Source organism: Dreissena polymorpha, chromosome 8 (genome assembly GCF_020536995.1).
Source record: "Dreissena polymorpha isolate Duluth1 chromosome 8, UMN_Dpol_1.0, whole genome shotgun sequence".
Classification (NCBI taxonomy): Eukaryota; Metazoa; Mollusca; class Bivalvia; order Myida; family Dreissenidae; genus Dreissena; species Dreissena polymorpha.
The window spans coordinates 12,005,175-12,077,263 of NC_068362.1; positions in this window are offsets into that span (position 1 = coordinate 12,005,175).

The window sequence follows — 72,089 nt, forward strand, 5'->3', positions numbered from 1 at the left end:
ATTGTTTATAATAATTTTGTATGAGAGAAGTTTTGCCTAACTGCTCCAGATGTATGTTTTTGTTGTTAAAAACAATAAATACACTAGAAATTTAATGAAGTAGTTTTTGGATAATTAACATGTATTAACTTACAAAAATGAGGTCTATGCCCTGCTATGTTGTAACCTTCTAGATCTTGAGAAATATATCTAAGGGAACAAGGGCTGTTTGTAAAACATGCATGCCCCCCATATGGGCTGTCCGTTGTAGTGGCAGCCATTGTGTGAATACGATTTTTGTCACTGTGACCTTGACCTTTGACCTAGTGACCTGAAAATTAATAGGGGTCATCTGCGAGTCATGATCAATGTACCTATGAAGTTTCATGATCCTAGCCATAAGCTTTCTTGAGTTATCATCGGGAAACCATTTTACTATTTCGGGTCACTGTGACCTTGACCTTTGACCTAGTGACCTCAAAATCAATAGTGGTCATCTGCCAGTCATGATCAATGTACCTATGAAGTTTCGTGATCCTAGGCCTAAGCATTCTTGAGTTATCATCCAAAAACCACCTGGTGGACGGACCGACCGACTGACAGACCGACCGACCAACCGACCGACATGTGCAAAGCAATATACCCCCTCTTCTTCGAAGGGGGGCATAACAATTGTTTATATTAATTTTGTATGAGAGAAGTTTTGCCTAACTGCTCCAGATGTATGTTGTTAAAAACAATAAATACAGAAGAAATGTAATGAAGTAGTTTTTGGATAATTAACATGTATTAACTTACAAAAATGAGGTCTATGCCCTGCAGTGTTGTAACCTTCTAGCTCTTGAGCAATATATCAAAGGGAACATATAACGCTGCCATTTGAAAAACTCAGATATCAACAAGAACAGCAAATGAACGCAAAATCAATTCCATACATTACTGAAAAAACTAATTTCTTTGTCATGGGATGGATCGCCATGATTTAGTTGTATTATGCAGCAAACACAATGACCTTATTGTTGTTTTATGCAGTGAACACGTTGGTCTCATTTACATGTATTTGTATTATTAGGCGAACAATGTTAACCTTATTTAATTGTATTATGCAGCGAACACGAGAACTGATTGTTGTTTTATGCAGTGCCCCACATCAATTTACGTAGATCATTTCTAAGGGGTTAAACAATGTATGATCATCATCATGCTTCTAAGTGTATAACAGTCCTGCAAATCCCTTTTACAGTAATATTTACCTCAACCTTTAATCTTGATTAACATCACAGGCATCAGGGTGTTATATTTTACTACACAATTGTACCACTCTTACCACACAGGCTTTTTTATTTAAATGAAGCACAAGACCACAAAAGCCAATAAGAAACATACAAATATTGCTACATTTATGAATATAATCAGTCAATATGTTAGGGTCGAATAGTTTAGCAAGACAGTATAAAAAATAAAATAAAATTCTGCGACAAAATTTGATTTAATTTCCTTTGTTTAAATTATAAAGTAGTTTACTTAAGTTCAAATACATGTACTTCTTCAGAATGTGATTCAAACAGAAGAAAGGGAGAACAAACATAAATGTATGTTTCTCTCCTACCAGTTGATAATTCACAAATTATAATAAGTTTAAACAAAGTTAGAAATTTGAGTTGTAACCTATGTAACTATTTTTTATAACAGACAATGGGTATAATAAATATTCTAGTCTGATCGGGATATATGTCATTCCAACGTCATGGCATATTTACATTAGTCAGGGATCGGTTGCAATATTTTACAATTGGTAGCATGAACCAATGATTTTTTTAAAACATAAGTTATTGATTACAAATGATTGCAGGACACCTATTAAAGGTTTCAGAATGCATTTTCTGTTTGTTTAAATGAATTACTCCGTGTATTTGTTAATGATTTTTATTTCGGAACAAGGGATTGCAAACTTTTAAATAATGCTATTGGATTTCTATCCAAAAACTAACACTATGAGATTACTGGATAAAATGCTCACATTCTAAAAAACATTTATAGTTCTGACGTTTATTCTTGAAAATGTATCTTCTTCACTAACAATAAATGCCACTTTTGCTCAGAAAGAACAGATACTGATGCTTAAGTTGTTTTGTTTGTTTTAAATTTCAATCAGCATAAAGCCTATTTTCAAGTGCATTGTATATTCAGCAACAATGCAGAGTTTATTGACTTTTTATACTGAATAAAAACATGTTCAAGAAAAGTAAAACATTTCATTAAACACTCCATGTCTAAACAACAAAATAAAGGCAAAGTAATTGACATATCATGTACTTCTAACAGTAACATGACAATCCTAGGATGGCACCCTAGCAACCCAGTGATTAGTTCCTATGTTCCAATCAATCTGTTATGTCATTATTTTTTTAGGAAAACATTTTATGTTTGTTATATTTTTTTAATAAATCAATAAATTAATAATGTTTTAGACTAATAAATAAAAACGTACTGATTTAAAGCGAATATTCTAAAAATAATTGGCATTTTATTTTACATGTGTAGCAAATTTATCTAAATCTTAAACAAATGCCTTTTTTCCAAACTATATATAATATTAATATTTTGTTAACAAAAAAATAAATGTGATGTGATAGCATTTTTAAATACAAAGAAATAACTCCAGATTAATCAGATACATGTATGTGGCATAATGTCCAAAATAAGTGGGTGGTCGAAGTTATAGGAATTTATGGAACTATCGAAAAAAGAATAACATGAAATATGTAGGGCCTGCATGGGGGTTCAAATATTGTATGCACTAAATTTGTGGCGTCTTTTTAAGCAATTATATAAAGACTTCCTGACCAAAATCAAGGTAATATTACCTTTAAATCATTAACGTATTCGCATACACCAAGAAAGTTGTAGAATATTTGAAGGAAAACATATGCATTTATACGAAAACTTGTGATGTGAAATGTCCAATGGTTACGAAAATTACCGAAAAACAGCATGTCGCGGTTTACAAAAAACAAATGACTGCACCCAAATATTTTAATGTTACTGACTAAAACGGGTTGATACATGTATGATTTTGCTTCTCATTTAATAAAGTGACAATATAAAGGCAGACACACTTGAAATATGACGGATATTCTGTCCTTTGGCCTATGTCTATCAATACAGTGTACAGTGTCCGACAAATCCATTGCCCGGAGCCCGGGGGCTACCGAAATTTTTTATCGGGCTACTGAAATTTTCCAGCTGACGCCCGCCGGGCTCCTATAAATCTATAAGAGCGGAAGCCCGGTTTATTGACAGAGATACGTAGAATAAACACACTGACCATGTGTTTGTACACTGTGTATTGCTTATAATCCGATAACAAAGTGCAATCAATTATCTAATCAGTCACTGATCACTTGCGGTAATGTCTTAAACAGTAACAGTGTATTTTATTCATCCAATCAGAATCAACATTTGTCGTCTGCTAATAATATAATGAGAGCCGGTTGGATAGTTGGCGCACACCAGTAGTGCGTTCAGTTACAGCGAACGTTCGCTATAGTTCGGGAACGGTCGCGAACGTTCGCAACTGAACGCTCGGTTCGCCGAGCAGGTCGATACATCTGTAGTCGTGAAGACGCTGGACGACCTGTAAATAAATCTCAAATACACACACACAGTTGGCGCACATGATGCAACATCATTTCGCAGTTTGGAATTCTTTGTTAACCGCAACAATGAGTAATAGCGACAACGTTTTTGATGTCGTTAAATATCCAAGGACGCCAAACATTAAATAAATCAAAACAATAGCGGATTCTTCAAAACGGTTACGAAACCGAAAATGAATATTAATGACAACTTTGTGAACGCGGTTAACACCTGCTAATTAGTTTGCATTGTCAATTAATAATTGGATTAATCGACTGTTAATTAATAATCCAATATACAGGGCTCGAAATTAACACTCGCACACTCGCAAAATGCGAGTGAAAAATACGGATTGCGAGTTAAGTTTTAAGCCACTTGTAATTTTTGCGAGTAAAGAAATAGTGAAACAAGGGACAAAATTGTCACAAAACCAGGTTTTCATTGTGAAAAAAAAATCTGATAAAGGGAGAAAACTCAAACTGAACTTTTGAAATGACCAAAAAAAATTAACCCCCTTTGTAAGTTTGTTTTTTTTTAATCTATTTTTAGTCGTGGCGACCTTGACATTGGAGATATTGACGTGATTCTTTCGTGGGACACACCGTCCCATGATGGTGAACAAATGTGCCAAATGATTTTAAAATCTCACAATGAATGACATAGTTATGGCCAGGACAAGCTCATTTAGGGCCATTTTTGACCTTTGAACTCAAAGTGTGACCTTGACCTTGGAGATATCGACATAATTATTTCGCGCGACACACCGTCCAATGATGGTGAACAAATGTGCCAAATGATTTTAAAATCTGACGATGAACGACATAGTTATGGCTCGGACAAGCTCATTTATGGCCATTTTTGACCTTTGAACTCAAAGTGTGACCTTGACCTTGGAGATATCGACGTAATTATTTCGCGCCAAATGATTTTAAAATCTGACAATGAACGACATAGTTATGGCCCGGACAAGCTTATTCCGCCAGCCCGCCAGCCCGCCAGCCAGCCAGCCCGCCAGCCAGCCAGCCAGCCCGCATTCGCCAATCTAATAACCAGTTTTTTCCTTCCATCAACTCTTTGGTTTAATGAATGAGTATCTGCAAAGTTTAAAATTTTGTTACATTCTTCTGGGTGTGAAGCATTAGAGTCTACAGTTTTATTTTTCCAATTGATTTCCCCAAGGTTAAAATCGCCCCCAATTAGGGTTGAACTATTTAATTTATCAGTCAGACTGATGGTACAATCCAGCTCGTCTATACATGTAAAATCCCTGTCAGGTCGGTATGCACTGCAGACCAGCAGGTGTTTTTTACCATTTTGCTTTATATTTACCCAAATAACTTCAGATGAAGATTTTAATTCCACAGGAGCATGACTTCTAAATTTATTTGAAACCCGTACAAAAACCCCGCCTCCTGTCCTGCCTTTTTGATCATTTCTGTAAACATCGTAATCAGATGGAAACACTTCTAAATTTTTTATTTTAGGCTTGAGCCATGATTCATTACCCAGAACAACATCAGGTTTTACAGTAGCTAGCATAGATTGGAAAGCTAAATTTTTCTTAACAGACTGACAGTTTACAGTCACAATTTTTAAGTGTTAAACATACTGTGATTTGTGAGTTGGTAATTTGTTGTGTCTCATAGATTGAGAGCTTGTAGTTATTCATGTTTGTTTACTGACTGGTGTGCTACAGTGTAAGGGTGCTTGCTGCCCAGAGCCTTGGGATTGCATACATGTAAGGACGGATGAGTTGTCTGTACTGACATGTGATAATGAATGATCTGATTGCATAGACTTTGTGTATCTTTCTATTTAAATGTTTTAATGTCATTTTAAATACATAATATTGATGAATCAAAGCAGCACAAATTGGTTATAAAATGTAATAAATTAAAGATTAAGGCACATGGGTGCCTTGTGGTCAAAGTTCTTTGCTGAAGGCCTGTATGTTAAAATGTAAAGCTATGTTTTGCACGGTCACACGCGTACCCCCATTTTGGCATTTGTGAATATACAAAAACAGAGTGACTGAGTCTGCAGTTAATTACTTATAGCCACACAACTTATTTGACATAGTAAATTTAATTATAAATAAGAAACATATTTTATCTATGCAAATTAGAATATATATGGTGGTTACAAGGTAGAAATCCATATTTTTTTGTGGTTACAAACTTTAAAATAATCGCATTTGTCAAAATGGACGTATACAATTTACATATAGAGCAGTTCATTGTTATTGTTTTGATTCCGGATTTTCGCACATGCGCAATGCACTGGTAGGCAAAAGCATGGGTTATAGTAGCGCAAAACATATGGATAACGACACTTGTTTAATAAATAAATCGAAAAGAAGCTCCGAAAAAACAACACCTAAATAATATTTAAAAAATATCATATTTAGTGCAAAAAGAATTTATTAATACATTTATTTGCATCTTAAAACAACGCGTCATTAGTATCAAAGTAAAGATTGTCCGAAGACTGAAAGACCGACAATTTGACACAACAAACAGCTCTATGAATTACCCGTATTATTTTTTGCATAAAAGCTTCAATAAATTACAATAATAATACATCTAATTATAAAATAATAATTATCAATGGCATGAGTACGCTAGTGTGATAAAAATGAGTGATAGAAAGTGTAAGGGGTGCATTGAAAAATATGTACTTCAAAGCCCTATTATAAGCGAAGTGCATGACGGTATTTACATGTAATTTTAATTTTGATGGGTTTTGTACAGAGAATGACACTTTTGAGGAATATTAACATATAACTGAAAAACACAACTTTACATGATGCGAATTGAATATTGAATATATGTATATTGAAAACTCGTTACTAGTGCGTATGCGTGACACATATTTAACATTTTAACACACATATATCTATATACATATTGTTTTTTTTTGTTTTTTTTTAACATTATTTACCCCCGTTGGTGTCAAACGTAATTTCTTGTTTTTATGATGTCGTTCGTGCATTGCCTTAACATTAAATCATCATACAGAATCATTCCGAATGACGTGGTTTTAATTAACCGATACCCGCTAAATACGTTAAATGTTTTCTACGTAAATTATATAATTATTGAATACTTAATTTTGTATAAATTAAACGGGCTAATATCTTTACGGTTTACAATTTCTGATAATCCATATTGGACATGACTTTTAATTTGTACAATATGTAACATATCTAATTTAAGCAACTGTTAAGTATTTCGGCGGTAAATTATTTAACCAAATGACTGCTTAATACTACCAGAAAGAGAAGACATGGTGGTCTGGACAATATATGATCAAAACGCGATAATCGGTTTATGCAGAACTTAAACACCAGAATACAAAGGCTTACACGATTTTTAGATTGATGCAAACATTGAAATGAAAAATATTGCATTTAATTTAATTAAATGTTTATTTAATGTGTCAACGTGTTAGTTTTCCCAGACATTTTGGTGAATTTGTATATGTTGTATATTTGGATTTGATCTATTTATTGCTTGTTTTCAATCTGTGATTCAGTAAAGTAGAACAACTTGTTGGCATGTTCAAAAATAAAATCTAAATAAAATCGTTTAAATATAAACGATCACGCTCCATTTCTTCTTGATTGTGTCTTTCTTTATCCTACCAATGTAGTCCGGATGTAAACACGCAGGTGCGCGTGACGTCACACGTGAACTGGTCTATAGAAATCCTACTTTCTGTTTTAAAAGCAGTACCGTTTGAAAATTAATAAATTACTTGCTAACTAGGCTATAGATTTAATGACAATGTTGCACACTTTTAAATTGCATCTATATGTATTGATTAACATGTATTTCATTTCAAGGTGTGTGGCTTTAAATGAAATCATACTTCAGTAGGGTGATACGAAAAAATCAGTATCTTGGTGACCGCTTTCAGTCAATATTCCAGTGACGTTGTGGAAGATGTGTTGTTGACACCAAAAATTTGGAAATTTAGAGTTAAAAAAAATAGATTAATATGAACTGTTATCAGATAAGGTATCATAGTTAATTCGGCCCAAAATGTATACATTGGCAGTAGGTCTACTAGCCTTCAATCTACAGGTATTTTCCCTGTATTGAATTTATCTGTTCGGTTAAAAATACTGTTACTGCAGATTCATGTACTCTGATAAAAAAAAAACACTAAATTAAAACCACCTGTGGAACTCAGAGTGGAACTCAGATGTACTGAAATTTAATAAAATAATCGAATATATGAATTGTTGTGATAGGCAGCATGTGCATTATCATGTATTATAACTTTTGGTAATCTAACATTAATTAATGAATTTGAAAATAAGTAAAAAAAAGACAAGAGACTGCATAGATAAGTTAATTGCAATTAATGACATGTACATTATTCTTTATAAATAGATTAATCCTCATCTGGAGTAGTTTAAGAAATACTGTTAATAAGATGCTCCATTATGAGATATTGTGAATGGTAATTTTCTGTTGTGGTGTGTTAACATCTTTAACTGAAATAACCTGATGTCATTTTCTTCTGAAACACTAAGAGATGCATGATAAAACTTTCATGGAATGTTCCGTGCTCAGGTGTTGAACTGTTCTTTTTTCAAAGTGAAAGCATTGCATATCATTCATTAGTTATGTTAGCAAGTCAACCAGAGTGATAACAGCAAAAAATCGTCTCTGAAACAATGCGACTTATAGCTTAGATATTTAGCTTAAACATCATCTTGTTATCCACTGTGGTGTCTGTAAATGTTATTGTAATCATAAACATGTATTATCTGACCTGAAACAACGTTGGTGCTCAGAAATCTTAATTAGCAGCCAATTGTTTTGATTTTAACCAAAATAAACAAACAGTGACAATTGAAAACATTTTCAATGAAACCACAAGGCAAAGAAATGTAGGTTAATAAGCAGTATCATGTTTAAATAAAATATCCTTCAAAATTGCTCCACACTTTCATGTATGTTGAACAGGTTTGAACAGATTTGACCTTTCCATTGTATTTTATTCATGTGACACCATGTATGTTGAAGAGCCCCTTTGTTTTTGTTTTTTATAAAGTGATGCAACTTACTCATACTAATGGATTTTCTGGTTTTAATTTGCAGATTGTTGAGCAAGGCGGTCATGCCAGAAGGTTTACATCCAATATTGCCCAGGGGGACAGTAATTAGAACAATTTCTTTAAGTTTGTGTGGACACAGAGGCTTGAATGTAGAAATCAAAGAGTGGACATGCGTATAAAATATCGCCAACAGACCATGGACGGATAAAGAGAAAAATCTACTATTGTGATTGAAAGTTGAAAATAAACAGCAAATAAACTTCAAATAGAAATTTAAACATACAAGAAGTAGGACCTTTACCATGCCTCAACAACATCAAGAACAAGAAGTCAAACATGCAATATTAATTTACATGCTTGTAGCTAATAGCACATGAGCATTAGCATGTGAAGGAGAGAAACAATAACTAATGACCATAAAATTCTCTATTGATACTTATCGAAATTGGATCCATTCTGGACAACTTCAAGAGTATAGCCAGCTCTATTGATACTTAAAAATTTGATCCATTCTGGAAATTGTAAGAGTTTAGCCAGCTCTATTGATACTAACCAAAATTGTATCCATTCTGGAGAATTTCAAGTGTGTAGCCAGCTCTATTGATACTGACCAAAACTCGATCCATTCTGAACATTTGCAAGAGTGTATCCAGTCCTGTTGAAATTGACCGAATTTTGATCCATTCTGGACATTTTCAAGAGTGAAGCCAGCTCTATTGTTACTTACTAAAATTGGATCCATTGTGGACAATTTCAAGAGTCTAGCCAGCTCTATTGATACTTACGAAAATTGGATCAATTCTGGACACTTTCAAGAGTCTAGCCAGCTCTATTGATAATTACCAAAATTTGATCCATTCGGGACAATTTTAAGAGTCTAGCCAGCTGTATTGATACCAAAATTGGATCCATTCTTGACAACTTCAAGAGACTAGCCAGCTTTCTTGATACTTACCAAAATTTGATCTATTTCTATACAAATTCAAGAGTCTAGCCAGCTCTATTGATACTTACCAAAATTGGATCCATTCTGGACAATTTCAAGAGTATAGCCAGCTCAATTGATACTTACCGATATAAGATCCACTCTAGACAATTTCAAGAGTCAAGCCAGCTCTCTTGATACTTACCAAAATTGGATCCATTCTGGACAATTTCAAGAGTCTAGCCAGCTCTATTGATACTAACCAAAATTCGATTCATTCTTTACAATTTCAAGAGTCTAGCCAGCTCTATTGATACTTACCAAAATTGGATCCATTTTGGACAATTTCAAGAGTATAGCCAGCCCTATTGATACGTACCAAAATTGGATCCATTCTGGACAATTTCAAGAGTCTAGCCAGATCTATTGATACTATTAAAAATTGGATCCATTCTGGACCATTTCAAGAGTCTAGCCAGCTCTATTAATGCTTACCAAAATTGGATGCATTCTGGACAATTTCAAGAGTCTAGACAGCTCTATTGATACTTTCCGAAATTGGATCCATTCTGGACAATATCAAGAGTCTAGCTAGATCTATTGATACTTACAAAAATTGGATCCATTCTGGACAATTTCAAGAGTCTAGCCTGCACTATTGAAAATTAACAAAATTGGATCCAATCTGGACATTTTCAAGCGTTTAGCCATCCTTGTTGATACTGACCAAATTCGGATTCATTCTGGATAATGTCTAGAGTCTAGCTAGCTCTATTGATACTCTAATAACAACATCTCTGCTGATCCAATCATGATGAACTTGGCAGGAATGTTGTTTTGATTTCATGCCTAAGTCTGTTTACCATGACATTTGAAAGCTTTCCTATATGCATTGAATAAAATCTACTTATCTTAAATATTTATAGAGCATAAATATTTGGCAAACAACAATGTCTAGTGGACCTTTTACAAGTAATTCATTTTATCAGTACCCAAGGTTCAAAATTAGCCCAACCTCTTTTGATTGATCATATAATGTCCCTGGGATGAAAATTAGCCACACCTTTTTGCTTTTTATTAAAGGGGCCTTTTCAAGTTTTGGTAAATTGTCAAAATTGTTTCAGATTTTTATGTCCCCCACCACTATAGTGGTTTATAAAATTATAAAGCGTTGCAACGCGAAACGATTGAATACTATGGAAAGTTATGTTGTCGTTGTTATATTTTGTGAAACTACGAGAATTGCTTATATAAAGTATAAAATACCTTCCACATTGTATGAGCACAAATGGCCGAGTGGTCAAAGCAGTAGACTTTTACTCCAGTACTCCAGTTGTCAGTGGTTCTATCCCTGTTGAGGGTTCAACCAAGATTTGATTTTCAGTTTGTGTCTAGTTACACACTGGGTCCCATGGCGTTTTCCTTATATGCATGTTATAAAAATTATTATTATCCTAAACAACAAAGATAAGGAGCCTGCAATTGAGGTTGCATCTGAATATTGTATGGTATTTGTTTGAACGACACAGGCCCTCTGGGACCTTTTGTTTAAAAAACATTATTGATCCATTTTTTTTATTCATCAGTGTTGTTTTTTGTTGCTTATATTGTGTGAAATTTGCTGATCATTTTCCTTCAAATCTGGTTTGAGGTGATAATTTCCTTTAAGCCCTTTTTATTTTGTGGCACTATTGTGTTCTATTTTCTCTGTAAGTATTTTTACACCATTTCTTTCTATGGTACCTTAGGCCCCTTCCATGTGTCAACATCAACAATCTTTCAAACAGCTCTTAAATTTGAATGTTTAGTACTGATATTATATTTCTGCTTAACTTTGAATAATGTCCTATAGGAATACTGCTTTAATTGTGTTTTTATTGTGCTTTATTAGAATAACTATTTCTTATGTATGCCATGTATTATGGATGTGTTGCAATTTGCTACTGCTTGTTTGTTTGGTAAACAGCTATACATAGCGTATGTTATATACATGTTATTTCATACTGACAATAAATACATTTTGATTTGATTTGATTAGAGGATAAGTGTTTGTGAATACCTGTTACATACTCCCTCTGTAGAGAAAAATTGCTCCTGAGATTTAATTTCTTTTGTATACCCTAAACACAACAATTTAAATAAATTAATATATTCGTACTAGAATACTTCACTTTTACCTATACCAGCAATTTTAAATTACTGCGTACACTTTCCACCATAGTAGATAATGTTTACAAGGACTGGAGTGTTAAAGTGCGTGGAAAAATTAGTAAGATCATGACCTATATATGCCTGAAAACAGCTGTTCAATCTGCTGAGGGTTGACCTATAAGTAAGATGTAAACAGATCTTAGAATCATGTACAGGGAAATTTAGCACAGTTATTCAACTTAGACGTTTAAAATTAACTATACACCATAAGTGCAATACAAATCTATAGATTTAAATAATAAAATAACGAAAAACAAAAACAGCCTTTATTTAATAATCAAGATATTGATCACTATATACGGTTACTGATTATTTGAAAGTTATTTACAAACCTCTCAGATAGCATTAAAGGGGCCTTTTCACGTTTGGGTAAATTGACAAAATTGAAAAAAGTTGTTTCAGATTCGCAAATTTTTGTTTTAGTTATGATATTTGTGAAGAAACGGTAATACTGAACATTTACCATGCTCTAAAATAGCCATTATATGCATCATTTGACTATTTAAAAACCCGAAAATTATAAAGCGTTGCAACGCGAAACGAATTAATAATTTAGAGAGTTCTGTTGTTGCCGTTATATTTTGTGAAACTGCAAGAATTGCTTATATTAAGTATAAAATACATCAGGAGGTGTATTCAGAAGGATGGCCGAGCGGTCTAAGTCGCAGAATTTTTACTCCAGGAGTCCAGAGGTCAGTGGTTCGAGTCCTGCCGACGGTTACCTTTTTTTTCTTTTTAAAAATTTTATTCTTGATTTTTTTACTGGAGCATTTTATATCAAATTTTTGCATTTATCAATATAAGGCATTTCATGACAAACTTCAAAACATGCCAAAATCTGTGAGAAGGCCCCTTAATATATTTTATACTAGTGATTAACAGGGTAAAAAATTATACACAAGAAGAACATACACAAAATAATATTCATCAGGTTTAAATGAAAATCATTGTCAATATGGAAAATATAAACCTAGATTGGAGCAAATCTTGGCAGATGGAGTTTGATGTTAAAAAATGCGCCATCATGAATATCTCCAACTCCACTAAGAAAAGACTACAACTATACTATGAATAACGAAACCCTCGAAAATGTTTAACATCACCCTTACTTAGGAGTCGATCTGTGTGATAATCTGAAATTCAACACTCATATCGATAACGTGACCAAGAAAACTTCACAAACTCTGGGATTCATCAAACTCAACTTGAATAAATGCCCACAACCAGTAAAAGAAAGGGCATTTGAATACATTTTAATTAATATAAAACGGATACCCAACAAAATCTAACAATAGACACATGCTACAGATAACACAGTCGACAATACATAGAGATAAAACTCATGTTGCTCCAGTATGATTGCTTGCCCATTGATATTGGATAATATTTATTTTGAAATTTCATACCGGCTGGTAATAAGTTTCAGTTTGGATAAAGTGGCTCGAAAATCGCCCATTATCAACAGTATTAGTTTAATTAATCGCAGTCACGACTATGGAACAAATAGGGGTTGAAACGCTATTACTGTTGACCGTATTATCCAAAAATGGAAATAATGGATCGAACATCATTTCGTAAAATCAGGATTTGAATGTCATCTTAGCAATCAGTAGGGTTTTTCCGCCAAAACGGCTCAAAAGCTAAACTCAGTTCATGCTTAATTGTATTCAAATTAATTATGATTATGTTAAGCAATTAGGTAGTTTATTTACTTTAAACATTATCATCACATTTCAGCAAAATTAAACAAAAAAGGAAAATAGCCATTTAATTTCCACTCAAATAACTATTCAAAAACACATATTTTTGTTGAAAGATGTTGCATCCAATAAATACTATAAAGCTGCATGGTGAATATATATATATATATATATATGTGTATATATATAACTCATTCATGTGATAATAAACAAATTGATACTACAATGTGCATGTAATGGTTTTTATATACATGTACTCGTTAATTAGAGAAAACTGTGAAGGGCTTATCAGCGCAGTGTATTGCTGATGAGCCCTTTTGGCAGTACACTATGTGAAATTTGACCAAAAAAGTTGTTGAGCACTCAATTATGGCGTTTAACTGACGATATTTTACCCGCATGTTCGAATAAGCATATATTGTCGCGAAATGCGAGTAACTTGGGTTATGGCTTTATTAATTAGTTTAAATGGGGTTAGATGTTTACATTTCCAAGCGCTGTCTTTATGGTAATCAGAAAACATGTCCATTCTGTACCTCTTTGAAATATGACAGACACCAGATACTTTAGAAATTCTCAGTTTTTATGAATTTTAGGATTAAGTGTATTAAGACCAGCAATAAGAGAACAAGAGTTGCAATAAGACCAGCAATTAGTTAACACCAGTTGAATTTTGGATAAGAATAAGACCTAAAATTATGTGTAAAAAAACATACTGTTTAATTTGGAATATATAGTGAAACTTGTGGTCAAGATGGCTTCTCATCTGCGAGGCCGTAATAAGACCGAAGACAAAATATTTTTATTCGACTGTTTGGAAGCTGCGAATGATTTTATCAAATGCCATGAAATTGAAACTAATACACGTTTTGTTATTGGACAAGTTGAGAAAAATTTTGGTAAATCGGGTATGTTTTCAGAGCCAAATGTTTAATATACGTTCGTGGAATTATGTTGTTTTTGTGCATGTTGTTCATAATTATAAAAGTCAATTGCAGTACTAGCTGTTATATAATGTTTAAAATTGAGTTTATTTTCTGATTTGTTGTTGCATTTTTATAATTATCCTTATCAGTGCTTATGACATGTGTAAGAAACGGAAAAACACGGTAAAGCGGGTTGGTACCCTCTCCGTACTATATAACGAATGCCAATCAACACGGCAAATGCTAGTTAGATGTAGTCTCTGTCTGAAGCGAATTACCTAAATAAAAAGGCAAAAGAAATTTATACGCAGTATCCGCAGTGTACATGTCGCACATGGCATAACAATATCCAAGTAGTATCACGCTCGATTAACTCGTGCGCCTCGTGGTTCAGCTCGCTTCATCGAAAAATAAAGCCCAGTCACATGATACACGTTTGCCAATCAGAATTTTTTTAAATAGTGGAATCAAAGGCAAGTGTAATTATTTGTTATTTAAAACCTTACGTTTTGCATTGAGCATGTTTTACGAACTTTTTACTATTCTGTGTTTTGCTGTTTTCTACTTATGGCAATTGGTCACTTCTCTTAAAATACTGTTACTCATAGTTATGACTTAATTTATTATTCTCTATTCTCAAAATACTGTTAAATACTCATCATTATCAACCATATCATCATTATCCTATCAACATCAATATCATTATCATACAAATAATAACCCAAAGACAAATAGGAGTGGGTGCTTGTATTTGACTGGACTTTCGACACAGCAATGCAAAGAACAATTCTACTAACGCCCGTTTTTGTTCCATGTGCAACGGAGATCGACCTTAATGTCACCGCCCAGTTGATGAGTCTCGAGAGACTGTAAACGGTGTAAGATCCTTGTTCAGATGTCTAAAGAACTGAAACGATACTATTTAAATGATGTAGGGCATGTCATTATAAATACATAACCTGCACATGTGTGGCATGTGAAAAGTGCTAATTTATTCATAGCAATTCGACGGCAAGTAATCAAGAGTTACGGTTTGAATAAACAGATCCACGCCGATGCCCAAAGTGTACACAGGACGCCCCCAACGCCCATCAATCACGTTAAGTTGCTTAAATATTATAAATTTACAAATGTGAAACATTAATTTGTTTAAAGAAGCTGCTAAGATTCATCCACCACCAATCAATAGAACTGTACATGACTTCACGTACACCTCATACATTAATCGGTAGTAATGAACGATTCAGTTAAAACCGCGAGCGGGATACGCAACCCTACTGCTCATTTTTCTTTTCTTTCCTTTTTCTTTATTTTAACGGAAGGGGAACGTACGAGGACCCATGGCTCAAGGCCGATGTCTAGGTGCCTTCATCACCTCCCGAAGACTTTATTTTTAGAGAAATCTACAAATGAGCAGCCATTATTATACTGAAAACAAAAAGTAATCTTTAGCAAAACATGTAAATAAAACACTGCATTATCAATCTCATTGAATTAACACAATTAACATAACAATTAACATAACAAACAAAAATTAATGGCATCACGCACACACCCCGGACATCAACAAGAAAGAAACAAATAACTCAAACCATAAAACCCATAAAATAATATTTAAAAAGAACGTAGATAAATCACAAGTATTCCGAGTAATATATATATATATATATATATATATATATATATATATATATATATATATATATATATATATATATATATATATATATATATATCAATCAAACCATAAAACCCAGAAAATGATACTTAACAAGCTTGTTCCGCCAGCCCGCCAGCCCGCCAGCCAGCCAGCCCGCCAGCCCGCCAGCCCGCCCGCCCGCCCGCCCGCCCGCCGATATTCCCCAATCTAATAACCAGTTTTTTCCTTCGGAAAGCCTGGTTAAAAAGAACGTAGATAAATCACAAGTATTCCGAGTAATATATATGCATATGACAATTTTTCAACAGCTATATTAAACCGACGTCAACATCTAACCAGTCACACCAAAATGAAAAAAAGTAATTGTTAAAATAAGAATACCTTTTAATATTAAACGTTCATTACGTAAGAAAACAATAAATGATAACACTGACATTTAAACATACCAAGATTCAATAAATAAGCATGATGTACTATCTCCAGGAAGTGAGAGTCTCAAATATGAAACACATAACTTAAAAATTCACATTAAAAACACAATATAAAAAAGATGAAACAAAATAATCAAGAAAACTTAGCTGCTTCAGACTTAAATGAAAATACACCCATCCACTATCTCGGTTAAGGAATCGGTTCGTGTTAAGATCCCGTCTCACATGGACTGAAAAAAACGAACTGAAAACAAACTTTATATCGACTTTATTATTGCAAAATTATAAACAGAAAAATAATGTAACCAATTATTAAGACATACATATGCCCATTAAGGGCGGGCGGGCGGGGTTATAACCCCTTAGTTTTTCTTTTTTATAACTCTTGCCGGTCAAATACACCCTCGATTGGCGACTCAATAGATTTGCAAATCATATATACCCCAAAACGAAAAACTCGTGCGCTTTCACGCTAATTCTAAACACAAAATCCGTGCATTTTCCTCGCTAAACCATTACCATAATCTCTCTACTATATATATGTATAAAACCATACTATACCGTAATTATCAAACAGAGATTAATTTCATGCTGAAGGAAGTTTCTCTCCTGATACGTTTTTTTAGTTTCATTATTTCTATATTACAAGCATAAATTAGTTTACTGTACCGCTTTTAAAGATATCTTCTTTCAGTCCATTGCATCATAAGTTGTGTAATTTAGCTAGTTGTCATTTTTTTTAGCTTTCGCAAATGACACACACATATTGGCCATGTTCAATGTTAAAAAATCCATAACATTTGTAAAACTTAATGATAAATTATCATAGTCATCTGTTAGATTTGCTGTTGCTAAGTGTGTGGCAGAAAAATTAATGTCCACGAACGCATGCAATAAATGGAACGCAATCGAATTTTATTTGTTTTAGGAAGTTAAATGCTCTACATAGCTTAGACATATATTAAATATTATAGAAAAACGGCCTTTCCTACTAAAAAATGACGAAAATTCTGCATGTTTAATGCACATTTAACTCAAAAGTTTTCTCACGGTATGACATATGTAGTGGGAAATGCCGATTAAGAATATATTACATAATTAAAAATGTTTCAATGGATTATACTGTATACGATGATATTTTGCGGACTTTTTCTGTTACACAGTAAGACCTTAATGAAAGGTTTTTGCAATAATGTTTATGTTTTAATTAATTGTACCTCAAATATATATTTTGTAATACTTTGCAGCGGTTAATCCATCAATTCGAAAGGTAAACTGGGTCCATGGGCTGCACCTTTACATGTACGTGATCCTTGGACGTAAGCTCCTGAGCTGCCACCACGGGCCCGACAAAAACAAGAAGCAAAAACTAGAAAAAGCCGAGGTAAGGAGTTTGGGGGTGGGGGTAATAGACTTTTTATCAAAATACATGTCATGGATTTCCCTTATCATTCTGCTTAAAAACCCGTAATGGAGTGCTTTTTAAAAAACATTTGTCCGAAGAACTTAAGTGTGGGCTATGTTTATTAAAAAGCTCAAATCGTTGCACTCGTTAAGTGTTACCTTAATGCATTATCATATTTTGTAGGCAAAGAAAGTTAACAAAGATGCCCACACGTATACGAAAAAGAAAACGAGGCATGCAGTGCAGCCAACCAAAAAAATGGACTGCCCTGCCATTATTCATTTGAAAGAAGTGCTGATTTTCACACCCGAAGAGGTTGGTTGTGTTGCTTTGTGTTATTATACTGTACTATATATATATATATATATATATATATATATATATATATATATATATATATATATATATATATATATATCGAATTTATGTACGCAACAAATAGTTCTGATTTGAACCTTAATATGTCTTTAAAAACTTACAATGTAACACATTAAATAAATTCTCTCGCTAAAAGCTATTGTTTTTATTTGAAAATATAAATTTTGCAACGGTCAACCTATAGAAAACGAGTACCACTTTCTTCTTGTTTGCCCCCTATATTGAGAAATTAGAAAGGAACATTTTAAACCATAGATGACGTTAAATACATTTGACATTCTAATGCAGTCGGTAAATAAAAAAAGACATTATAAACCTTGCTTATATATTTTAACTGCTAATGTAATGCGTATTAATACAATCAGTTATAATTAATAACAAGATTATAGCCATGTTAAATGATATTTGTCATTGAATATGTTTGTATAATTTAAATAAATCTACAATTTCCACGAGTTACAGTTGAAGATATAATTATATTGATTACTGCTGTTATACTGTTGTTGTTTTTAACATAATTAATTCTCTTATTGAATCAATATATTGATATAATTATATGTAGTGGGTGTGGAGATTGAGGGCACATCATTCAATCAAAGCCGTGGAGGTTTAATTGTATTTATTGACGCTGACCAATATAGCCATGACGGAAAAGACCTACACAAAACAATGACAATATTATACATACAGAACAAAACAAACGATACTACGAAATATGAATTAAATGAACTTCTCATTAATTAAACTAATTCACACACATTTCATAATGCAATAATACACAATGTTCAATAAATGAAAACTGTTTAACTCACCAGGTTGGAATAAAACAACGACTATGGACTATGCGTCCACTAGACGATCTTGGCAAATGCAAGCGTGGTCAGTAATTTCATAATGAAATCAACAGGTACATTTGAATGACCAATGAAAATCTTGCAACAGTTCAATTCTAAATAACGATTGGACATGACCACAATTGCACGAGCTTTCATGGGTGAACGAACACTGGCGAGAGGACGAAATTCACACAAAGAAGTAAATGTATGTTATATGAAAAGGGAGATAACAAATTGACCTGTACTACATATACACACTGCGTAACTTTCTGTTTTGTTGCAAAAAAGCTTTGTGTTATCATATATGCTAATAAAGGTTGTTGTTGGTATTTAATTGTTCACACCAATTGTGAGACTGTTTGTTTCATCATGTTTAACCCGGTGTTAAATTGCACATTATAATTATGTTCGTTCATCTCAAACCGATTATCATGTTATGATCGTTTATTGTCCAGACAGCTACAAAGTAAACATGGTGTCATAAAATTAGGGACCTATACTTGGGGCGCCTGCATAAACCACATGTGGCAGATGATTATATGGCCATTAAACACAATTAATGATAACCCTATGTCATCTCTTGGCATATTGAGCAGTCATTTAAGCCAAACTTTAAAGCCAAAATAGAAAACAGTTGTTTAAATAATATATGTTCACATATTTAAAATAAGAACATATTAGTCCGAAATGAATAAGCAAGATTAAGTGTATATATATAAGCCAGTTTTATTATAATATACAGTGTCTAATAATTATTAATAAAATGTTGTTGAATTTAACTGCTACACAATTAATGTATTTAAAGGGATCTTTTCACGCTTTGGTAAATTGACAAAATTGAAAAAAGTTGTTTCAGATTCGCAAATTTTCGTTTTAGTTATGATATAAGTGAGGAAACAGTAATACTGAACATTTACCATGCTCTAATATAGCCATTATATGCATCTTTTGACGATTTTAAAACCTAAAATTTATAAAGCGTTGCAACGCGAAACGAGGTTACATTATCCTAAATGGAAGTGGAATTTGGGGGGTTACATGCAGTCGGTTTGCTACTAAGTACATATGATGCAGGTCCTGGTGCATAAGATTTTAAAAATGTATCTGAAATGAAGAGTTTAGGTGTCAGTTTAAAGGTACATGTGTAAGTCACAGGGCAAAAGGCCTGATTTGTGCATTTCTTTGCATGTTAGTGGTTGCCAGCCTCAATAGTAGGGCATGGTTTTTGCCTTCAAATGGCAGTGCCGGTAGCTGTCAAAACCGGTTCATATGTTCTAAGGTAATTATTTTGAGTTACACCGTATAGAATTTTTTCAAATGCAGTTTTTTTGTAAGCTTATGAAACCACCTTTCCAGTCATGTATAGTTATATATTGGCTTATCGCTCGGTCATGGTGAAATTTGAGATCAAAGATTGCGAATTCTATATATAACAAAGAAGGAAATTAATTGGGCATGTGTAACCACGATTGAATAATTTGGAGAGTTCTGTTTTTGTCGTTAAATTGTGTGCAACTACGAAGATTGCTTATATAAGGTATAAAATACGTCAAGTATGTGTATTTGGCGGAATAGCTCAGTAGGCTAAAGCGTTTTTACTTCAGGATTCTGGCAGGACTCCAGGGGTCACTGGTTCGAAACCTGCTCCGGGCAATGTTCTTTTCCTTTTTTTAATTTTATTCTTGATTTTTTACTGGAGCTTTTACGATCCAATGTTTACATTTATCAATATAAAGCATTTAATTAATAAGTTAAAAAATGCCAAAATCTGTGAAAAGGCCCCTTTAACGATTAGCGGCAAATATATAATTGGCTATTACGTGTAACCATTGTACGTTACAGCAGTGCACAAAACATCATCATGAAAACAAGCAATCCAAAATGCTTGCGTAAAACATATTAAATATATAGTTTTATTAATCATAAAATGCTTGATTGTTACAAATATCAATCGATCCTTGTCTCTAGTAAAGAGATTTGAATATACACGCAAAGACAGTTAAATTTGCACGATAAATAAATAAATACATAAATACATAAATACATAAATAAATAAATAAATAAATAAATAAATGAATGAATGAATGAATGAATGAATGAATGAATGAATGAATGAATGAATGAATGAATGAATGAACGAACGAACGAACGAACGAACGAACGAACGAACGAACGAACGAACGAACGAACGAACGAACGAACGAACGAACGAACGAACGAACGAACGAACGAATAAACTAACAAACGAACGAACAAACGAACGAACGAACGAACGAACGAACTAACAAACGAACGAACAAACGAACGAACAAACGAACGAACGAACAAACGAACGAACGAACGAACGAACGAACGAACGAACGAACGAACGAACGAATAAACTAACAAACGAACGAACAAACGAACGAACGAACGAACGAACAAACGAACGAACGAACGAACGAACGAACGAACGAACGAACGAACGAACGAACGAACGAACGAACGAACGAACGAGTGAGTGAGTGAGTGAGTGAGTGAGTGAGTGAGTGAGTGAGTGAGTGAGTGAGTGAGTGAGTGAGTGAGTGAGTGAGTGAGTGAGTGAGTGAGTGAGTGAGTGAGTGAGTGAGTGAGTGAGTGAGTGAGTGAGTGAGTGAGTGAGTGAGTGAGTGAGTGAGTGAGTGAGTGAGTGAGTGAGTGAGTGAGTGAGTGAGTGAGTGAGTGAGTGAGTGAGTGAGTGAGTGAAGAAAATTAACAACATTTAACAATTGTCATGTATTCCGCTTTTGAGGGCTTTGTTTTATAATTGATTGCATGAACCTCAAGCTTACACTTTCGATCGCTGATGAACAATAACAACATCCACACCACTTATAATTATAATCAAATAAATAAATGTGTTATTATTGTTTAATTATCATTTATGTAAGAAAAAAACGGCTTATTTATGTGTTTTGTTTTGTGGGATTTTCAGTATCAGAGACGTAGATAGATATATAACGTGTTATCTACGTCTCTGTCAGTATATATATGTAGTCTTCCGATCACGTTTACTCTGATGCTAGTAACTTATTTGTATTTTTATAAAGAGGAAAATATATTTATGAATAAAAAAAATATTGATACTAAAAATGATATATTTGCGCTATTATTTAAAGATTTGATGTTTATTGCGGATTATTTTATCGTTTTATTGACTAAACAAAAGTCCTTTATACATGTTTTACGTTAATTACTGTAACCATGGCAGTGTTTTTGCCATTTAGTCAGTGAGCATGCGCTGAAAAGATTGGTCAGCCACATATGGGCGTGAACCTTATTGGACAAGCGCAAGTTCTTGACTGATCTGTTGTCGCGCGCAGCAAGAGGGTGGATGATGGTGCTTGTCTCGGGAGGCTTCAGCGGCTGGGGGCTCTGGGCGGGGCCGTAGGCGGGCCCGGGGGGGCTCGGGCCCGCTCGGCGTGGGTGCGCTTGGGCGCGGGCGGGGTGTTCTGCGCCCTGGGAACTGAGATGAGATACAGCCTTCCACGATTGACCGACGGGCGTAAAACACCCGACAAACTCCTCCTCTTCCGCTCCAGACAAAGGCTCAGCCACCACATAACACAAACTATACATATCCATCCACATATCAACAACACAGGACCCAGAATACACCATGCAACAATCACAAACACATCACTCACATACAAAACACGCCACATGATCCACACCACACCATCAGCACACGATACAGGGCACATTAAGGTCTCATTGGCCAACGTGCACTGATCTATTCAAAAAAAAAAATAAATAAATAAATGAATAATATAATAATTATTATTATTTGGCGAACACACGGGCAACCGGGAAAAATTTGACCTACTTTGGCTCATAAATAATCTTTTTCCCCTGAAAGGTCACAGGGGCAGGTCCAGCTAAAATGACTTCGTGAAGGGGCGTGGGACCTTTAAATAAACTCAGAACAAAACAACAGGACAAGCGCAATATGCCCTGTTTTTTGGTTTATCGTTTTGCGCCAAAATCTGTCATTGGTCGATGTAAAATCACCACAGCGTGATACCAGAAGAATTTACAGAAATTCACGTCGCTAACGATAATACAGATTATATGTGTTAATCCAAGCTGTTCTTATCGAGCTCAACTGCAGCAATGGGGTTGCTGTCAACTACTCAAGTTTTCTTCTTATTTGTGAGTATAAGTGAGGAATGTTTGTGAAATAACAATATAAATAGGTTTAGATTATTATGAAACTGTAATTTCAAACTTGAATGTCACCTCTTTTTAGTCGTTGGCATAAAATATCATCAGGCGAATAAAGTGGTTTATTCCCAATAACTCGACCAAGTCCATTTAATATGGTAACCAATAACTCATATTCTTTGCTATATTTGATACTATTTTATACAATAAGAGTTTTTTTCATGTGTCTCAACGTTGGCTGTCTGTTGTTTTTTTTAATGAAATAAGGGTTCAAGTAAATACCGTAACATATTCTTTTGAATTATCAACATTAAAAAATCACATTCAAATTTCATTTGTGTATATTTGTTTCACTTTAAATTGTTGTTTCCAAAAGTCACTTTAGAAAAGATGACAAATATCAAAATAATCTAATCTAAGCTGGTGATACAGATTTGTCGGGGACAGCATGTTCATATTATCATAATGATTAAGATAATTTAAAATCTTTAAATTTAGTGAATTTAGTAGTAGTAGTAGTAGTAGTAATAGTAGTAGTAGTAGTAGTAGTAGTAGTAGTAGTAATAGTAGTAGTAGTAGTAGTAGTAGTAGTAGAAGTAGTAGTAGTGGCGGTGGTGGTGGAAGCGGTAGTGTTTGTGGAATTACTCAGTAGAAACTATAATAACAATAGTAATAAATCACTTTTATCACCATAATCAAAAGAAGTATAGTTCTTGTTTTAATAAGAGAACACATTTTATTGGACGATAAAGTGATCATTAATTTATAATAAATTTCTGAGTAAACAATTGAACGCATACATACGAACTAAAACCGAATTGACTTATAAACGAGGAAGTATTAAGTGTGGTAGCGTGATTTGTATTGAATACGTATGAAAGCAGTCGCCCTCGTCGTCATATAGTAGTAGTAGCAGCAACGACAACAGCAGCAGCAGCAGTACTAGTAGTAGTTGTGGTGCTGCCTGGTGGTGGTGGACGTGATAGTTGTAGAGGTAGCAGTAGTGGTAGAGAAGTTGCATATACGTAGATGTTTCAGATTACATTTACTGTGAGTGCCTTTATTACAGCAAAATTAAAATATTCGAAGTGATCATTTCAATTGAAAATGAACCGTTTCATATAGGTCTAATTTTTTTTCCATAGTATTTTTGATAGCGTCTCCTTCTTTGTTGTTTATATTATATCTCATGAAGCTTTACAATTGTAATTATATGCCTATGCTTATTTTTTCATCATCAATTAAGATATCTTATTACATCTAAGTAAGTCGGTAAGCCACGGGAGTCCTATTATAAACAGCGATTAAAATTTCATACTTGATAATTTTGACGCTCAGACAGGTCCATTTATTGGGGTTCTAATATACAGGATGTAAACAAAAGATAACAATCGCTCTTTTTCTGAGTTCAAAGCATTCTTTAAGGACACATGTGGTTCCATTCGGAGATTAGCGCTTTATAGCCCCCCCCCCCCCCACACACACACACGAAAACAAAAGAAAACATAATTACACGCTAAAATGATAATTTTGTCGAAAGACTCAAATGGTTTTTATTCACGCAAAAACGTTTTCCCTTACATCGCATAAATATGATTTTTATTCCGAATTTGCAAATTCGAAAACGTTTAACCGTTGTCGCTTGTTTTAATCAATTACAAGCGTGAATCGATTTAAAATTAAAATTCAACCGGATTTTCAATGATATCCTCAATAAAAACAAAATTTCTTACGATTCTGTCCACATATATAGCTATGACCGGGGACTTTAAATAGGGTGTCGTTTGTCCGGGTATAAAATTCAATCGGGCTCGATTGTCCGGGTCGAAAAATTACAGGGCGCCGACTTCCGCGTATGCAAAATACACTGGGTGCCGATTGTCCGGGTGCCGTTTGTCCTACAATCAGTAGTTGTAGTAGTAGTAGAAGTAGAAGAAGAAGTAGTAGTAGTAGTAGTAGTAGTAGTAGTAGTAGTAGTAGTAGTAGTAGTAGTAGTAGTAGTAGTAGTAGTAGTAGTAGTAGTTGTAGTAGTAGTAGTAGTTGTAGTGGTAGTAGCATTAGTAGTAGTAGTAGTAGTAGGAGTAGTAGTAGTAGTAGTAGTAGTAGTAGTAGTAGTAGTAGTAGTAGTAGTAGTAGTAGTAGTAGTAGTAGTAGTAGTAGTAGTAGTAGTAGTAGTGGCGGTGGTGGTGGTGTGGAAGCGGTAGTGGTAGTGGAATTACTCAGTAGAAACAATAATTACAAGTAGTAGTAGTAGTAGTAGTAGTAGTAGTAGTAGTGGCGGTGGTGGTGGTGTGGAAGCGGTAGTGGTAGTGGAATTACTCAGTAGAAACAATAATTACAAGTAGTAGTAGTAGTAGTAGTAGTAGTAGTAGTAGTAGTAGTAGAAGTAGTAGAAGTAGTAGTAGTAGTAGTAGTAGTAGTAGTAGTAGTAGTAGTAGTAGTAGTAGTAGTAGTAGTAGTAGTAGAAGTAGGAGTAGTAGTAGTAGTAGGAGTAGTAGGAGTAGTAATAGGAGCAGCAGCAGCAGCAGCAGCAGAAGTAGAAGTAGTATTATAAGTAGTAGTAGTAGTATAAGTAGTAGTAGAAGTAGTAGTAGTAGTAGTGGTAGTGGTAGTAGTAGTAATAGTAGTTGTAGTAGTAGTAGTAGTAGTAGTAGTAGTAGTAGTAGTAGTAGTAGTAGTAGTAGTAGTAGTAGTAGTAGAAGAAGAAGTAGTAGTAGTAGTAGTAGCAGGAGGAGGAGGAGTAGTAATAGGAGCAGCAGCAGCAGCAGCAGCAGCAGTAGTAGGTGATTGCCGATTGCCGATTGTCCGGGTGCCGTTTGTCCTACAATCAGTAGTAGTAGTAGTAGTAGAAGAAGAAGTAGTAGCAGTAGTAGTAGTAGTAGTAGTAGTAGTAGTAGTAGTAGTAGTAGTAGTAGTAGTAGTAGTAGTAGTAGTAGTAGTAGTAGTAGTAGTAGTAGTAGTAGTAGTAGTAGTAGTAGTAGTAGTAGTAGTAGAAGTAGTAGTAGTAGTAGTGGTAGTGGTAGTGGTAGTAGTAGTAGTAGTAGTAGTAGTAGTAGTAGTAGTAGTAGTAGTAGTAGTAGTAGTAGTAGTAGTAGTAGTAGTAGTAGTAGTAGTAGTAGTAGTAGTAGTGGTGGTAGTAGTAGTAGTGGCGGTGGTGCTGGTGGTGGTGGTGGTGGAAGTGGTAGTGTAATTACTCAGTAGAAACAATAGTAACGAATCACTTTTATCACCATAATCAATAGAGAAGTGGTATATGCCAAGTCGTATAAAATAACCATGGCTGCCAGTCCCGGAATTTTTGGAGAAATTATAATAAAAGATGCCATCTTTTTGATTGAAATTTGAACCGAATCCTATCACTGTTGAATGAATTATTTCATTCAAGATTTTTAAAATTCTATTCGTTGTTAAATATATGTAGCTCGTGAAACTTTGAAAATGGGATTATATGTCTATGTGTATTCGTACATAAAATTAAGATATTGTAAAGTCTGTAAAAATCAGAGATTAAATTTCAAATTTGATTAATTTTAGGCCCTGCCAGGCCAGTTTATTGGGGTTCTGATATACAGTATATAAACCGAGATAATCGTTCTTTTTCCGAGTTCTAAGCATTTTAATAGATACATGTGCTGCCAGTAGGAGATTAGCAATTTATACAAATCTCACCCTCCCAAATCAAAACAAAAATGATTTTAAAACTAAACAGAAAAACAAGATTTAGTGATGAAATAGTTTGCAAATACGTTTCGTTCGGCAAAATTAAACTTCTTGCTAATAACGTTAATAACGATCTATAATCGCTGCCGTTTGTATAAACCACGTGCTGATGATCGATGCACAATTAATTGTAATACAGATTGTTAAAATTATGTTTGTTTATTAGTCCGTTAACGTTTGAATCGATGGTAAATGAGAAACAACCCACTGTTAGACGCTTTTTATGTAGACTCGTTCATTAAATCGCTATGGACAACGGTATTAACAATCCAAAACATTTGGGGCCATTTCAAAGCAGAAAAAAAAACAGCAACAAAAAACAAACTAACGTGTTTGATATTTTTATTCGTTTAACTCAATAATATTTCTAAAAAAATGATTTTACAAGCTTCTAAATAAGTTTACACATGACAGTGTGTTGCATGTTATGATTAGATTTTTTGCCACGGAGTACTGTGCAGTATCATTGTTTCGGTATGAAATAGCGTGCGTATGGCATAACAAGTTACACAACAGTAGCGCCGACCTTCATCCATATTTTCTTTTGGTGTTAGTGTAAACAAACTAACTTTGTTGCCTGATTATTGCAGCGTTTATAATTAAGTCCAGAAGTTGCGATGTAAAGCAGCCGTGTGAAGTTTGTTGGAATCACAATTAATATTTAGTTGAATGTAACCTGTTGCAAAAAAGCAATGTGTATATTTCAGTAATATTTAGCACAATACTATTATTCATGTTATTTTTAGGAAATATCTGTCACCGATTTATTTTACAAAATGATTTATAGAATTAGTTTTTCGAAACGCGATTCGTGACTTTCCAATAGACCATAATTCCTTTTCGAGTTGGTGACTTCCGGTTTCCGGTCTCGCGAATTATTATTTGGACTAAAGAAACAGAGAAACACTGCGTACTTGGTAAGTGGTTTCATATTTATGATAATTATCTATTAATTAATAACATTCAAATGTTTATTGTGTACTTATATCTAAATATTATTGCAATTAGTGTGCTGTTTCAATTAAAGACGAAACTATAATTTCGGAATTCAACATTATGCTTAGTGGGTGGGGTAAATTGAAAACGTTCATCTAGTTGAATACAATACAACAAAACACAGTTCTTTAATGCTCAAACATAAAAAATTGCATTTGCAATTATTTTAAATATATGTGTTGTCAAAGGAGGCTATATTGTTTTTTTATACTGTTGATCAGTTTAAAATTGGTGAAAACGTACTCAGACTCAGTGAAATAATTTCTTTAGACTTGTTAAGTTGTTTTAAAATACTACAATGCTGTTGTATAGGTTATTGAACATCCTTTTTCTGAACAAGATTTTAAATGATAACTGGTCCATTTTAACAATTTCTATTTTAAGATATCTGATGGATCCTCCTCCTCCCACCAACCGCTCACCACGGATTGCAGGAGGCTACAAAGGAACAGTTTAGCAGACCCGCAGCTTTTATGCCATGAATTATTGACACAGACTTTAACCCTTATTTTAGTGACTTGCTTAACACGAACGTAAAAAAGTTAGAAATTTATATTTATGTTGAACTTGAAAATGCTATTAAATGTTCATAGATGACACAACTAATGAGTGTGTGTTAATTATTTCTTATTCATACACTGTTACATACATGATAGATCTTTAACATTATTACTAAATTGTATTTGAAACAGAAATAAATAAATGAGTCGCATTTCTAGAAAACTGGGCTTAATGCATGTGCGTAAAGTGTCATCCCAGATTAGCCTGTGGAGTCCGCACAGGCTAATCAGGGACGACACTTTACGCCTAAACTTGATTTCCGGTAAGGATGGACTTCCTTGAAACTAAAAATACCATTAAAGCGGAAAGTGTTGTCCCTGAATCTGGGGCTCAAATGGGAACAAGGCTCAAATGTAAATTTTAAAACATGTGCTCTTTGTTATGACTAGACATAATAGGGTTGTAACCAGGGAAAGAACCAGACAATTGAAAAACATAAATATGACAAAACTTGTTTATTTTGAGCATTTCTGGAATAATTTATACAACAAATTTTGGACAAATAAGCTTTATTAATTTAGAAAATATTTTCTCGAAAAATGTACAGTTATCACAGCAATATAACAGTTATTAAAGTCAGTGTTTCTGTTGATCATCATTTTAATGCTGACAGGAGTCTCTGGTTGCCACTGTTTGAATGTGACCGGTTGTTGAAAGGCCAAGTACATAGCAGAGTAACACAATCCGTGCCTTTTTAGGGAAATTGGGGTCAATGTTGTACAGTTGACCAAGCTTTTTCAACTGATCGGCCTTAAGGCTTGCCAGGCTGTTGTAATCTTTCAGAGTCTGCTGTAGAGTTTCGAGTTGCTGAAAAAAAATATAACAAGTGCTAAGAGAATGGCTTACTATGGTCTGTATTCACATTCTAACATATTGTTTCTGCAATGAATTTAAATAGGAAACTTAAAAAAAGCTACAACATATCGTCCCCTACCCGCGAAAATGAACAACCTTAATATTTACAAGAAGGAAAAAATTTCTTTTCTTTTAAATTACAGAACGAAGCTCAAATTTTGCATGATGACTTTTCGAATAACCCTACATGTGTCATAATATTTAAAGTAACATGTGATTTTTTTTCTGTAAAATATATAAGAAAATTGTCTAACTAAAGCTTTAGACAATTTTGTCATATTTTATCATCTGCCACATTTACTTTGGAAATGTTCGCATTTTCTATGGAAATTTTTGCACACATTTACATGGGTATAACTTTGAAAGCCGCTTGGATAGGACCTTGAAATTCTTCGCGGAACAAGCGGGTCGTTTTCACAATTGCGAACATGTAAAAACCCATTTTTGGGCCAAAACTGAGATTGGCCATGTTCTTAATGATGTAAATAATGTACTAATGTAAGAAAAAAAGGTTTTCTAATATTTACTAATAGTATGTATATTAAAAGTATATGTGCATGCATACAGTACCATTGATAATTGTACTGTAGTGGAAACTTCATTGCAAGTGCAGGATTGTTCTAGGTGCATATTGTAATCCCAATAGTGATTTTTACCAAACATTATTTTTCAAGGGTGGGTATACAACGCAGATTTTAGGTCAGCCAATACAGAGAAACGAACATGGATTTTACCAGGATTTCACAATCTTTAATGATTATTTATTACATATCATAAAGAGGTTGAAATGAATATAATACAACTATTGGTTAATATAAATATTTATTTGAATTAAGAAAATTGAAACATTAAAAGATGGCAAATAATACATTGATTCTGAAGTGAATATTGTTATTGCATGGTTTACTTCTCATACTTGTAAAATATTCAGTCTTTTCATAATAAGTTGAAATGATATTTAAGAATATAATTATACCAAAAATAATAACAAGAATTGTGAACAGAATAGGTTAATTTTTTAGGCATTTGATTTTTTTTAGTTTTTCAGCTCATATTTTTCATTGATTAATTGTATTTAGTATCTAGATGAGTTTCTGTTTGTAAATAAAACTACCATTTATATATAATGTAGTATCAAAAAATATTGAATAGACACATGTAATAAGTTCAAGTGCATGGGTAAAAACAAAACAAAAAAAACACATTAAGACAATGTATGTAGTTTCATAATATTCATTCAAAAACAAGAACATCCACACTTTCAAGTAATACATGAATTGTAGATAAGAAAAAGTCAAATATATTATCTTTAATATTTGTTTTTTCAGACTCCTATTGTGTAACAATAGTAAAAGGAGGTATCACATTAAGAGCCCAATAAACAGGAAATTGTGATCTGACACCATGACAACAATTACCCTGCTGAAGACGGTATACACAAGCAATTTGGAACGAGATGTCATAAAGTACCCAAGATACTGATCCTGTTACTGATTATTATTGTTCAAAATCAGAATCTGCACACACATCTAGAGACAATTACTTTAGTGCAAATACACAAAATCAAATATAAATAAGGTAAAATACCCATCAGTATCAAACAAACAAAAACATTTTGTAAACATACTTTATCAACCGAAGTTGATTGTTTTCGTTGTTGAAACAGACAAATCTGTTTACATTTGACCGGAAGTCACCAACTCGTCTAGCCGCAAGGAGTTATGGTCTACTGGAATATAGCGAATTATGTCACTCTGGATCAGCAGACGATTTATTTCATAAATCAATCTTACGGAGGAATCCGAGATAGCCGATGTATCACGATTGGCGATTATGTTATTAGAAAAACTGGCTGATTGTTGAGATTGGATTAGGGACCATACGGCCCATGGACCATACGGCCCAGACCATACGGCCCAGATTTGCGGACCATACGGCCCAGATTTACAAAGCATACGGACCATGTCTTCATTAATATTTCTTGTGTGTTCCTTCAATATTGTATGAATAAATTTATGAAAATATTAAAATTGTAGTATTTCATGTTCATTCAAGCATGTTTTATATTATTTCATCGTGTAAGGATAATCGGACTATACGGCCCAGATTTGCGGACTATACGGCCAAGATTTGCGGACCATACGGCCCAGATTTGCGGACCATACGGCCCAGTTTTGCAAAGCATACGGACCATATCTTAATTAATATATGAATTCAGTGTTCCTTTAAATATTCTACGAATAAATTTAAGAACATAATAAAATTATAGTATTTCAGTTTCATTCAAGCATATTTTATATTATTTCATCGTGTAAGGACACAACTACGGATACCCTAGTAAATTCCTTTATTGTTTGTTAATATAATATCGACATCAAAATACACAGCAAAAACTAATTTATGTACAACAAATAAAAAAAACAATTTCAGGCACATATATATATATAGAACACTTCTAAACAAATACATATATATGTACAACAAAAAACAACATTTATAGCAATTTTGTGAAATGTGAGCAAACAAATGTACAAAAACAAAGCTGTATTACATACATACAATCAAACAAATATATTTTATATACAATCAAACAAACAGATATATACATTTTCACTCAATCGTTTACACTAGCAAACAAACACACACACGTACACATTTACACAGGTCCATACAGTCTACAGCACTCTTTCAGAGAAGGTCACTCGTACTAATTTCTTTTTTCCCGTACCGGTCCCAAGCCGCGCACTAACGCCCTTGTGTGGCACGTGTTTGCCGACTCTGATACCGCTGCAATTTCTTTTCCTTGATGAGTTTGCACTGCATAGGTACTTCATTCGCATTCACGTACGAAACGCAGTTCATCCTGATTACGAACCGCTTCGGCATATACCTCTTCCGATATTCCGGTGTTTCCACATCGGATATAGTGCCAACGTTGGCACTTGTCACAAGTGATCGCTCTTGAGTTGGAGTAAATTCTCCTTAAACAAAATAAACTCCAAGGCGCAGGCATTTTTCATCGAATATGGTACGACCATATCCATACTTGATATTTATATTGTCTTCAATTATAACGATTGTCACACTTTACCTTTAATTAGTAATTAAAGACATGCTCACTCTATTAGCATTAGTGTAATTATCAAAATCAATCAATATTTATGTTATAAATGGAGCACCAGATGTGCAAACATAAGCCGTTGTTGTATACAATTATAACGATTATCACACTTTACCTTTAATTGGTACTTACAGACGTGTTAATCCATTAGGGTCTATTATCAATTACTGTAATAGATAAGATCAATCAGTAGATGTCATAAATAGGGCGTATCCAATATACAAACGTACGAGTCACTTATTCGAGTGTCATACCCCTATTGCAATTATAATATATTTCATCACGCGGCATGTATTAAATTTAATAATTATGTTATAAATTTTTATTACCGTTTTCACCACGCGGCATGTATTAAATTTAATAATTATGTTATAAATTTTAATTACCGTTTTCACTACGCGGCATGTATTAAATTCAATAATTATGTTATACATTTTTATTGCCGTTTTCACCACGCGGCATGTTTTAAATGTAATAATTATGTTAAAAATGTGTATTACTGTTTTCACCACGCGGCATGTATTAAATTTAATAATTATATTATAAATTTTTATTACCGTTTTCACCACGCGGCATGTATTAAATTTAATAATTATGTTACAATTTTTTATTTACCGTTTTCACCACGCGGCATGTATTACATTTAATAATTATGTTATACATTTTTATTACTGTTTTCACCACGCGGCATGTTTTAAATTTAATAAGTAATAATTTACAACTTTATTAAAATATATTCTGTCGATTAAAGTGAACGTTTGCGTGATGTCTACTGCTTACATAAATAGTTGATGACAACATTAAAATGAATTTAAAATCTGAGAGAAATAATAACTATTTCATTTCCCGTGTTATTTATTAACAAAAGCGAAACACATACTAGCATGTATTTATTTTTAACACATTCATGGTACAATGGTAGCACAGTATTGTAGTGTATTCGTGTTTTAGAATAATGTACATGACGTAAAGAAACATGTGAGCCGTATGGTCCGCAAATCTGGGCCGTATAGTCCGATAATATGGGCCGTATCGTCTGTGCCGTATGGTCCATGGTCCGTATTGTCCGTATACCAATCGGGACACCTCGGACAATTCCGCCATATCGGCGATCCAATCGGGACTCCTCGGACAATTCCGCCATATCGGCGATCGTCTCTCGGGTGTATTTGGTGGAAGGATATGTCTAACGCCTCTAGGCGGAAGATATTACACCGAAAATATAGTTCGGGTTACATACCATTAAATTTGCACTGAATCAACCGATACTATAGATATATAAGGACCAATATCTTTAAGGAGTAATATGTTAGAATATTTATTAATGTTATTGTTTAAAATTAGATATTTTGCATGCAAAATATTCAATTTTTAATAAAATGCTAAGAAAGCCAATTAGTTGTTTATTGAAGTGAAAACATCAACATTATTCAAACTTAAAAGAATCAGTATTTTTTAAATTATATTCATTGCAACATTGCTGATGTTCGGCTGCAGAAGACAAACTTTGAGATTTAATCAATATGTCTATGTTCTATACCATCAACAATCGTACAACACTGTACAGTGGTACAGAAAAAACTCTTCGATGTAATATAAGAAATAGTAAACTCCACGTTGGTCCCAATGGCATTATAGTGACCAGCCAGGCAGTCACAAACTGTATATTTCATGAAATGGAATGAGTGGGGCTTGAATGAATTTGAAAAACGATTCTTTCTGTACATTTGATGATGGCAACCATACAGTACTTCTGGCAGATATTGTTTATACTTTATCCTAGGCATTTTAATTCCAAATGTCGTTATAATCCCGGCCAGGCAACTAGCTTTTCAAAGCCTTAAACAATCCAGTGCCATTAAAATTAGGGACAGTGTAACAATGTTCAGTTTTGTAATATTAATATATTAAGGCATAACTTTGCCCTTGGAAATGAACTCAATTCAGAATGGCCTCTAAAAATAAGACATACTGTATTGGAAATGTTAAAACTGAGCTGTGGTGTTGTTAAAATTTATATTATTTATCTTTTAAGAAACTTTAAGATACATATCACAGGCATGCCCATGGTTTTGGGTCGGTACTCTTTAGATGGGAAACAAAAACACTGAATATGGTCGACAGTGCAGGCAACAATTGTAAAAAGATATTTTCCATCCATGACTGCCATTACTGACATGAAGTAATTTCACTGTAATATGTCAGGAAACAGTGTCAGTCACACTTTCCTAAATATTGATTTATTCATGCATATGTATATATATGTCATACAAGTACAGTCAATTTACAACATTTAACAATTGGAAAACAATTATCACAGGATTTGGATCACAATGCATTGATATATCACATTTTGAATATCACAGTCAAAGTTAATCATTTAAATTCAGTTACAAGTAAATAGTCAGTGTATTTGGCAGAGATCTGAAATAACAAGTAGTTACAAGATGTTTAAATCAAGACATTATATATATACCACAGGATGTCCCATGAAAGGTTTGCAACTTATTTCCAATGGGGCCCTATAGATGGGTGGAAAATGTACAAAAATGGTGGCATTAATAAGCATAAAAATATCATTGATTTAAACTTGAGACTATAGTCTTGAGATCAAATAGTAATTAGCATATATTATTAGAGAGCATTAGATACACAATGTATACTACTATCTTGTCATCACATTTAAATGTACATACAACTACTTTATTGATGACTTATTTGAACAACAGTAATATATATATAATATAACAAACCAATCACATAAAACAATAATTTAAACAATAAGACTACTAGTAACAAATAAAATCAGCATCTTCTTTCAATTTCAATCATATTGTCTGTGAGAGAAGTTTTCACTCTGTTTTCAAATTCATATTTATTCTTTTATAAGAATTTTTACATCAGCAGGTAAACAGTTCCAGTCTTTGATCGTTTATAATTAAAAGCAGTGCCTGTAAAACCATTCACTTGAGGATATTGAGGTAAATAAAAGTTATCTTTACTATGTCTACTGTTATCACTATGTATATCAGACACTAAACTAAAATTATTATACAAAAAAGGTCATGTAAGAAGGACATTGCTTGTTAACAATTTTATAAACATGAATGAGTGTTATTTGCTTAACTCTGTTTTGAACATTTAAACAACCAATATTACTAAAATCATTAACTTTCAAAGATGTTCTAGAGTCATATCCATGAATAAATTTAACAACTTTATTCTGTACAACTTGTAATCTATTTTTAACTGTTTACTAATACCATTGTACTATGAAGAGCTAGCATAGTCAAAATGGCATTGAAGCAATGAGTTACATAACAATTTCCTTAATTCCATATTTGAACAGTGGTTTTGTCTATACAAGAACAGGGGTGTAGCTGCTTTTAGGCACAGCAGGCCCGGGCCTACAATTGTTTTTGAAACATGAAAAAAATAAAATTGCTTCAACTTCAAAAATGTATTAAAATGTTGACCCTGAAGGTGGTGAGGTGTAAGAAATCTGCATTTCATATTGACATGATCCTCAAGCAATGGATTCTGGTCTTGTTCAAAGGACATATCTTCCCATTATCAACTCTACTTCTTTCTATATAGACATGCAGACAGTATTATTGGAAAGAATTCCCATGGTTTGACATGTGAATAAGCGAGTGTTACAATTTTAAATGTTTCTCTGTTCCATATTGTTTTAAAATTTAGTTCTCTGGTATAAAGATAATACAGTAAAATTTAGTTCTCTGACATTGAGATAAAAAAGTAAAATATCAAAGAAATACAGGCCAAAGTCTTATATTTTCTTACCTTATTATTTGTCTAGATATGCTTTAAATCTCACCACAGGCGTTATTGGATTTAAACAATTTCTGGGGGAGGACCCCCGCACACACACCCCGTTTTTATGTAACATATTCGGGCCTACAGCTCAAAAAATGCTAGCTACGCCCCTGAAGAATCTTATTCTTGAGTTCACCTTTTTAAATTATATTATTAACAATAGATGTAGCAGAAAGATCAGTGTCGAATATTGAACCAAGGTGTTCAACAGATGATTGAGAAAAAATAGTGTGATCCTCTGATTATACTCCTTTAATTGACGTTTCGGCATAATGCCTTTATCAAAACATTGGAAATTATATGTTAACTACATTTTCACGTCTTTTGACTGCACAATTTAAATAACAAAGAAAAATGTTTTTAAATGTCAAATGACGTTGTACATGATGACGTCATAAATGGCGTTATATAAAATGGCGCCAAAAAATGTAAAAATTCGCCAAAAATGAAATGACGTTAAACACTTACATATTGTGTCTTAATCTTATGTTAAATGTGTGCTTTATATATTTAATAAATTGATATTTTACAATAAAACAATCATCATCATATGTAATTATAATCTACCTAAACTTATTATCATAAATTAAATAGGGTAAACTTATTTAATGACTCTAAATATTTCGTTCCATATCTATGTAAAATATTATAATGATATTTGATTAAATAAGCATATATACTTGCTATTCTATATATCATATACACATTATGGACAAGATAAATTGCGTAAAGTACTATTATTTTTACATTCATTTATGTTGATGATTAATATAAAATGTTTTTCACATATATTTTTTACAAGATAGTTTCCCGTAGCAGGACATCAAGTTGATTTTTTGTATTTAGTCCATTTGGTGATTGCGTTTGAAACTTCTTTATGAATTCCAATTCTTTAATAAGTCTGTAATAATGGGAACTGTCTCTTACACCCATATCCTGCACTCTGTGGCCAGCACCATTGAAATGTTCTGAGACGCAAATGATTATGTAGAAAAACTCCGGAATGAACTTAATGACAGCACATCATATGACAAAACTAATGGGAATGGACTTGAAAATGCAAACAAAAAGGTGAAGCAACTAGCAAATAAACTATTTAAAAACGGCATTATCTCAAAGAACTTACAACAATACTTGATACCCAAATATCCATCAAGAGGGAAACTCAAAGGAAATCCAAAAATAATAAAAAAGGCACCCCGTATAGAACAATCGTAAATGGCAATGGAACAAGTAGAGTATCAGAGAGTTACAATTATTTAATATCCCTTCGGATAATTCAACTGAGCTTAATAGTGTGATCATTACATTTTACATTAAAATTATGAAGTTTAGATTTCCTTTGGAACCAAACACTAACATTCAGTTTTTAAAGTGTTATTTTGATCCAAACCATTTAAACATATATTCTTGTCCATAGCCATTGGACCTAGGATCTACCAAATTTGGTATGTAATGACATCTATAGTCCTCTACATGTTTGTTCAAATTATGCCCCTTGAGTCAAGTTTGACCCTGCGCCGAGGGTCACGACATTGAACATATGCTTATATAAGGCCTATTTTGTGAAAACTTTAAAAACTTCTTGTCTATAACTGTATGGCATAGGGCTACCAAATTTGGTATGTAGTGACATGTAATAGTTCTCTTCTTAGTTTTTTCAAATAATGCCCCTTGGGTCAAATTTGAAACTGCCCCGGGGGTCACAAAATTGAATATATGCTTATAAAGGGCTATTTTTTGTGAAAACTGTAAAACCTTCTTGTCCATAACCATTGGGCCTAGGGCTACCAAATTTGGTATGTAGTGACATCTTATAGTTCTCAACCAAATTTGTTCAAATCTTATCCCTGGGGTCAAATTTGACCCTGCCCCGGGGGGTCACAAAATTGAACATATGCTTATATAAGGCCTATTTTGTGAAAACTTAAAAGAAAATTCTTGTCCATAACCATTAGGCCTAGGGCTACACATTTTGGTATGTAGTGACATTGTATAGTCCTATACTTAGTATGTTCAAATTATGCCCCAGGGGTCAAATTTGACCCTGCCCTGGGGGCCACAAAATCGATTATATGCTAATATAAGGCCTATTTTGTGAAAACTTTAAATATCTTCTTGTCCTTAACCATAAGGCATAGGGCTACCAAATTTGGTATGTAGTAACGTCTAATAGTTTTCTACCAAGTTTGTTCAAATTATGCCCCTTGGGTCAAATTTGACCCTGCCCGGGGGGTCACAAAACTGAACATACGCTTATATGGGGCCTATTTTGTGAAAACTTTAAAAATCTTTTTGTTCATAACCATTGGGCCTAGTGCTCCCAAATTTGGTATGTAGTGGCATCTAATAAACCTCTACCAAATTTGTTCAAATAATGCCTCTGGGGTCAAATTTGACCCTGCCCCGGGGGTCACAAAATTGAATAAACTCTTATAAAGCGCCTATTTTGTGAAATCTTTAAAAATCTTCTTGTCGAAAACCATTCGGACTACAGCTACCAAATTTGGTTTGCAGTAACATCTTATAGTCCTTTACCAAGTTTGTTCAAATTATGCCCTTTGGGAGAGGAAAGTATTCTAATCTTAAAATACAAGGGCATGTAAGAGGAAAACTAGCAATTTCAAAGGGACGTTTTCACAAATTAGGCATGTATTGAAGTTTGTTATTAAAAACTATTTTAAGATTAGAATTCTTTCCTCTCCAGAGGAAAGAGGTATGGGTTTGAATCCCATCGGGGGCTTCAGAGGATGATTCATTTTGAGACAAATGTTAATAGTTGCTTTAGTGTATCCCAAAATTAACCTAATATTTTATATAACTGTGAAAGATAATTCAAAATTATGTTTGTTTCTATATACATTGTGATCCATGGACATGAACATTCAATTATGCAAGAAACATGTATGATTTGAGGGAAGAATACAACAGCAAACTTAGAATGGACATTCATTTTAGATTGTTAAGTAACTAAAACTATAAATGTTGCAAAGCTTGTGTATGACGTCCTTGTTTCTGGACAGCAGAACAGTTTAGGCATAAATGATTACTCTTTTTCTTTAGAATCAGCATTGATGCATTATTACTTAAGCAAAGTGGAACTTTTTTAAAACTTGATGAATTGGGGACTGAATTTTTCATGTTCGTTGCTTGCAATTTACCAGTACTGAACATAATGTTACTGGTGAACAAATGCCTTCTCTCTTTACACTTTACAGGGAGATGGTGTTTTTCATAAATATCCAGGTTTATTTGTATAAATACCGGGAAAGACCTCGTATCATATTTATATACATGCTATACATTTATGATAATGACATTTTGTGTTTCGCTGTAAATTTACAGAGAAAATATACTACAGCCGCATGTCACCAGAGTTGTTAAAAGGGCATTTAGACAGTATTGTCCCTGACTTTTGCCCATTTTGACATATTCTTATAAACAAGAGGGCCGCGATGGCCTTGTATCGCTCCACTGCTGAAAAAAAGGCTGAATCAAATACCGGTATTCTCGGCATGTGCAAATACTTAAATATAGGCCCAATTTAAGCACATGTACACTTTTGTGACCCCCTGGGCTGGGTCAAATTTAACCCAAGGAGCATAATTTGAGCAAACTTTGTAGAGGACTACTATACCTCACTACATACAAAATGTGGTAGCCCTAGGTCCTAGAGTTAAGGATAAGAATATGTTAACAGTTTTCACAAAATAAGCAAGATATAAGCGTATATAATGTTCAATTTTGTGACCGCCGGTCAGGGTCAAATTTGAACCAAAGGGCATAATTTGAACAAACTTGGTAGAGGACTATAAGATGTTACTGCAAACCAAATTTGGTAGCTGTAGTCCGAATGGTTTTCGACAAGAAGATTTTTAAAGATTTCACAAAATAGGCGCTTTATAAGAGTTTATTCAATTTTGTGACCCCCGGGGCAGGGTCAAATTTGACCCCAGAGGCATTATTTGAACAAATTTGGTAGAGGTTTATTAGATGCCACTACATACCAAATTTGGGAGCACTAGGCCCAATGGTTATGAACAAAAAGATTTTTAAAGTTTTCACAAAATAGGCCCCATATTAGCGTATGTTCAGTTTTGTGACCCCCCGGGCAGGGTCAAATTTGACCCAAGGGGCATAATTTGAACAAACTTGGTAGAAAACTATTAGACGTTACTACATACCAAATTTGGTAGCCCTATGCCTTATGGTTAAGGACAAGAAGATATTTAAAGTTTTCATAAAATAGGCCTTATATTAGCATATAATCGATTTTGTGGCCCCCAGGGCAGGGTCAAATTTGACCCCTGGGGCATAATTTGAACATACTAAGTATAGGACTATACAATGTCAGTACATACCAAAATGTGTAGCCCTAGGCCTAATGGTTATGGACAAGAATTTTCTTTTAAGTTTTCACAAAATAGGCCTTATTTAAGCATATGTTCAATTTTGTGACCCCCGGGGCAGGGTCAAATTTGACCCCAGGGATAAGATTTGAACAAATTTGGTAGAGAACTATAAGATGTCACTACATACCAAATTTGGTAGCCCTAGGCCCAATGGTTATGGACAAGAAGGTTTTAAAGTTTTCACAAAAAATAGCCCTTTATAAGCATATATTCAATTTTGTGACCCCCGGGGCAGTTTCAAATTTGACCCAAGGGGCATTATTTGAAAAAACTAAGAAGAGAACTATTACATGTCACTACATACCAAATTTGGTAGCCCTATGCCATACAGTTATAGACAAGAAGTTTTTAAAGTTTTCACAAAATAGGCCTTATATAAGCATATGTTCAATGTCGTGACCCTCGGCGCAGGGTCAAACTTGACTCAAGGGGCATAATTTGAACAAACATGGTAGAGGACTATAAGATGTCATTACATACCAAATTTGGTAGCCCTAGGTCCAATGGCTATGGACAAGAATATATTTTAAGTTTTCACAAAATAAGCACTTTATAAGCATATATTCAATTTTGTGACCCCCGGGGCAGTTTCAAATTTGACCCAGGGGCATTATTTGAACAAACTAAGAAGAGAACTATTAAATGTCACTTCATACTAAATTTGGTAGCCCTATGCCATACAGTTATGGACAAGAAGTTTTTAAAGTTTTCACAAATTAGGCTTTATATAAGCATATGTTCAATTTTGTGACCCTCAGGGCAGGATCAAACTTGACCCCAGGGGCATAATTTGAACAAACTTGGTAGATGACTTTAAGATGTCACTACATACCAAATTTGGTAGCGCTAGGCCCAATTGTTATGGACAAAAGATTTTTAAAGTTTTCACAAAATAAGCACTTTATAAGCATATATTCACTTTTGTGACCCCCGGGACAGGGTCAAACTTAACCCCAGGGGCATAACAAACTTGGTAGAGGATTTTATATGCCACTACATACCAAATTTGGTAGCCCTAGGCCCAATGGATATGGACAAGAAATTTTTTAAGTTTTTACAAAATAGGCCTTATATAAGCATATGTTCAATGTTGTGACCCTCGGGGTAGGGTCAAACTTTACCCCAGGGGCATAATTTGAACAAACTTGGTAAAGGACTATAAGATGCCACTACATACCAAATTTGGTAGCCCTAGGCCCAATGGTTATGGATAGGATTTGTAAAGTTTTCACAAAATAGACCCTATATACGCATATACTCAATTTTGTGACCCCGGGCAGTGTCAAATTTGACCCCAGGGGCATAATTTGAACAAATTTGGTAGAGGACTATTAGATGTCTCTACATACCAAATTTGATAGCCCTAGGCCCAATGGTTATCATCGAGAAGGTTTAGAAAGTTTTCACAAAATAGGCCTTAAATAAGCAATGTTCAATTTTGTGACCCCCGGGGCAGGATCAAATTTGACCCCAGGGGCATAATTTGAACAAATTTGGTAGAGGACTATTAGATGTCTCTATATAATAAATTGTATAGCCCTTGGCCCAATGATTATGGTCGAGAAGATTTTGAAAGTTTTCACAAAATAGGCCTTAAATAAGCAATTTTCAATTTTGTGACCCACGGGGCAGGGTCAAATATGACCCAGGGGCATAATTTGAACAAATTTGGCCAGTGGAGCTAAAAACTGATTCTTTGTTTAGCGTGCAAAGGGGATGGACGAACATTTGTTGGTGCCTTTTTAAAAAGTTGCTTCATTGTGTGGAAAATTGAGTTTAAAAATGTATGCACAATGCCTAATATGTGGCAAATTCCAACAATGTCTGTGGTTTTTCATGTAAAAACAAGAGATGTGTTTGTCAGAAACATAATGCCCCCTAGTGCGGCGCTTTGAAGCCGTATATTTGACCTTTAAGGATGACCTTGACCTTTCAGTACTCAAAATGTGCAGCTCCATGAGATACACATGTATGCCAAATATCAAGTTGCTATCTTCAATATTGCAAAAGTTATAGGAAATGTTTAATTTTTCGGACAGACAGTTAGCACATATAAGTTGGTTTTACAAATTCACTGAGTGTAAACATTGGGCACTTATATAGCTCAAAGTTGCAAAATTCAAAGTTAAGAATGGTAATTGTTCTCTTATTGCCAACAACTGCATAAATCTTAACATTGTAAACTGGTTGTTTTGTCTTTATTACTACTTTTGTACATTCTTTTGTATTGCCCTCTTTATATTAACTTTCAACATATATATTTTATCCAGTAATTGTAGACATCATATGTTTTGTGATGTAAATGTGTAGGGTTCTTGTTACTTGTCACACCATTTCCATTTCATAATGCCTTAACACTGATATAGGATATTAGTGATTTTTGATTATTGTATTTATGTAAACTTATTCTATATGCTGATGAAAGTGTCATCCTTTATTTTCACAAAGATCCTAGTATCATCAGTAGTGTTTTTTGTAAAGAACTTGTATTAAATTGTATTAAATGGTTAGTGGATAACAAACTGTCTTTACACCTTGGAAAAACTGAATGTATAGTGTTTGGTTCCAAAAGGAAATCTAAACTTCATAATTTTAATGTAAAATGTAATGATCACACTATTAAGCTCAGTTGAATTATCCGAAGGGATATTAAATAATTATAACTCTCTGATAACTCTACTTGTTCCATTGCCATTTACGATTGTTCTATACGGGGTGCCTTTTTTATGTATTTTTGGATTTCCTTTGAGTTTCCCTCTTGATGGATATTTGGGTATCAAGTATTGTTGTAAGTTCTTTGAGATAATGCCGTTTTTAAATAGTTTATTTGCTAGTTGCTTCACCTTTTTGTTTGCATTTTCAAGTCCATTCCCATTAGTTTTTTCATATGATGTGCTGTCATTAAGTTCATTCCGGAATTTTTCTACATAATCATTTGCGTCTCAGAACATTTCAATGGTGCTGGCCACAGAGTGCAGGATATGGGTGTAAGAGACAGTTCCCATTATTACAGACTTATTAAAGAATTGGAATTCATAAAGAAGTTTCAAACGCAATCACCAAATGGACTAAATACAAAAAATCAACTTGATGTCCTGCTACGGGAAACTATCTTGTAAAAAATATATGTGAAAAACATTTTATATTAATCATCAACATAAATGAATGTAAAAATAATAGTACTTTACGCAATTTATCTTGTCCATAATGTGTATATGATATATAGAATAGCAAGTATATATGATTATTTAATCAAATATCATTATAATATTTTACATAGATATGGAACGAAATATTTAGAGTCATTAAATAAGTTTACCCTATTTAATTTATGATAATAAGTTTAGGTAGATTATAATTACATATGATGATGATTGTTTTATTGTAAAATATCAATTTATTAAATATATAAAGCACACATTTAACATAAGATTAAGACACAATATGTAAGTGTTTAACGTCATTTCATTTTTGGCGAATTTTTACATTTTTTGGCGCCATTTTATATAACGCCATTTATGACGTCATCATGTACAACGTCATTTGACATTTAAAAACATTTTTCTTTGTTATTTAAATTGTGCAGTCAAAAGACGTGAAAATGTAGTTAACATATAATTTCCAATGTTTTGATAAAGGCCTTATGCCGAAACGCCAATTAAAGGAGTATAATCAGAGGATCACACTATTTTTTCTCAATCATCTGTTGAACACCTTGGTTCAATATTCGACACTGATCTTTCTGCTACATCTATTGTTAATAATATAATTTAAAAAGGTGAACTCAAGAATAAGATTCTTCAGGGGCGTAGGTAGCATTTTTTGAGCTGTAGGCCCGAATATGTTACATAAAAACGGGGTGTGTGTGCGGGGGTCCTCCCCCAGAAATTGTTTAAATCCAATAACGCCTGTGGTGAGATTTAAAGCATATCTAGACAAATAATAAGGTAAGAAAATATAAGACTTTGGCCTGTATTTCTTTGATATTTTACTTTTTTATCTCAATGTCAGAGAACTAAATTTTACTGTATTATCTTTATACCAGAGAACTAAATTTTAAAACAATATGGAACAGAGAAACATTTAAAATTGTAACACTCGCTTATTCACAAGTCAAACCATGGGAATTCTTTCCAATAATACTGTCTGCATGTCTATATAGAAAGAAGTAGAGTTGATAATGGGAAGATATGTCCTTTGAACAAGACCAGAATCCATTGCTTGAGGATCATGTCAATATGAAATGCAGATTTCTTACACCTCACCACCTTCAGGGTCAACATTTTAATACATTTTTGAAGTTGAAGCAATTTTATTTTTTTCATGTTTCAAAAACAATTGTAGGTCCGGGCCTAAAAGCAGCTACACCCCTGTTCTTGTATAGACAAAACCACTGTTCAAATATGGAATTAAGGAAATTGTTATGTAACTCACTGCTTCAATGCCATTTTGACTATGCTAGCTCTTCATAGTACAATGGTATTAGTAAACAGTTAAAAAATAGATTACAAGTTGTACATAATAAAGTTGTTAAATTTATTCATGGATATGACTCTAGAACATCTTTGAAAGTTAAAGATTTTAGTAATATTGGTTGTTTAAATGTTCAAAACAGAGTTAAGCAAATAACACTCATTCATGTTTATAAAATTGTTAACAAGAAATGTCCTTCTTACATGACCTTTTTTGTATAATAATTTTAGTTTAGTGTCTGATATACATAGTGATAACAGTAGACATAGTAAAGATAACTTTTATTTACCTCAATATCCTCAAGTGAATGGTTTTACAGGCACTACTTTTAATTATAAACGATCAAAGACTGGAACTGTTTACCTGCTGATGTAAAAATTCTTATAAAAGAATAAATATGAATTTGAAAACAGAGTGAAAACTTCTCTCACAGACAATATGATTGAAATTGAAAGAAGATGCTGATTTTATTTGTTACTAGTAGTCTTATTGTTTAAATTATTGTTTTATGTGATTGGTTTGTTATATTATATATATATTACTGTTGTTCAAATAAGTCATCAATAAAGTAGTTGTATGTACATTTAAATGTGATGACAAGATAGTAGTAAACATTGTGTATCTAATGCTCTCTAATAATATATGCTAATTACTATTTGATCTCAAGACTATAGTCTCAAGTTTAAATTAATGATATTTTTATGCTTATTAATGCCACCATTTTTGTACATTTTCCACCCATCTATAGGGCCCCATTGGAAATAAGTTGCAAACCTTTCATGGGACATCCTGTGGTATATATATAATGTCTTGATTTAAACATCTTGTAACTACTTGTTATTTCAGATCTCTGCCAAATACACTGACTATTTACTTGTAACTGAATTTAAATGATTAACTTTGACTGTGATATTCAAAATGTGATATATCAATGCATTGTGATCCAAATCCTGTGATAATTGTTTTCCAATTGTTAAATGTTGTAAATTGACTGTACTTGTATGACATATATATACATATGCATGAATAAATCAATATTTAGGAAAGTGTGACTGACACTGTTTCCTGACATATTACAGTGAAATTACTTCATGTCAGTAATGGCAGTCATGGATGGAAAATATCTTTTTACAACTGTTGCCTGCACTGTCGACCATATTCAGTGTTTTTGTTTCCCATCTAAAGAGTACCGACCCAAAACCATGGGCATGCCTGTGATATGTATCTTAAAGTTTCTTAAAAGATAAATAATATAAATTTTAACAACACCACAGCTCAGTTTTAACATTTCCAATACAGTATGTCTTATTTTTAGTGGCCATTCTGAATTGAGTTCATTTCCAAGGGCAAAGTTATGCCTTAATATATTAATATTACAAAACTGAACATTGTTACACTGTCCCTAATTTTAATGTTACTGGATTGTTTAAGGCTTTGAAAAGCTAGTTGCCATGCCGGGATTATAACAACATTTGGAATTAAAATGCCTAGGATAAAGTATAAACAATATCTGCCAGAAGTACTGTATGGTTGCCATCATCAACTGTACAGAAAGAATCGTTTTTCAAATTCAATCAAGCCCCACTCATTCCATTTCATGAAATATACAGTTTGTGACTGCCTGGCTGGTCACTATAATGCCATTGGGACCAACGTGGAGTTTACTATTTCTTATATTACATCGAAGAGTTTTTTCTGTACCACTGTACAGTGTTGTACGATTGTTGATGGTATAGAACATAGACATATTGATTAAATCTCAAAGTTTGTCGCCTGCAGCCGAATATCAGCAATGTTGCAATGAATATAATTTAAGAAATACTGATTCTTTTAAGTTTGAATAATGTTGATGTTTTCACTTCAATAAACAACTAATTGGCTTTCTTAGCATTTTATTAAAAATTGAATATTTTGCATGCAAAATATCTAATTTTAAACAATAACATTAATAAATATTCTAACATATTACTCCTTAAAGATATTGGTCCTTATATATCTATAGTATCGGTTGATTCAGTGCAAATTTAATGGTGTGTAACCCGAACTATATTTTCGGTGTAATATCTTCCGCCTAGAGGCGTTAGACATATCCTTCCACCAAATACACCCGAGAGACGATCGCCGACAATCGGGACACCTCGGACAATTCCGCCATATCGGCGAGACGGTGTGGTGTAGCTGTCCACTGTCCGATGCGTTCAGATTGGATCGCCGATATGGCGGAATTGTCCGAGGAGTCCCGATTGATTGATCGGCGATCGTCAGTGGTGTAGCCCACTGTCCGATGCGTTCAGATTGGTCCGTATACCTTGAGATTCCTGTCAACCAATGAAATTATTTGCTACAATATGGCGGGTGTTTTTATTAGAAGAAAAGAGTCGACATGTGTTTATATAAAATACTTGTGTTTATGATGTATTTTAAAGAAGTGCTGACTAATTGTTTAACTTCTTTTACGATGAAAGTAAGGTTAATGTCGATTTAGCGAAGGAAACGTCTTCTGTTCGTTAAGATAAGGTAAACTAGGTTACTGGTTTAGTACGTAAATTCGGACATTACGTAAGTCGGACACACGTAATAACTCACTCAATTCCGATGAAATTTGACATTTGTTGGTGAAAAGGCGAGTACATTCATTGATACATTTTTTAATGGTGTTGCATCATTTAAGCGCTTTATTTACATGTGTCCGACTTTATAATTTTAGAACCGGAAATCCACAGGTTTTTTTAATTGAAATGCTCATTAAGTGTCCAATGTTTATTACTCGACTACTCGTAGGGTGAATCCGTGAAAAGTCGGACAGTTGACATTTAAACACATAATAAACCATCCAATTACAGACTTGAAATCCCCAGTCACATGCATTTTGCGACACATAGCCATTCACTTTGAAAAATATATTTGTACAGTATGTACATGGACACCGTTTACGTTAACACAAAATCAATGATGTACTGGTACTTTTTGTTCTTTCTAGAGCACACATTGCTCTTTGTAGTAAGAGTAGGCTAATTTATTGCCATTTTTGTCATTTGGCAGTTGAAACTTCAAGTGTGTATACAAATGACTGTAGTTTACCATCCCTTTAAATTATCTTAGAGGATGTTACCTTGTAGTTTATAATTTGAGTCATTGTTTTTCTCGTGGCCTTTGATTGAAGTCGCACGTTTTATAGTCTTTAAATTGGCGCACAGTTCTTTTCTGCAATCTGCGATTGCATTCTGCAGTTCAATTTTTTTAACGCCAGGGCTCAACACTAACAGTGGTCTGTTGACCCGGGGTCAGTAAAAAATAGGGAGGACCAGTGAAACTAGAAATTTGGTTGATCCGTCGGACCAGTTAAAAATCCTGGCCGGCTTATTGTGAAATACTGGTGGAAAGCCGTTTTCATTAATAAAACAACTTTATTTGTTCATAATAAACCGATAATTTCATCATTATTTTATGGGCCTACTCGAGACTGGGATGAAAAATAGCAACATATTGGAAATTCCAATTTTTCTAGATGCCCGGATGACAAAAACCTGTTGTCGGATAAAAAATCGATTTGCATTCCGCAAATGTCTCTGGACTTCGACGTGATCGATACACAAATTAACATAAAATTCAAAGCGTTTGGATTGAGAAATTAACAAAATGGTATTTATTATTTTGAAAAAGCAGCAATAATCAGCATTTTATCAATCTTAGTACCATCAGAATATACTTTGTTTACTGTGGGAATTTACACTGGAGAGCGCCGAATAATGTTTTGATATTGCCGGAAAATAAATGTGCGTATTTTCAAGATAACAAATTTTCACGATGTGGAATTTTATTCCGGGGGTGGTTGAACCTGTTACCTCCGCCTAAAAACCCTAAAACTAATGAAGAGAAGCTTGAAGTACAGCAATTATGAAAAGGACGAGAGATAGTTCAGTAGATAGTATAGTTTTCTTTTTATAAATGCACAATACATTGTGGATAGTCCGGAAAGTTAATTGAAATTTAGGTAAAATAACATAGATATTGTCGGACCACTTAAAATCTTGGAGGACCAGTAATTTCTGAAAGCTGGTGGTCCTTTGGGTCAGTAGGTAAAAAGGTTAGTGTCAGGCCCTGATTGCTGTGTGTTCAATGCTTACAAAAACAAGTATGAACTATTTTTCGAAAACCCATGCGCTCGAGTGAGCAAATCGACCAATCATAAAAAAGTTTAAAGTTAACATCGCTCAGTGATCTATTTTTAGAAAGGTATAGTGACAACTTGTAAACAGAATAAACTTGCGTCATAAATTAAACATTTTAATTCAAGATTAAAATTTGCCAATTGATATCTTACTTTTATTGTTTTCTCTATGTTGTAGTTTTACTTGTTGTTTACTCTAGAGAACAACATTATTGTACAATAATTTTGTGGATGTTTTTATTTCAGAACAACTTCCTGCCTCCAAATTTGTTTATCCAAGCAGACAACTGTTGGAGGGAAAATAAGAACCGTTATGTATTTGGATTTCTGGAATTGTTAGTGGCAGAACAGGTTTTCCATGAGGTGAGTGTTGATTTCAAAGATCACAGTGTCTGTTTTACGACAGTCTTTCTTAAGGATGAGTATTCAAATAATTTCATTTTCATTAACTTGATTACTTGAATATTCATGTGCACTACTTACAATTATTCAACCTCTGTAGCATGATTTAGTAGAAATGCTTATTATGCCCCTTGGAAAAAAACGTATTCACACAATGGCTGCTACTACAACTTATAGCCCATATAGGGAGGCATGCATGTTTTACAAACAGCCCTTGTTTACCAGGTTATCGATAACGTCGTGGAAACACGTCTATTCAGGGAATCGATAGGGATCGTAATAGCATGTATCTATCAGGGAAAGGATAGTTACTATAACTAATTAACTTTAAAAGTGCACTATGTGACTAGACATGTTATTGTTGCCAACTACTGTGTATCATATATATCACTAAAAACATGATACTGGTAGTTTTGAATCCTGCAATGTTTGTTTTCAAAATTATAGAATTGCATCTATTTGGCTTTTATTTCAGGTAACATTTTTGTAGCCTTAACATATAAATTATTTATAATTGATTATTAAATGAATAGTTTTTCTTTGTATTATTCCATCTTGTAGTTTATGCATTTTTTAAAATCAAATTATGATAAAACTTGGGAAAGGCATTTATCTTGTTCAGCCATTGTCGACTTTATTGACTGAAGGTATTTGATTTGTCGGATTTGATAATCATATATTATATTTCAGGTTCATATGTCCTTCCTTATTGTTGGCCACACGCATGAAGACATTGATGCAAAATTTAGTGAGGTTTCCAGGCTGTTAAATACTAAAGATGCTGAATACTTTGATGACTTTTAAACGTTTTGAAAAATGCAGAGCGTATCACACAATTATTTGATGTAAAGTCATGGATTGAGGGTGATTTGAACAAAGTTGACCACATCACCCAACCATTGCACTTTAAATTTGTTTGTGTGGACGGTGGTGTAAAAGTATTTTATAAAGCGGTACAATCTCAGCCTTGGTCAGCCCTTAATGGGAACTTTTTGAATAAAGCTCCAAGTGGAAAGCCAGAAATATTGAAGCCAAATTTTAGTAAAATTGAAATAGATAAAAATGTTAAACAAATTAAAGCTCTGAAACTAATTTTCAAAAAGCAGGATAGTACACAAAAGTGGCTAGACTTTTACGAATCGCTCAATTCCAACATGGACAGTTTAGATTCTGGAGTATTTCCTTTAACACTGCTTCCAAGACAACCTATAAGGCAGTACTTTCCACCAGGACAAGGAATGGTTCCTGAAGTTCGTGAACTGATTGAAAAGGAAAACAGAAAGCCATTGGTGAGCTTTTTCTACAATAAGGTCATATATTGTTAGCAAACCTGAGCTCACCGTGCTCAGGGTGAGCTATTGTGACTGGTATTGGTCCTTGTCGTGCGTCAGATATGTAACAGTGCTCATTTTTGCCTAAATATTGGGAGATATTCAGCCCCATTCTTCACATTTCAGAGTATAAATTCCCCCCCCCCCAACTGATCTGATAATCATCCATTTTGCATGTCTAGCATATGGTATATTCTCTTAGAATATACATGTTGAGTTTGTAAATCTTAATCAACCACTCGGCTAATCTTATTGAAACTTGGCAGGAATGTTCTTTGCATAACTCATATTACCATGGAAACGGATAGTTTTCCTTATATGTATATAGTAACATCTAGAGCTTTAATATTTGGCATGAAACATAATATGATGAACCTAAACAGTAAACAAGAATGTTAAAATTATGCCTCTAGGGTCGGAATTTGCCCCATACCGGGGGACAAATGTTTTTTCCTTAAATGTATATAGTGAAAAGTTTAAAAAACTTCTCTTAAATATTAAAACTAAAGCTTTGATGTTTGGCATGAAACATCGTCTGGAATACCTCTACCAATATTGTTCAAATTATGCCCCTAAGGGTCAAAATTGGCCCAACCCTGAAGGCAAATATGTTTTCCTATATGTATATTGTAAAAACTTCTTACCTGAAACCACAATGCCAAGAGCTTGGATATTTGCTTTTAAACATGGGCTGATGGACCCTTACAATATGTAATTTGTTAAACAGTATGAGATACATGTATAATAATAAAACACAATATTGAGGTGTAATTTGTATAATTCTAGGTACAGATAAAAAAGCGGAAAACTGGAGACGAAGCTTCTGACCTCAGGGTTGCCAAAAAGAAGAGTAAATATATATGATATTTATTATTATCATAAATCTTGAAAATATCATTAAAGTTATCTTTTTACATTCGTTATAGAGTTGAAATTCATTTGTTATGTATTTAGTTTGAATTTGACAGGATCAGGAAGAACAAACTTAAGTTTAAGTATGTGTTTTACAGTAAAAATGTGACAATTAAATGATTATGAACATTATTTCATAAAAAATTTGTTTCTACTTATCCTTCTCAAACCCATCTGTAGAAAATTATTGTGTAATTTTGAGTGTAATCCATATGAAAATATTCCATTGAAACATTTCAGATGATATCACTTCTGGTGGGAAAGGGTTTGGCAAAAGGAAGAGAAAATTTATATATGGTTTGTTTATTGCTCTTTTTTTTCTTTGAACATATGATGGTTTTTATAAGAAATAAGTAATAATAGTATTAAAACTGATTAATATTAAAGGGGCCTTTTCACAGATTTTGGCATGTTTTGAAGTTTGTCTTCAAGTGCTTTATATTGATAAATGTAAACACTGGATCTAAAAAGCTCAAGTAAAAAATCAAGAATAAAATTTAAAAAAAAGGAAAAAAGGAGCCCCCATCAGAGCTCGAACCAGTACTGTAACCATCAGAGTCCTGGAGTAAATGGGATATGGGAATCACGACCGTCCATCTGTCCCAAGGAGCATAAGTTTGTCATTTATAAAGCGAAATTCATTAAACTTGGTACAAAAGATCCTCATCATTAGACTGTGTATGCTTTAATACCAGTTCCCTACCTCCAAGGTCAAGGTCACTATTATTGTTCAATTGTCTATATATGGTACAATGTTGCATCCTGTTTGTGTCCAGAGCATAACTTAGTCATGTATTGAGTGAATTTTATTAAACTTGGCACAAATATTTTCAATCATGTGTTGCTCTTTCTGTTGCCTTAATCTAGTGGAAGACAAGGTTAAGGTTAACTTTAATTCATTTATTTAAAAATGGAATTCCCATGCCTTGAAGGAACACAACTTGAATGATATTTTCTCGCAAAATAAACTCGATACTGCAACTAGTGTTCTACAGATATTAAAGCATTAATTAAGCCTTGATATGTTTTGTTAACATTTCTTGTATTCTCACGTTTTCAGCTTTTCAAGGTTTTAAAATGCATTTTGTTTGAAGTATTGTTGAGTAGGCATTTAAAATTAAAATAAATTATTCTACAGCTTGATTTTCAGTACGTTACAGGACGGCATATAGTGATCGCACTGTCCGTCCGTCCATATGTCTGGCCATCACACTTGCGTTAAAGTGATATTATGGGCATCTAACAGTTTATAGGTGTCTATCGCAACCGTTGTTTATTTTTGGTGTTTTCACTTCATATATACTTAGATTTGTTAATGCAGCATCAACATGCTAAAACAATATCCCTGAAAGAGAAAAATAATGCATTTGAATTAAATTGAATATAAACTGTACTTTCGTTTGACAACTGGTCATGCTTGTACGATGTGTACCTAAATTTAGTTTTAGTGCAGATTCGTTCATGCGACACAAAGACACAATTTTGTTTTACGGATGGCTTAGAGGACTGGGTGAGTTACGTAAGATATCGAATATAAAATATATTTTTAATAACAACTGGTAGCAAGATGAGTTGCAGATAATTGGTCAGTAACCTCATTTTAAGTAACTCGTTTGACCTGTTAATTCTTTTCAGCTCAATTCAACAGTGAAAAATGCCCATAATATCACTTAAAGGTATCGAAAAATGCTCATAACTTCTATGTCACTTCAGATGTAACCTTTATAATTGGTATGCATTTGTATATGGACAAGGCCTTTCCATACGCACACAAATTTTAACCCCTTTGACCTTGACATTAAACTTAGGGTCCGCTTTTAGGTTTCAAAATGTGCCTTTAGGTTTTAAAAAAGCGTTTTTTGGGGGCATATGCCTGATGGAGAAAGCTCTTGTTTTTGTTTGGCATTGATATGTGGTTTGTTTTATTTTAGACACAACACTGTGCAGATCATGACTATTCATGATTTCAGATGAAGAAAGGAAGAAACATCTGTGGATAAAAATCTTGATGGACCTGTATACTTTATTTATGCAGTATATGCACATCTTGTTGCTCATTTTGTATGTGTTCTGCTGCCTTTTTGAAGGATATATTTTGTTTATTTTAAGGTTATTGCAAGAACTTCTGTGTCAATCTTTACTAGAACACATGGGTTTATTCCAACCCAGAGTTTCATTTTATGGTGAAATTGGATCAGTCAATTGAATTTGTTTTAGCAAATAAACGTCTCTGGTGAGCAAAAATAAGACACTATTATTGAGGTGTAGTGTTTAACAATTTGTATCCAGTCAAATGTTCCTTATTTCGCCAGTTGTCTTTATAATCCTCTGAAAGTATTGAGTGAGATGTCCTTTATAAGCTATTGTAACTGTACATTTGTTCATGTGCATTTTTCTACCAATTTTCGATTTCGATTTAGAAATGCTTTGTATGAACTTGTCTTCACATAACAATGCTTTATTATGCCCCCCTTCGAAGAAGAGGGGGTATATTGTTTTGCTCATGTCGGTCCGTCCGTATGTCCGTCTGTCCACCAGATGGTTTCCAGATGATAACTCAAAAACACTTAGGCCTAGGATCATGAAACTTCATAGGTACATTGATCATGACTCACAGATGACCCCTATTGATTTTGAGGTCACTAGGTCAAAGGTCAAGGTCATGGTGACCCGAAATAGTAAAATGTTTTCCGGATGATAACTCAAGAAGGCTTATGCCTAGGATCATGAAACTTCATAGGTACATTGATCATGACTCGCAGATGTCCGCTATTGATTTTCAGGTCACTAGGTCAAAGGTCAAGGTCATGGTGACCCGAAATAGTAAAATGGTTTCCGGGTGATTACTCAAGAACTCTTAAGCCTAGGATCATGAAACTTCATAGGTACATTGATCACGACTCGCAGATGACACTTATTGATTTTCAGGTCACTAGGTCAAATGTCAAGGTCACGGTGACCTGAAACAGTAAAATGGTTTCCGGATGATAACTCAAGAACGCTTATGCATAGGATCATGAAACTTCATAGGAACATTGATCATGAATCGCAGATGACCCTATTAATTTTCAGGTCACAAGGTCAAGGTCACGGTGACTCGAAACAGTAAAATGGTTTCCGGATGATAACTCAAGAATGCTTACACCTAGGATCATGAAAATTCATAGGTTCATTGATCATGACTGGCAGATAACCCCTAATAATTTTCAGGTCACTAGGTCAAGATCACAGTGACTCGAAACAGTAAAACTTATGCCTAGGATCATGAAACTTTATAGGTACATTGATCACGACTCGCAGATGACACTTATTGATTTTCAGGTCACTAGGTCAAATGTCAAGGTCACGGTGACCTGAAACAGTAAAATGGTTTCCGGATGATAACTCAAGAACGCTTATGCATAGGATCATGAAACTTCATAGGTACATTGATCATGAATCGCAGATGACCCTATTAATTTTCAGGTCACAAGGTCAAGGTCACGGTGACTCGAAACAGTAAAATGGTTTCCGGATGATAACTCAAGAATGCTTACACCTAGGATCATGAAAATTCATAGGTTCATTGATCATGACTGGCAGATAACCCCTAATAATTTTCAGGTCACTAGGTCAAGGTCACAGTGACTCGAAACAGTAAAACGGTTTCCTGATGATAAATCAAGAATAATTAGGCCTAGGATCATGAAACTTCATAGGTACATTGATCATGACTAGCAGATGACCCCTATCGATTTTCAGGTCACTAGGTCAATGTCACAGTGACAAAAACAAATTCACACTATGGCTGCCACTTCAACTGACAGCCCATATGGGGGGCATGCATGTTTTACAAACAGCCCTTGTTAAAATAGATTTTGTGAATTTGTGATTGCTAATGTTTAATTTTTATGTCTCCGAAGAAGGGCATATAGTGATCGGACTGTCCGTCTTTCCGTCACACTTTGCGTTTAGGTTTCGCGTTTAGGTTTCAAAAAATGCTCATAACTTCTATGCCCCTTCACATAGCAACTTGATATTTGGCATGCACGTGTATCTCATGGAGCTGCACATTTTGAGTGGTGAAAGGTCAAGGTCATTCTTCAAAGTCAAAGGTAAAGAAAACATGTATCAACGCAGCGCAGTAGGGGGACAGTGTGTTTCTGACAAACACATCTCTTGTTTTATGTTCTATAATATGTTTGTATGTCAGGAGAAACAATAAAGTTTTGTTTTTACAATACATACTAAACTTGTGGCAGAATTGTTTAGTAATGAAAATACAAATTGCAGCAATTGCATCTGTTAAAGAACTTTGAATGGTTATAATTGATGTAAAGATTGTTTTATTGAAATATTTCATTTTTAAAATGACTTCACATGTTGAAAAAAATGTTATGTATTTTTTATAAAAAAAAATAAGTAAGTTTAGTTAGTCATAAAAAAATATTGAATCATTCACACTATTTCATAAATTTTCTGACCTACTGACTGGTGGATTGCGAACATTATGGTATACCTTTGTGTGTGTTTGTATTTATTAATACATGATTAAGCATATCTGGAAGTTTGTACCGCTGGTGTAACATTTTCAAAGAATTTATCTGTCTATGTTATTATGAACCTTAGGGAGTTTGTACCGCCGGCGTAACATTTTCAAAGAATTATCTGTCTGTGTGATTATGAACCTTAGGGAGTTTGTACCGCCAGCGTAACATTTTCAAAGAAATATCTGTCTGTGATTATGCATAGTTTGTACCGCCGGCGTAACATTTTGTCATTGTAGAGTAACATTTTCAAATATCTGTCTGTGTGATTATGAACCTTAGGGACAGGGGTGGCGAAATCTCAAAAAAACTATACTTGTCCACGGACAACAATTTAGGAAATTTAACTTGTCCGTTGCTGAACTACACTTGTCCGTTAAACTTAATGTTTATATAAATTATTAACGCATTTATTGTTATACCTACACATATACCATTCTAATCAGATAAAATAGTGGCCAGTTTCTTAGAAAACTGATGATGGCAACCGTGTTATCCTCGTGGAAATTGTGTATTTCATGAGTAATATTGTCAAAACATTTTTTCATCACGTTAAGCGTTTTAACAAAGACTCGTTGAAATAATTACACACAACTGTAAACGTTTTGTTTTATTCTCAAATGGGCATAAGTTAATGTGTAATCCGACAAACACTTCTGAATTTTAATGACAGCCATTTCCATATGCAACGTAACTATCCGGCAATGCTCGAATTTGTATGAAATATAATGAGACAAAAATGATGCTAGAATTTAGCCAACATTTGGTATGGGAAGGTATAAAACCCGGAAATGTCCGGAAACCCCGGAATTATTTTAGGTTAAACCCGGAAAAGGTAAAAATGGGTATAAATGCATTAATATTCGTCCGATATGAATTATAATGGTACCGTTGGAAAGAAGAGCCTCCAAAGCTTCTAACGATGTAAACATATTGTACGGCAGGGTCGAGGTCGGTCTGTAAATCGCGGTCAAAGTCGGTCTACTTTAAGGTGTTTTTTTCGCACACAAAAAATGCCTAATGGAAAACCCGGAAAAGGTAATAGTGGTTTAGAGGAAACAGTTTTATTAATTCGATATTAATTATAATGGTACCTTCGTAAAGAGGATCCTGATAAGTGCCTACGAATGATTTTGATTTATATATTATATTGAGGGTGAATAGTATATATGATGGCTTTTGTTGTCGTGAGAGCAATAAGGAAAAGACAGCGGGTGGTTTGACTATTTTCCCTCATGATCTTATTTTTAAGTTAACTTATTATTTTATTAAAAACATGCGACGTTGTTTTTGTTTCATTTCATTGTGCCTTAGAAAGTAACAGTTATGTTGCTGTGGTGAACATACAACCATTGAGTAGTTGAATATTTTAATCAAATTAAGCGTATTCTCTTTTATTGTAGTTTGATTGAAATTGTCATGCAATTAGGTTAATTAGTGTTTTGCTTTTGAAGGTTTTTTTTTCTTTTGGCAAAGTGTAATGTTTCGGCGCCCTTAAACCGGGTCTAAACCTCAGGCTATGCGTTGCTTTGCATTGGCCATGTTAATGCGGTGACCCCAGTGTGTGTCGTGTTTTTTGTCTTGTGTCTAATAAATTGCAATTGGCCACATGCCTAAAATGACCGGCCTTGTTTTGACGATACAATAATTTCCTGCAGATGCAACTTGATATTAACGTTATTTATAATTGATATTGGACTCGAATCTGTTAGTTCATCCATAATACACAATTATTAAACAGCGTACATTCATCAGCATAATTCGCTAAACGTAAGATGAAGCGATGTATCTTATTAGAATTTTCAAAACCCTATTGTGTGTGTTTCCAAAATAATCGTACATTATGATAGAATGACAATATTTTGTACAATCCTGACAGACGCGTTAAATAATTATATTTGCGTAAATTACTTGTATTGCCCTCTTTTCGTTATTATTGATGAAAACACGGAGCTTCATATCACGTTCGGTTATCTCTAGCGCCACCTCCGTTTGGAGTTGTATTATTTATTGAGTCAACTATACTTCCAAGCTAATACTTGTAACCGATAGTAAAAATGAAGATAAGTACGTTTATATGTCTTCGACGATATCACAAGTCCCTTAAATGTAACATGTGGAAAACAGCAATTAAGATTAAAGAAACCTCAGCTAATGTAATTTACGTCATGCACAATACGTGTAAAACATTGCCCAATTACCGGGGTCTTTGTGCCGATGTCGTTTGAACCGATATCGAACACAACAACCGGTAATGATGGTTTAATGTACAATGAACAGGATTTGATGTGAATAAAAGATAATATATCCCTTTTCCGTATATACAAGAAAAATTGAGAAAAATAAGTTTCAGTCTCGTGAAAATGTGACATTTTATGTCGTGGGGACAAAGCAGGATGAAGATCCTTATCGCGCATGCATACCACCGCTTTAGTTTTACATGAAATTGGTGGAGTTATCACAGGGGAGGGGCGGAGGCGGGCACAAATCTTGACCAAAGCGTGACCAAACGATCGTTATTTGGGCATTCATAACGTTGAATATAAGTGACACGAGTGTGGTGCTTTATGAAAATTTCGGTTTGGGGGACTCAAAAAAATGTATTTGAAAATCTTAACAAGTATTATCAAAGCACGGAAACCGGATAGTGCCATTAATAATCTCGTCCTCCTTTCATTACGGGCGATAAAACAAGTAATATCAAGAAACATGATGGTTATAATAACGTTTCTATGGTGTGTTTTGTTTTCAATAACAAATATGTGTCACTATAAGTTGTGTATTGGCTGCAGCGAATCTACCGTGTATCTCATTTCTGGAGAAGATCCTATCAGCAGCTAGGCCAGTGTTGACCAATTCACAATGAATTAACTAATAAGGATCTTGTGTATTCATTTTTGATACAATGTATTCATGGATTAAATCTCATTATTGCTGGTATGACACACCATACTTTGTACGACTAAACAATGCAAATGAAAATAAATCCAGAAACAGAAACTTAAGTTAAATGGCGAGTTGATACGGATTAAACTGTATATAGTTCAATATAAGTATTTACAAATATACACAATCGCTCTTTAAAAAAATAACATGTTTTTTTTTATTCCGTAGTATTGTTCTGATATTCTGGATGTGTTTAGAAGATCATCATATTTGACAAACATTTACAGGGATATTTTTATGATATAATAGAATAACATTATCACATACAAGGTTTTTTTTAAATTGCCTCGATCGAAATTACATTCTCAACCTTATTCAACATATAAATTATTGTGTTCTTTATTAATTAGGAAACATACATGCATTCCTAAATGAAAACTTTATTTTTAATATACATTCTGTTTTTGACGGTAATAGCCGTTTTACTGAGACAGTGAATTGTTAGCATGAATTAGCTTTACACATAAGTATATAGCCTCTGTATGGGGGAATTAGGTAGAGTCCAACAGATTCCTGTACAATTGAGGTTAATAAAGGCAAACATTTCAAGGGCCAGAACTTCCTAAATAAAAGGCAATATATAACTTCCGGCATTAACGTACAACTGCATGTCGCCCTGAAGAATGTCCATGAGTATAAATGAAAATCCATTGACATTATAAGAGGAGATGCGTTCACAAGAAATTATTCTTATACTAAGTTTATTGAAAACATAATCCAAGGGTCATTATTTCAGTTTAACGGTAAGCGATATTTAAATTTCAGAATAAAAGACAGGAGAGCTAATGTCTGCCCCTATGAAATTGACGGGAGGGTTTTTATCCGGATGCCTTATATCCCTATTATATGCATGTAAAGTGATAATGTCGAAAGAAAAGCGTGTTGAACAAAAATCGACTTTAAATACTCCAAACTAAATTTTAGGGTCGGCAAGAAAAAAAACACGTAGGGTCGGGTTACCGGAAACAATTTTACGCTTTAAAACTGTACCTTTAAAACAGAAAATGTCATAATTTGGCAGGGAAATCAAACAACTTATACCAAACTACAGCGCACGCCTGATATTGAAAAAATACTTTTGCATATTTTAGGAACGTCATAAATTTTCCTTCACAACGATATTATTTTAATTCAAGTCGGTAGAAAATATTGCTTTTATAATTACTTTATCTTTTCCGAATTTTACGCAAAACATAATTAGGCATTAAAAATCATAAAACTTTACCAACTTTGGACGCTAACAAGAGTGCTAATTTGATATTGTAAAACATTATTGTTGTATGTTTTACAAACCTTAGAGGGCCTCTCTACTAGGATACCATTATAATTAATATGGAAAAAATAATATAGTTTTAATAATCACTTAAACATAGGTTATCCTTAAAAGTCGGTTTCTCTGTTTTTTGTATTATATATTGTGAAATGCGCATTTTTCAGCTGATTCGTTTGATATAATTATCACGACGCTATGTTAAAAAAGAAAGCATGTACATCACATGCGCAATTTTCTGGATGGACAGACTTTTTGGCGTTACGTCATAGCATATTTTGATAATAACATGAATATAATATTGACACATCATTTAAAGGTTATTAACCTATAAAATTACCACTATTAATGTAACACTTGATCAATATCAAATTTCGTATTTTGCATGGTTTGTTTTTGAATACACGTTTAAAAACAACAAATAAAATTAGTTGTAAATAAAATAAGTTTAACACAAGACAAACACATACCATATCTCCAGGTTAATTTTAAAACTGTGTTGACTGCCATTACTACGAAAGTACACGTATTTAAATGAAATAACGAAATATATCCTGAACTTCTTCCATTTAGCTTTTGTTTTGACATTTTTATTATCTTGTATTTATTCAAACCAAGTTAAACATGAACAGCACTTTCGTCTTTAAATACTACTTGTATGTATATGCTGCCCTGTATCTTTTTTAGCAACAGTATTTAAAAGTATTTTATTAAAATAATAGACTTGCAAAACCAGCATAGTTGTTGATAACCTGTCATCAGGCTTACGGAGTTCACATTTTGCAAATGCATTTTGTATTTTGACCTTTTTGGTCAGTCATCCTGGTTATTCACAATATCATGAGGTGTTTATGACACAAAGGTTGCATTATATCAAACCATTCAGAACAGTAGTATTATGTTATAACGTATTGGGTTGTTGGTTACATGGTTAACACGTATTACAGTATTTTTAAAATGGTATCAACGCCATTGATAAGAAATGAAGCATTAGGAAGACAAGCAAGCACTGATTAACAAAGTATAAAAATGAAGTGTCTTGAAACATTACACGTGTTTATATTTGCGTACACAACCGGATTTATAAGCGGGATATTGTGAGTTAAACGCCGAAATATATTGCTTACATAACTATTTTGTTTACCAAATATCTACGCTCAATATTTACGCCATTGCTTTCGGATTGGCCAAACGCGTCCAATTGTGTCGTATCATATGATCAATTGTTCAAGTTATCTTCTTTGTGAGGGAAAACTATTTTTTCCTGTTAACGTGTTATTTGGTGTTTTATCTCAACATAATCTTCCGGTCTTTACATCCATGTCAGTTGGATTTGAATGAATTTTCTTCCTGTCCAATTGTGTCGTATCATATGATCAATTGTTCAAGTTTTCTTCTTTGTCAGGGAAAACTTTTTTTTCCTGTTTACTTGTTATTTGATGTTTTATCTCAACATAATATTCCGGTCTTTACATCCATGTCAGTTGAATTTGAATGAATTTTCTTCCTGTCTTTTTTAGTTTCGGGTTTGAATGATAAAATTGGAAAACCAATCAAGCACCCGCGAGTAAGTTGTACTTCAGGAAGTAGTGTGATTTTGCTTTAAATGTATAATATTGCTTCATAAGCTCACCTGAAAATACGTCATGATGTTATAAGTCAGTCGTAATTGTATGTAGTGAGTTCTACCATTCAACTCGGTTAAAACCACAGCGGTGTTTTAAAACAGTATTTCAATATATAATTTTCATTTTTGCAGATGAATTGCAGGAAATGTAATGTTCAAATTATACATTATATATATGTTTTTATACATAATGACTATTTTACCGTCTTTGTTCAACTTTAATATAAATTGTAGTTGATTCAAACGGAACACTTCACCCAATCAACGAAACTGTACGTAATCCAACTCGGCTTTCGGCTTTTCACGTCCCAACGTCCCGACGTTTGTGAGTCTAGAAATTTAGTTAGGTAGGAGCGATGTGACACACTCTGGGTTTTCCGGACATTTCCGGGTTTTATACCTCCCCTTTGGTATTATTAATCCATTTTAAATTTTAAGACGAACGTTCAACATTTAGGTACGGAATGAACGAGCGAACCAGTCTGTACACTGCCTATTAAACAGACGGGCCGAATGTTGAAAATGCGGCATGCTAGCCTCCTGGTCTCTTATCATGCTTATAGAATAAGCGAGACCACTGTGCAGGAGAGTGCCCATATTTTAGCTTGATTGCTCCGCAAATAGCACTGACAATGTTATCGGGTGTCAACATCCGGTTTTGTAAAACTTAAAAACGGCTTTAATACAATCTTTTTTTTTTGTATTTCTCAACCCGACTGGTTGTCCACGGACAACTTAATTGAAAAAAATCAGTTGCCCGGACAAGCAAATGTACGACTCGGGCAACTCGGACATTTGATTTCGCCACCCCTGTAGGGAGTTTGTACCGCCGGCGTAACATTTTCTAAGAATTATCTGTCTGTGTGATTATGAACCTTAGGGAGTTTGTACCGCTGGCGTAACATTTTCAAAGAATTATCTGTCTGTGTGATTATGAACCTAAGGGAATTTGTACCGCCAGGGTAACATTAGAATTATCTGTCTGTGTGATTATGAACCTTAGGGAGTTTGTACCGCCGGCGTAACATTTTCAAAGAAATATCTGTCTGTGATTATGCATAGTTTGTACCGCCGGCGTAACATTTTGTCATTGTAGAGTTTGTACGGCCGGCGTAACATTTTCAAAAATTATCTGTCATTGATTCTGAGAGTTTGTACCGCCAGCGTAACATTTTCAGTTAATTTTTCTGTTGAAGGATTATGAACCTGAGTTTGTACCACCAGCATAACATATTTATGCCCCCCTTCGAAGAAGAGGGGGTATATTGCTTTGCTCATGTCGGTCGGTCTGTCGGTCGGTCTGTCGGTCCGTCCACCAGGTGGTTGTCAGACGATAACTCAAGAACGCTTGGGCCTAGGATCATGAAACTTCATAGGTACATTGATCATGACTCGCAGATGACCCCTATTGATTTTGAGGTCACTAGGTCAAAGGTCAAGGTCACGGTGACCCGAAATAGTAAAATGGTTTCCGGATGATAACTCAAGAACGCTTAGGCCTAGGATCATGAAACTTGATAGGTAGAATGATCATGACTCGCAGATGACACCTATTGATTTTCAGGTCACTAGGTCAAAGGTCAAGGTCACAGTGACCCGAAATAGTAAAATGGTTTCCGGATGATAACTCAAGAACGCTTAGGCCTAGGATCATGAAACTTGATAGGTAGATTGATCAGGACTCGCAGATGACCCCTATTGATTTTGAGGTCACTAGGTCAAAGGTCAAGGTCACAGTGACCCGAAATAGTAAAATGGTTTCCGGATGATAACTCAAGAACGCTTAGGCCTAGGATCATGAAACTTGATAGGTAGAATGATCATGACTCGCAGATGACCCCTATTGATTTTCAGGTCACTAGGTCAAAGGTCAAGGTCACGGTGACCCGAAATAGTAAAATGGTGTCCGGATGACAACTCAAGAATGCTTATGGCTAGGATCATGAAACTTCATAGGTACATTGATCATGACTGGCAGATGACCCCTATTGATTTTCAGGTCACTAGGTCAAAGGTCAAGGTCACAGTGACAAAAAACATATTCACACAATGGCTGTCACTACAACGGAGAGCCCATATGGGGGGCATGCATGTTTTACAAACAGCCCTTGTTTAAAAGCATTTGGGATGGTTGTACCGCCAGTGTATAGAATGAACCTTTGGGAGTTTGTACCGCCAGCGTAAATAGTTAGAGAGTTTGTACCGCCAGCGTACCATTTTTTGTTTAATTTTAAAGTGGAATGAATGTGATGAACCTTTGGGAGTTTGTACCGCTAGCATAACATTTAAGTTAATTATTTGTTGATATTATAATGAACTATTGGGAGTTTGTACCGCCAGCGTAACATTTTCTGTTGTAGGGTTGTACTGCCAGCATAACATTTGTATACTTTGTTATAAAAAGTTACAAAAAAATGGGTTTATTTGTAGGAAATATCCTTGAAAAAGGCCATTTTAAAAGGGATTCTGTGGAAAATCCCTTTTTAAAATATACTGCTTTTTGAACAAAACGTTAACATATTAGAAGTACATTACAATTATATACATTCGACAATTAATGAATTCAAATAAAAAATAAACCTCATCATTTTTGCTGACAAGTCTCCAGGTGATTTATTTATGTAAAATGATCTCCATACCTTATAATTAGCACGTACAATCAATATGATTATTATCCTTCAGTGAACATAAAACAACATATACATTTCAATAATAACCTTTATATTCCTCTAAGTATTTGACCAGTTCACACCTTGATGTTAAAAGAAATACAATAGTAAATAATATAAACTGCATTTTAACACAGACGTGGCTAATACCTTTTCACCGCGTTGTCAGTTGTAATAAAGGGCAAATAACTCAGAAAATTGTTTATAATTTGGAAAGAATAAAGAATATCACATATTGTCACTTCATAGTGATACAATCGTTCATGGTTCAATATAATCGTTTGAGAAATATGGAAGACATAAGCATGTGTAGTAGATTCCATCGCGGGAACCGATAATTTTCGATATGACCATCGCACAGAGAAGACTCAATTGTTGGGTTACTGGGATATTGCGAGATACAGAGGTACCCCGTTGCGGAGAAGATTAAGGGTCATTTTGTGGCTGTGACAAGCACCTAGAAGAACCTGGTTCCCTGTGGTTCGGTGTCAATGACAGACGAGTTAAAAGGCTATGGTTGAGCGTGGTTTGAATCTTTGAATCGGCACAAGCGTGTTGCTACTTGATCCCAGGTCCGCTGAAGATGTTAGCACCTCAAATCCTCAAATCTTAAGTTGTTCGGACAAACCGACGAACCGATCGACAGAAATAGCTTCTCCAATAAACCCCATCATATTTCCATATATATATATATATATATATATATATATATATATATATATATATATATATATGATATAAGAACTGATTAAAAAAAGGACGAATTGTACAGTTGCCATTTTCAATTAAAAGTCCGAACGAAATATTTCAACCTTTAGTATGAAGGATGCTGAAAATATTTCGGACGTTTGATTTGTTATTCAACGGACTTTCTCACTCATGTATTTAACAAAACCGTAATCGCCTCAGCGATTCCTAGGCGTCGTGAGAAATCACGTATTGATCGACTGATCGGCTCATGCCTGCGCACAATAAATGTCGGTCACTTGTTTTCAGCCCAAGGATTTTCAATCACTCACTTCGCATTTATTTAAAGGAATGGTCTGGTGGGGAACTTATTGGATTCCGTGTGTAAGTAGAGACCTTATTTTATATGATATTTACTCCATGATCTCAAAATTCCTTTAATTTCAACAACTTCAACTGTTTTTATTAAAATAATTTAGTATATTATATTTACCGATATACGTATAACAGTGTAATGCTGCTACTGTGTTAAATTACAACGGAAAAGGCTTTTAATAAAACGCTGTGTACTGGTTTAATAAAATATGTTTTACCTGTTGTATATCGTTATTCCAATATTGTACTCGCACATCGAAAAGGTTCATTTTATAATGGTCTAATTTGAGTTGAAATGCTATGAGGTTAAATTTATTTACACTATTATGTATAATGAGTATTGCCGGGCCAAGTGTCAGGTTGAGCGCTTTGCATTGATCGTTCCAAGGCGCTGACCCCATCTTTATTTTACTATGAGTGTATGTTGTTTCGTATTGTGCCGTACTGTCTTGGCAATTGATCACTTGCCATAAATAAAGGGCCATTAACGTATGTATAATAGGAATGCAATATTGCTGGAGCAGCTGGAGTTTCACTTATTTTTACTAAATGATTTGTTAGTATAATGCAGCGATGATTAATTGATTAATTAGTTTGTCTTATTAAATCGCTGAATTACTACTTACGCACTTAAAAACAGTAAACCGCCCATGCATACTTGTGTTTTATCACTTACACACATTTAGGAACGTATCTATTTAATTATTAAAAAATTACATGTTTTTCGAATAATTAAATTACTCAAAAGCAAACGCCATACCTTTGTATGTTTGCAGCTCGATTTGACCGATTGGAAATAACTAAAGATCAAAAACTGCTTATATACACGACTTTCCTAATGACCATTTGTTATGATCAGATCTGCGTTGTTGACATGATACATTATCAAACAGACACATGTGGTCTTTATTTCATTAATTCTTTAATTCATTTCAAACGATTGAGACAAAAATAAACTGCAAAGCCAGACTGGGCATTGGTATTAGGCCGACTTCCGAAACAAAAACGATCCGAGTGCCTTTTGCAAACTCTCCGTGTATTTACATTTATTTCGTTCGAAAGAAAACACTATTTTGGCATATTTTATTTCACAAAATTAATAATTTAAAAACCAGTCTCCCTTTCTTTAACTGACAATTTTAGTCGTTCGTCTGGGAAGAACTTATGTTAATGCTACAAGTTTTTGCCTTGAATTTACTACGACATACTAACTCACACACAAATCGAGGTTGAGTGAAAGCTGTTTTAACATTACATAATGAGATAAAACTGTTTCACATTCGGTCCGCATTCGCTCACAGAAAGAAAATATATTTGAAGAAGGATATTGTCTGACTTTTACATGTTGATATTGAATAAAAATGTTGAGTTTTTTTTTATTGTTAACGAGTCTTATGACCTAAGCTTACAAAACAATAATGGAACACAGAAACAACTTATGCGTTTTGTCGGAAAGGAATAGTGGGATACAATATTTAATAGTCACGTGGTCATCCAATGAGAAAATGAAATCGCACCGTTTCGCGGCAAGAAGGAGTGCCTTAAACGACGATATAAAATAAAGAATTCATCGTTAAGACGAGATAGGAACTTCAAAGAAAGTATTATACTTTGTAGAGATTGTCAATAATTAAAGTATTAATACATAGAGATTAACTTTGTAAAATGTTACACATTCTTAAGAATATCTTTTTTAGGGATTCAAGTTTCATTTTATGCTTTTATGTCAGTTTTCAAGTCTAACAACTTCTCATTTGATCGGGAATGATAATGAACGAAAGAAATGAGTAGTTTAAGTAGCACATGTAGTCTTTAAGAATATAAGGCAATTATAAAGGTCAGTAAAATCACTCTAATCAGCCCACTCTCTATTAATATATTTGATGTGTATAATCCCCGTCCTCATCTTGAATGTAGTCGTTGTTCAGTCGTCAGAAGAGCGTTGTTTTTTATGCAGAGGAAACATATTTAAGATCTTTCTTAAACATTTAGTTTGTTTGAAATATTTCCCTAGATAGGTGGGTATCTTTTATATGTAGATTATAGGCCATATTTCGTACTTAAAACATATCGCCGGATCTTTTGAATTTCCGAGACTAACGACACTAGGGAACTTAAATATGCAATATTTGTTTCTCGCGTCAAGTTTTGGAATCCATGTTTTAATTTGTCTGCATATGAGCATTTGATTAAAACCGTTTTCAAACATATCGCAACATAGAGTTCAATCATACAATATTATATGCAAACATAACATTTATTTTATATTATAAGACGGCACACGCAAAACTTATATAAACTTGTTAATTGTCTCCGTTTTAAGCTCATTTGTACACAGCATGCTAAGTGCAAGCTTTTGGATCCCCTTTTATAAATATTGCGTATTGCGTCATCCGTGTGTACACGTTCGAAAAAAAACTCATCCTCTCTTAAACCGATGGGAAGAGTATTACGAAACATCACAGGAATAATAATTGGGTAAACCTTTATCAAACTTTTGTTTAAAACTGTTTTGTGAGCCTACAATGATTCTAACAATAAAGTCTTCCCATCTAAATCCGCATAAAAGTTGATGTAACACGAGATTTAGACTTATAAAGCATATGTTTGAAACTTTCAATAGATACGGTATAAGTATTGTGCATTTAGACAGGTATATTGTTTAGGTTTAAATGCACTATTGATCGTCAATCTGATATTGTCACTTGAAACCCACATTGGCTGTGCATTTTTGCTGATCACTGTTTGGAGGTTTTTACTTGTTTTCAGGTATTGGTTTAAATGAATCGAGGTCGCGGCCTTTTTGGTTTTCCATTATTTTGGTCATGTCAACTTGGTAATCGATCCATTTTCAGGTCACTGAAGCATACTCCACGGCCGGTAATCACGGGTGCCACCTCATTTTTGATATGCATTAATAAATGAGTCATTGCAACTTCCGAGGTTGCGCTCAGGCCCGGATGTTAAAAAAATTCAAGGATGGTTAACGGGGTGATTAGGTTTTATTTGTTTATTTTTTCAGCATATATAGCATTTTTTTATTTGAACAATGTAGTGCATTTCAGTGAAGATTAATGCATCCAAAAAATGTACAGACACATACATTATCAACCCATTGAAACACGTGAGAATCTTTATAAGTTGTGGCACGGTTTTAAAAAGCATTTCAATGAGTTCTCCCTGTGTGACGAGCAAAGTTCCACCTACTTAAATCGATAACGACATCAAACGATTTCGTAAAACATATATTAAATGCTGCATGCAAACAAATATTGGCTTCTTGCTGACATAATAGATAATTTTTCATTTTTTTCCAAAAGAGATTGAGCCAATGTTTAGGAGATGGCGCTAATGATAGGAGGTGGCGCCATGCAGGATGTCAATAAACAGTCGTAAAGCAATGACATCATCACTTGACGTGCATTTCATATATAATTTTATTTGTTATATATTCTTTATTTTTCAACGTACTTACGAAGGCCAAAATCTTTTCAAAACATAACCACATTCTATGAAAAATAAGATGTAGTTTTTTAATATATAAGTTATCAACCCAATTAAGAATTCACCAACATGAATAAAAGATAGTGTACGATATATACCAAATATTTGTCATACTCAATAAAACCAATAACAAAATTCTCAAGATTATCAAAATGGTTCATCGACAGCAATTTTTGTATACAGCATGATAATTCACAAAATAAATATCAGATAATGCTTCTTCTTGAAACGATGATTTGTGTCCCTTAATCCAAATGCTTAATTTACTAAAAGGCCATGGTCAACGAATCTTTACAAGGCTCATATATGTTGTTATTTCCACAATCAACTCCAAGAAATGAACAAAGCTCGACCTTTTTCCGTTAACTTTTTTTTATTATACATGTTTAATGTTTCTTATCTTACAATGACGAAAGTTTAAATCAATTAAGACATTATAAGAAAACTACTTTTTCGAATTAAAAACGCACGCGAATCAAATGTGCTGAAGAAATAAAATTAAAAAATAAGTCCTCAAACATAAAAGAAACCGTTACATAATATATGTCACTTTAAAATAACTATAAATGAGCATTTGCGCCACCTCTTATTCTTAGCACCACCTTCTTGGCATTGGCTCAATTTTTTTTTTTTGAAAAATGCAAATTTATCTATTAGATCGGCTAATCGTTTTATAAAATGAGCGATATAATTGGCTGGAAATGTTCCCGTCACACAGGCAAAAGACATCAATTTGCTTTTAGGAATATACCATGCCTCATCTTATAAAGGTCAACACGTTTCCAAATGGGTTGTGATTGTATGTGTGTGTGCTTTTTTTTATGAATTTATCTGCTCTGAATCGCACTACATTGGCCGATTTTTAACAATAATAAAAGATATGTTGAACAAACATATAAAACCTTATCACCCTGTAAAATTATCCGTTAAATTTCAAATCATCCGGGCCTGAGCGCCACCTCGGAAGTAGCATTGGTTCATTTATTAATGCATCTCGAAAAAGATGTGGCGCCCGTGATTAACGGCCGTGATATTCGCCCAGAAAATTGTATACTTGTATAGTTCAGCTATGACTAGTTGTAACATCATACATCTTCTCATGAACTGTTTGAGATGAAACAATAGATGCAATATTATTTTGGAGACATTAAATTCAAAACACCAGAATAATACTGAAGTATGTACTTCGGAAACGATTTATAACTATTGGTTTTATCTCAAAGCATTTCCAATTGGAAGAAATGCGTAATAATAAACCGCTAAATTTAATTCACAACAATGCAATAAGTTCACGTTTAATTAAGACTTATAACAACTTGCCAATTTTCAGATAAAATGTATTCATCAATAGACGTGTGTGTGTTTAAATGTGTAGTTTATTCGTGTGTATATTATATATTGCTTGTTCAGAATATTACTTTGTACATTTTAAATCATATTGTAAAACTTATAAATGACCGTTGAAGCATTATGTATAAGAGCGAGACTAACACACTTGACTTTACTAGATTACTTTAACTGTTAAGTAATGATTTGCAAGTGTTTGTATTTGCATCTTTAACGGAACTACGTTTGAACAATTTTTGAAAGTCAAAAGGTTTATATGCAAGGATATACCGATTAAATAGTCATTAAGAAGAAAACATTAACAAGGAAGAAAATATTTTTTGAAATGTTGCTTACCTTCTGACAACACCGGCAGATACTTTGATGGCGGGAAACAATATGATTGTATTACAAGATAAAATATACAAGTACAGTGTTATTTGTTTCACTTGGATGGTCAATCGAATTAATGACTTAATATGAATGTATGTAGTTTAAGGAACCTAAAGTGATTTCTTGTTTAAAGACTTTTTCCAAGTAATGACATGTTATTTAGTTAATGCAAATATATGCAGCGTGTTTTGTAAACTACTTTATTGGTCACACATGGCAGTCCTAAACAAATAAATCGCTCTGTTCATAGTTTTCAATCTTTTCACTCCCTACAATCCCTGATACAAGTAACTATTTAGCTAAGTTTCATGTTGTACATGTACACTCGATTGCCCCGAGTTGATAATTTAAACGATATACACAACTATGACGTAATTATGTAGTAATGTGTTAATGGCATATTTTTAGGATGCATGTGAACATTGCAAGTTTAGTTGAGGAACGGTCATGTTAAGGAGGAAGCAATGGCGAGTATTGCGAAGATTTTCGACGATCAGGAAAAGACGAACTGGCTTAAAGCATGGCTAGCACTCGATATAACAAAGATTGGTTTGCAGGATTTCATTAAGAGGGAAATAAAGAACTTTCAGAGCAGTATTTTACAATCAGTTGCGTCGAATGTTGGGCTGTCAACG